Here is a 72,089-nt window from a genome sequence, read left to right as displayed (position 1 = left end):
ATGTTTCTACATACCTTGATCATTTGTGTTACAAAATAATATGTAAACTTATAAAATTTTGTTTATTTACACTTTTTTCTTTACATCCCTAATTATCTGTGGACCTCTTAGATTAAATCAAGAATTATTGGCTGACATATAATTAATATTTTCCACTTGGTGAAAGTTGTTTATGACAAATAAAAACCTTTTAATAACTGTGCGTTTCCTTTTTACTTCTAGCACTACACACATAAAATGCAATCTTCTGCATTCTCTATTCCCAGGTTAATTAAAAGAAAATTATCTAGTCCAGTGACCTTTTAAATTATCTATTTGAGACAAATGACACCCCAAAAACTGTTTATCCTCACAGTGTGTAAATGCGAACTATGATGGGCTGTACTCTTTAGAATTATCATGGGCATCAAATTTAAAGTTAAAACAGGTTGGGAGGTACCAAGAAAAAGAAGAATTTCAAAGGCAACTGAAAACAGCTTTATACTTCAAGTGGAAGTTTATTTTTTCTTGCAGAGACACTTTTTTTCCTTAATTCCGTCCTCTATCATCAGTTTTGCTAACAGATGTAGTTTTTTATACCAGCAGAGGCAGCTATGTCTGTGAACTGATTTTGGACAAGGCATTTGATTTTCCCCACATCAAGGAGGAAACATTCTTGTAAAGCACAGCTGTATGTCTGGATAATTGATAATAGACATGGAGAGCTAGTCTAGGAGCAATCTAAGGGAAAATGGTAGGTTAAAAGCCCTTTTCTCCCTCAGCTGTAATGCATCTCAGGGTGGGAATCCAGTGGCTGCTGTTCCCTTGGTGGCTACAGCTAAAGACATGGGAACATCCATATTGCACTAATGCAGTGGGAAAGAACTCACTGTGGAAAAATCCAGTTTTATGAGGCTTGAGTGTATAACACCCCCCTTCCCTCCAATGCCTTGCACATTCCTGTTTCCATGGCAAGCAAACCTGCGGGGTAGAGGAGACCTACAATGTGTCCCCCATATGGGCAGTGAGTGACCAGGGCTTTAGGATACTTAGCTGACTGCAATATTACTGACACATTGTCATGAAAATCACAGCAGAGACAATACTGTCATTTAAAATGTTCAAATTTACATCCCTTATTTTCCATATGCTTAATGGAATAATTTAAAATTTTTTGAAATCTAAAAATTTTTTATATTTATTTTTTCATCAGTATGAAAAAACTACTTTATTCTGACATAATTTCAGTAAAAATTCAAAATAATCACTGAAAACCATTTGTTTTTCTTATTCAAGTTAAAAGTCAGTCGCTGGAGGGAATAATCATAAAGGAAAAGACTTTTAAGAAATGTCTATAGGAGATGATAGAAGATAAGTAGGGTGGCCATATGCTGGCAAATAGAGACTGGAGAGTGAGAGACAACAAAAGAAGGAAATCAAAACAAGCTGAAGTGAAACAACAGTGTGCCAGAAACTTTTGGAGTGAACTGCTCTGACCTGAAGACTGAACAATGACCTGCTCTGCCAAGACGCCTGCAACTTTAGGCTTCTGAAGTCCAAAGAAAATAATTATTCTGTCGGCTGCTAATGGAAGGCATCAACCACAGTTTAGACAGGTGAATCTGCCAGACCCTGGGAAGAAAGTGTTATTTCAACAGTACTGAAAATTTCTGTTTGCCAAATATCACCAATACAGCTACTGCTCTCCATCTAATCTCTCACTCTAAGCCAAGCCACTGAGACAGGAGTAACAGCAGCTCCATTAAGTGTAGAAACCCATCCTGAACTTAAAGAGGCTGCCATGAACTTGTGTTTTGGTGTTGTAATCTCAACAGACATGGAGCAATTTATTTTAAGGACTCATTCCTGATCTCAAGGCCATCAGTGGTTTAAGTCATCAGTGACTTGAGCCAAACTGCATCAGATATTCTATATGAGTACACAGTGCATAAGAAATACATCTACTCTCTTGGACCAAACAGTGCACAAGCACATGGAAGAGTGATAAAGTAAAACCTGTCATAGATTCAGACTAGGTAGAAATTTCAGAGTAAGAGATAAGATGACAAAAGTAGTAATTTTTACCCTATAAGAAACTTTCTTCACACTTACGCACAAGTTTCGGGTTATAAACACGCCAAAAGGGAGACATTGGAAAGAGGAAATATACAAAGAATTCCCAGGCAAAACTCTAGCCAGTGCAGAGAGCAAAGAAAGTTTCTACTGTAAAAGATCTGATTTATCAGTGATTGAGATCACTATGGATCTAGAAATATCCAGTGAAATTTTGCTGGTTTATACCAGGCAAAAATGAAGATTTTGAAAACAAAAACCAAGACATTTTTAGGTACAATATAGACATTGTATGAAAAAGGATCTCTGAGATAACTAGATGTAGAGATATAAAAATATAACAGAAAGATGTTTGACTTTTAGTCAGATTCCTCAGTCATAATACCAACCAGGAAAAGGCAAAATTCAAAGAAAATAGCAAATATGGAAAACTTTACATCACTTTGTTTTCTTTTTTAAAGAATTTTTTTTCTGTTTAATTTGGTTCTGTGAATGAGTAGACCGAATTGTACAGTCAGATAAATGAAATAACATATTTCTTCATTTATGTGTGTTGTTTGCTCTTACTTTTATTCTTCCATGATTTGCCTGTTGCTTTCACTTCAGTATTTGACCTCATGGCATGAAAGCAGTATTATCAGAGTATATAGCAATATTCTGTCTCTCCTAGGTGCTTTTTAGTCTCATTACAATAGTCTCATGATGCAGCTTGATTAAACTACTGCTTCTCTTTGAGCCTTCAACTTCTTTATTCAGTTTTGGGCTACCAAAGAGTTATGCGTGGTTTCCAAAACGCCCTAGTCTCTTTCAGACTCTATTCTACTGCCGGTATTTTAACTAAACTATTCATCTTCTGAGAGTTACATTTCCTTTTTTACAAATGAGAAGGCAAAAAGGTGGTTATAACTTTTTTCTGCCAACTGAAATTCCTCAGAAAGAAAAAAGGAGCCATGCAGACAACACATTAAGCGGCACACAGCTTTATTTAAGTGACTCCTCTTTAGCCAAAGCAAAGGCTTCTACAGGCAAGTGCGGCAGAGAGCAAGAGCCAACACGATGTCCACTAAGGAACTTCTTTTTCAATACCTTAAAAAGCTCCTAGATACCATGGTAATGAGAGCCAAAAATAGGTCTAAGCTAGAAATATACATTCTAATGACTACCTTTTATGCTACTAGTTTTCTAAAGATCTGTGGGAGACCATCTTAATGATAAATTATAGCGTATAGATAGAAGAAGGGCTTAATTATCATGTTCTATTTTTATTGTTGCATGAATCTAAATAACACTAAATGATAACCTAATTTATGTACTGGATACAATTCCTACAAATCACATGTTCAGAAGAGGATGTTCTTGTCTTTTGCTCCTATGGCTAATCCAAGCTCTTTTCAGGGTTGCAACAATCATTTTGTAGCTATTTTTCAGTGTCTCACAGGGTTATTGTTCACAACATGACATTCCTTTATTTCCTTTAATGACTTTTCCACTTGCACTTAAAATTGGTGTATTTTTGCCTTGTCACTGTTTGGGTGGAAGTGACAAAGGGACTTATGCCTTTGAGCTCTCTTTTCCTTGGCAACTCTGCAAAAATAATTTCTTCAAGCACCAATAACAGCTACATTTAGAGCATCTCATTCCACTAAAAACTGAAGAGAGTTCAAAAGTGTGCTTAGTAATGAGATGCTGATGGAGTATCATTCTGCAATAAATCTTCCATGGACAACTGTATCCCTCTAGGTCTTCTCCTTACTTTAACACACAGTGGTCACAGTTTTACAAGGAAAATTCTCATTGATATCTCACACTTTGGTCTTCATCCTTTTAACATCCTCCTGAAAACTGTGTATTTTTTTTTCCTCAGGAAGAGCTAGCATGGGAGATACAGGGCCAAGGTCACTCAGTAGGGGATGTCTGCTGAGTATTTGTGTTAACACATTTGAAAATTAGCTAATCTTCTCCCTTTCAAAACAAACAGATAAACAAAAATAAAAAAGAAAACTGCTATGAAATGTTTTAATGTGAGCTTTCTCTGTCTATACTGCATAATTACTAACATTTCATTCAGGAGGTCACATTCATCAGTCTGTTTAAATCAACAGTGCCAACTGTGTCATGTAAAGCTGTGGGCAGCTGGCACTGATGCCTGTGCTCCAGCCAGCAGCTCAGGCAGCTCCTACCAGCCCCCATTGCAAAAAAACTCTGCTCTGGAGTCAGCCTTGTGCTGCACCCCTTTCTTCCTCCCAGCATCAGTCCCTTCTACCACTTCCAGTTGGAACCAGAAATCCCATTTTGTTTTCTGTTGCAGATGAAGGAGAGTTTGGAGGTAATTTGGAGAGTGTTCATGGATGTATTACAAGGGCAATCCTGAATAAACACAAACTTTATTTAGAAATAGCCAAATATTGACTAAAGTGAAATTATGCACTGAGTGAATTAAGTAGATGTGGACTTGCAAGGTGCTCCATTCAACAAACGGCTGTGAATCTGTTAAGCAACTGAACTGGGATTTTGACATAAATGATTTTGGTCATACTCCACAAATAAGAGGAAATATATATGTTGAAAAATCTACTGTCAGGGAATCTTGATTAGAGGTTGATTGCTCAGCCAAGACAATGATTTCACTAGAAACTTTTGTTTGAAAAGTTTAAAAGAAGCAATCAGAACACCAGAACAAGTGTGCATAATAACTATCTACATATTTTATATCTTTTTACCAAAGGTGTTGAGATGCACCCACAGCATTTATATTTTTACATATATTTATGTTTTCCTGCATAGACTAATTTGTCTCTACAAAATTAGTAACTCTGGAAAGGTAAGGGCTTTTTTCACTATGACAGACTTTGAATCCTTCATTCATGCTTCAAACAACCCTCTTTAGTCTCCTAGTGTTTCCTTTCAGAAAGTCACCAGAAGTGGTTGACTTCACCTCTTCATAGAGTGGAGCAGATGAATGAGAATACTTAGAAGAGGACCTAACTCCTCACATACACAGGACTTTCAGTGATGTTGAAAACGGCTTTTCCTCAGTAATGCTCAGGAGAGCTTTCAGGCTTTGGCTCAATATTTGCTTTCCTGTTTGTTTCAAAGGGATTTGCTCCTTTAGTTCTGGTTTTCAGTGAGGGAGAGACCACACTAAAAAGCTGTTTTCTGCAACAAGGGCAAGAAGACAAGAGACTTCTCTTGAAGTTTGTGAGATTTAATTCCCCTCCTGAATAATCACAATGAAAAGTCAAAATTGACTGTAGCTTTGTGATGGGATTTTCTGTGACGTTTCATACTGAGGCCACTGTTGTAATCTGAATTATCAGATCTGACTCACGGTTTACCATTAAGCACTTTACATCACTGCTGTTTTGTACCACAGAAAAATGTGACCCTCTGACATTTGAAAATGCTAAAGTAACAGTGGCTCTTTTCTGAAATTCCTTTAAGATAAACATTGCTTTTGTATTAATTGGATGGTTTTGTTGGTCATTGAGATTATCTCCTGATACTCTTTCTTACTGAAAACATATGTGCTTAGGTTTCCCTACAGAAGAATCACAAATCCAACTGGAAAAAGAAGAATTGCATGCAGACAAATTATGCTTTACATCACTAGAGCTTTGAGAGGATGAGAGTGTGGGTTGCAGGGTGCTCCTCTCATGCGCTATAACATAACAGATTTGAAAGGAGCGAAATTCTTTCAAACAGTATGTCACAGTATTTTCAAATGTGATATTTAAGCAAGAATTTTGATTAAATAATTGATTTAATTTGATTTGAAATACCAGGCAAAATTACATACTCATATTACATATTGTAGGTATATTGTATACGTATACTTGTAGATTACATAAACATATACAATATTGCATATTGTATGCATACATCTTATTATCTCTATATTACTCTATAAAATATATAACTAGTAGAAAAGGTACATTTAATAAATAAATATACATATCTAATATTTTAAAATCCTTATAATTGGCTTATGCTTAAAAAGAGAATCTGATAAAACATCACTACTCCAAACAGCCTCCTCATGACACTAGTCTGTCTCCTGACAGCCTCCCAGCTGCTGCCAATTTTCCTTTTCTAACTAGATCTAGCCATTTTGTTTACAAATCAGCTTTGTTTGTTAGTCAATTTAACATGCTTCAAAAGTCCTGTAGCATAATTGGCTAATTGCTTACCAGTTAGGAAATAGTGATTATGATTTTTCCTTCCACAAATCCCTGCAGCCACAGTCAGGTTTATTTTACATTCAGGGGAATTGATATGGATGTTTTATATACAATTTGAATATTTGAATATTTAGAGGGGGAATCTGTTTTTGCAACCTTCAATGTCAAAGTCTGCTCAAGAGCACTTCTGCACCAGGAGCATGTCTTTGTAATGCAAAGTGCAATGTGGCTCCAACATCAGTGACACAAATGTGCAGCAATAACACAAACCATAAAAGTTGCGACTTCCCAGCTCCTGACAGGTACTGATTCCTGTTTCCATGGCACTGGCTCAGATTCCTGCCAGTCCTGAGCTGCAGACTGTAGCTCTTCCCGCATCCAGCTGTCACTGTGTTGCAGAACATTTTCCTCTGACATCAGAGAACTCAGCACTTTAACACTCTGCATGTCTGGAAAAACAGGTGTATTTACCCAAAATAATTTTGCACCTGATCTGTAGTTTTAGTCTGCATGCAAGTGAGGAGAGAGAGATCGATCCACTGCTGTAGAAATTATTTGTGTGAGTAAGGCTGAAGGACATTTATTACTGTAACTCCAGGAAATCCTCACTGCTTCTTGTCCCACTCAGTGTAGGGGGTGTGAGGTCAGCAAAACAAAGCAGAATACATCATCATTCATCAAGTGCAGAGTCAGAGCTCAGGAACCAGACATTATACATTAAGCAGAAGACATTACTTGGAATTCAATGCCTGTTATCTATGAATTTCAGGATGTTGCTTGGGTATGAACTTCTTGAGATAATATAAATCACAGAATAAACTCACATGCTTATTCTTCAGTGCTGGTGATCTTCCTGAGCCCAAAGAAGGAAGATATGAACTTCTTGCAAGCCTTTGTGCCCACAAAAAAGACCAAAACCCTTGAAAGGTCTCAGAGGTATCTAGAGAAGAGGCAGAGGATAGCAGTTCTTGGAAACTTGATACAGCAGTCTTTGAAAGGGTACAGGGGGTTTCTACTAAAGCCAAACAGTCCTGCAGTTCCACATGCCCATCACCTAGGAGCTGAGCCAACCACAGTCTGAGCATGGAAAAGTTAGAATTCAGCAAGATGTCTGGATTTCAAAACCTGATTAATCCACCATGAAAATATTCCTGAAATAAAAGGTGTTTCTTGTAGCAACTTCAACCAGGTAAAATGCTGTGTGCTCTACCACTTTTTCAAATGCATGCCTTGTTAAAGTAAGTTAAAATGAAGAGGCATAAATGATGTTGCGATTTCATGGTATCCACAATACTTAACCATGAAAAAACTTGGCTCTGTCTCTTTTCCTCCAGGAATGGCTGGAAGGATGCTTCTTTGCAGGCTCAATGCTCCAACAGCAGGGACAGAAGGTGCTAAATGGAAATCTCCCTTCTCTCTTCCCCTTGCTCTGTTCCCATCTGTGGGGCTACTCTGAACACTGATGTTGTGCCACAATAGGATGCCTTTCAATGAAAGGAGTAGAGGTGGAGAAAAGGATCCTCACCTTGTGCTGATGCTTGAAGTCCCAGAGGAGCAGATCCCAGCTGCTCACACAAGGTCACACTGGCTCAGGAAAATAGGCTAATGAGAATAAAAAGAATTCTTCTCCTGCTACCCACAGAATATTTATACATATATATGCATACATTTAAATACATATCTTCTGAGGAAGTCATGTGTCTCTGTCTTTTGGGAATTTAACTCTGAGTTACAGTCTAGGGGCTAGGGGGGAGACCAGAGGAGATGAATATCATGTTCATGCTTTGGAAAGTCTGAGCTCTGAACAGTGACAGAAATTAGAAGAATGGTTTTTATAATATCTCTTAATGTCCGTCATAAACATCCATCTTTCTTACAGACCTTTGCTTTCCTATTTTGTTTGAGTATCCTTCCCTTTGTTTTCCCAGTTGTGCAGTACATTGTAGTTCACTTCTTTACTGCCTATATGCTACTGCAATAAGTTCCCTAACATTTTTTTAGATTCCCAAAGAGTACCAGAAGAACCAGCATGAGGTGAGATGAATTACAGTAATTACTTTCCAAAGTGTAAACTGAGGCTGAGAAACTTTCAGACAGGGCAATTTTTTAGGAGAGAAGCCTGACCTCTGGAATCCCACTTTCCTGCTTTAACCCCTAGGCTACAACCAGAAACAACAATGTAATCTGGAACTGAGCAATGAATTTTTGTGGTAAATTCAGTAAGTCTCATGCTTTCTGTATTCACTAAAGCCTAAGCTAATGGCTTCCTTGAGCTTTGTGTGCACACTCCTCAGGGGTGTGTGCACAAGCCAAAAAGGAGGGAAAGGAGATGGCTGTAAATACTTGGCTCCAGTTTGTGCATTACATCTGTCACCAGGGAATTAGTGAGAAACGTTTGAAAAATGCAAACCACTGCAATTTATGCTGGCCAGAGGTAAAGAAGCATTTTCAAAATCTCCTTTTAGCAGTGCATCTGCAGGAGATCTTTATGTACATGCAAAATATAAACATATAGGTAGTATCAAGACAAAATACTAAGAAAGGAGCTGTTAGCCATATATGCCGAGTCAGCCCCTATATAACATAGCTGGAGTCGCCCGAGATGTGACTATGACTCCAGAAATCAGCAGTGGCCTCACTGAAAAATTATACAAATTTATATTTTCAAAAGTAATTTTCATGATGCCAGTTTCATTATGTTCTAGAACAGAATGACCACACTCTGCAAAATAAAAGCTGGAATGGAAGTGAAGATCCAGGGCATCCATCTAAAGAGAAAGTAAAAAAAATTAGGGTCAGAACCACTACTAAAAACTTGCATATTCCACTGAATAAACTCGCGGACTATCAGAAAAACCACTTGATGAAGATTCAGAGGTGAAGTTTAAGGCAACTTTGCATTGGCCAAATCTAATTCCTTACCTGCCATAAAGGAACAGAGAAAGCAGACAATGCAGTCCTCAGAAGAATTCACACCACAGATTTTATGACTAATCCCTTACTTATTAGTTTTGTTCTCATTTGGGAACCAACCACCTGGTTTGAGAGACATGGAGACTAAAAACCTTAAAATCTCCTGCCATATTTTGAACAGCTGTGTTTGGAGAACCTGCAGACCAGGCCACCTCTGTGCTGTATGCATTATCATTGACCTCAGGTAAGAACTTGGAAGAAAATTTTACTGTCTCCAAAGCTGTGTTTCATTTTTAAGAGTAGAAGCTGGATGTAGCCACATTCCTTTATGTGATATTTAGCTGCTGAGCTGCATGGACAACTCATTACTGGAGCCTAAATAATGTACTTTCTGCTCCCAGCAAAGACCAGTCTCCAACATATTTGATTGACTGGAGCCATGGGAGCATGATAACCCTAAAACATGAGATTTTCAGGCTAGCAAGTCCCATATGGTTGGGTTTTTAACAGCAGAAAATACTTTTCTGAAACCTTTAAGGAAGTAGGGACAACTTCATGAGGTGTCAGAACAAGACTTGGCTCTCATTTGCAGGAGATGTAAAAGCTAGGTAAATACAAGAGGGTTGTGCGGAAGCATAAGTAGGGCACTTAAGCAGTATTACCCCACCTGTAAATAACAGACTGTTCATGGTCTCATTTGCAGGACACTGAAAGCTTTGCCACTCACCCAAACTGTCACTTTGCTTTCAGACCTGATGCACAAGATACTCCCACCCCTTCAACATTCCCTGATTAGAAATGATCAGAGGAGCCAAATAGGTGGCTGAAGATGGCTGAAATAGAATGGAATTGCACAAAAGTAGTAGAAAAATAGTGAGAGAATGTCGTGCTCAGAAAAATTAAGTAGAATGAGTTCTCTCCCTTCCTTTCACAAGAAGGAATGTCAGATCTTTGATACTCCCATTTCCTGCCTCTTTAGGTTGGGCAAAGAGCCAAAACCCCAGAGTCTTATGAAAACAAGAAGCAAAAAATACAATGAGTTTGAGGTCACATCAACAGTATTTCATATGAAAGCACGTCTTGCATATGCTCACCATTCAAGCTTCAGCCAAAACTCTCAGATGAAAAAGTATGAGTGGAAGAATGGGTTAGGGAAATAAATTACTCTCAAAAACATGAATGCTTTCACCTCTTTCTTTGAAGAGACACAACATATACACTTACTGTAGGTGTACCAACTAAGTGGGGACCTAATTAAATATCTAAAGGGAGGGTGTCAAGGGAATAGAGCAAGGATTTTCTCAGTGGTGATAAGAAATGGGACAAGAGGCAGTGGGTAGAAACTGATGCACAGCAAGTGCCACCTGGACATGAGGAAGAACTTTTTACTGTGCAGGTGACCACACACTGGAAGAAGTTGTCCAGAGAGGTTGTGGAATCTCCCTTCACTGGAGATATTTAAGAACCATCTGGATGCAATCCTGTGCAGTGCGCTCTGGGATGACCTTGCTTGAGCAGGGAGGTGGGAACAGATGACCCTCTGTGGTCCCTTCCAACCTGATCCATTCTGTGATGCTGTAAGTCAGAACATGTATCTAAATGGAGCATATCTGAAAGTTGTACTTAAAGGACTGATTCAGGTGCTGCAGTCACTCAGCACTCAGTATCTAACATGCACAGAATCATGAGATACCTGGAATAATTGTTTGTTTGTTTGTTTCCAGACAGGATTAAAAGCAGTTTTTTTGTTCAGATACCAAATGAGGCTTGTTAGTAACCATTCTGTGATAAGTGTTTGTCAGTGTTTGTGAACAATGTGGCACTCTGGGATTCTCCACACAGGACATTATTTCTTATTACAGAATATTGCTATTGTTTTTTCTTGGGGATGCTTCATTCTCTTTAGCTCAGATTGGAGAAATGGAGGGGGAAAGAGGATCAAGATTTTAATTTAAGATGAAATTGCTTCCAAAAAGTATAATGGATGGGAGTAACAGTCTGTAAAGAACTGCTGATGTTGGTGGCTCCCAGTGACTTTCTTTGAGCAGTACTATGATAATACAGCATTGCTTTCATACCCTACAAGGAAGGACAGAGATTTTTATATTTTTTCATTTCTGTTCATGACAAAATTATAGGTTTGAAAATTGTTGAGTGGTTTTAATAGTGCTGACATCTAGCGAACTGTATACTGAGGTGGGTGTATTAGAACCTTTGATCTTTGGAAAGACAGCTTCTTTCAGATGTGTTTCTTTTCATTATTTTTATAATTTTTCTTTTACATCACATTCACTTGCATTTAGGAAGTGCAATGAAAAGGACAGTCACCTATATTTACAGCAAGATGCTGGAAAATACAGTGACACCAACAATAGTTGTGGCTTTTGGGACAAAGTGTTATTAGGGAGTTAAGAAATATTTCTTTTCAGTTAGTCCCTCTGGAAAAAGTTATTTTCATAAGGCTTCTCTGAAAGTAAAAGACTGATGGTGTCAACATCTCCATCTCTCACGAGGAAAGTATTCTTGACCCTCTAATGCTACCACTGACCTTTGTTTCCAAAGGCTGGTCCCTTACAAATTACCATATTCCTCAAAAGTTTAACACTCCCCTTGTTTCCTCTCTTTGTGCTTATGCATAGCAGAGGCCTCTGAGTGCTTGCAATGAAGGATGACGCCAATTCTTTTCAACAGAGGAATGTTCCCAAGGAAATAGACGGCTCCTGGACCCGAGGGAGACAAGGAGCAGAGCAGGATGTGCTGCAACACACAAAGCAAAGTCTCTCTAGTAAAGGTTATGCCACCTGCAAGGGAGAGATGGACAGGATGTGACTGATACACAGGAAGTGATGCAGGCAGGAAACATGAAAGCCAAGTAAAGAGAGTTCTAAAGTAAAACAGGAAAATGGTTGAAAGGAATGAAGACTAAATGACGTGGAAAAAGATGTCGGGGTTTTGTTGTGTTTTGTTTTCATCCAGACTAATAGAAAAGCTTTGGCAAAACAACTGAGGTGTGCTTCCTAAACTGATGTAGGACTGAGAACTTTGCAGCTTAGGTGTGAGGTCTTGAAGTGGCCTTTAGAAAAGCCTAGTAAATTGTAAAAGTCTTGTGTGCATTTTTATGCAGTATGCACATCAGCTACATGTGTACAAAGCATAATAAAATCTGTATGTTCTCCAAAAGGATCATTTTAAACAGACAGGAATCTCAAATTTCCTTTTCTTACAATAAAATCCCTTCTGTGACAAACTCTGAACATAAAAAGAAAGGTTCTATCTCATCCCAATGAATTCAGCAAGTTCTACATCCAAATTGTACCAGTATCTCTGAGACTGGAATCAGGCTCACTCTGTTTTTCTGGGACATGCTTTAGCTTTGACAGGATGTAGACTGGATCTTGACATATGTTGGGCTGTATTTCTGCAGTTTAAAGCAGCTGAGGGATCTATTTATTCCTTTCAGTTTATTTCCAGTGTCACTAGTATATAACATTAATTATGCAGTTATTCTATCTCCATAAGGGAGACAAACACAACCAAAATATTTTTAGAATTACATGACACTGTAGTTTTCAGGACCTTTACTAGCACAGAAATATGACATCATTGTTTGCCTTTCTTCCTTCACACACAGTTTGCAAAAACATATTTTACCAAGAATATTACATTATTAATGTCTCGAAAGTATTATTTATCAATTTTAGTCAGTTACATTAAGCTGATATGAAGCTTCATGTAAGAATACTGTAAAGAACTGACATTTTTATTGTTATTGTAATTATTATTAAAAATATCTACTGTTATTAAAATTTTTGCTAGTAGTATTCATAAAAGTCCACGATCATTTCTCATGATGAAATAAATCCAAGGAGATTACACTGCTAGACCTTTCTCTGCTCCCACTGTTTTTGAAGGCTCTATGCTGCTTCAAATGAAACTTTCTGATTATTAAAAAACCAACAACAGTGCTGAGACAGCAAAAAGGGGATGGCAATTACAATGTATAGACTCTAATACGAGCATATCACAAGATGGAGCCAAAGAGACTCAATAGAAGAACTGAAATGAAAAGTTTAATTCTCCAAAGGGCTATTTTCCAGGAGTACTATAATTCATGTCCCTTTGACAACACAGTCACATTTAAGTAAATAAAACAGTGCTGAGAAACTGTGGTCTTAACATTTGGAAGAAAGAGTATTACATTTTGGACTCCATCTTGAAAATAAAGCAAAATACAATCGAGTGCCATTAGATAAACTGCTAAGAAAAAGAGTTTACTCAGAAGACAACAAGCTAGAGCCCAGCAAAATGAAGGAAAGAGCTTTTAACCTAAAATACCTTGGGGTCTCTTCATGTGCTTGCCGAGTTCATTTGTGACTTCAACAAGGTATGGGGTAGTATAAACTGCCATTCTCCAGTTGTGATTAATTGACGGTACAGCTTTGTGAGCTCAACCCCTAGTGCACTTCCACAATGAAACATGAAGTTACCTCCAGTGTTTACATAGCCTATTTCTGAAGTCACTTTCTTTCACTAACAAAACAATTGTATTTGACCTCATTTCTGGGCTGAACCCCATTCTGACTTAACTCTTCCTGGAGTTCATGTGACCTGCACCTTTTGAAAGGGACAAGGAGGTTTCCAGAAGAAGGGAAATGAGAAGTAGGCATGGCATTTCCAGTGGAAGAGGTCCTATTTGCAAAGCACAGATTTTAGGTATTTGTTTGCTTTGGTTTTGTTAGTTATATGATAAGCTTAAGGTGAAGACAGACTTTGCATATTACTATCTGATAACACTACTAGGATAAAGAAAAAAAGCACTGTGTGTTCCTGAGAAAAGGGATATTTTTACAATTCATGAATGATGCCTCAGCTCCAGCACTGGCAGAGGACACCAGTCTTGGAGATAGCAATGTTAATCCAGAGCCTTTATGCTGAAGTTTTAAATTTACTGAAATTTGGGTATTTGGCTTCATGTGTTCACATTTGTAAAGATGAAAAGTAACCCTTGTTTTAAGACTTATCAGGTTCTACAAAATGGATCTGATAGATTTAGTTTCTCCAGGAGAGAGAAAAAAATGAAGACCACTGACATGGTTCTTGCCTTGGAAAGAACTGTGGTGTTGAGGCTGCTTTTTCATGCTCTGAGCAGAGGATGCCCCTAGCCTGGGAGGGAACCTTGGCAGCTCAGACCACACAACCGCTGAATAAATATGAGCTCTTCTTACCAGAACTGTAGATTCAGATTCTGGAGCAATTCCTAATTCTTCCACATGTTTCTCACCCTCATTCCCTGCAGTGATGGATACCTGCTTGTTCCAGAGCTGTTGTACAAAAGCCAAATATAAAGCAAGACATAGCTCCTTTAAGGGAAAGGTTATTAAAACCAGAGCAGTCACCTGCAATCTGGTACTCACAGACCCAGGTTCTAATTTTCTCTGACACTAACTAGTATCCAGTTTGTTCACTGATGGCTCACACTGAGCTTAAGGTAAATTTTCTTTTATGAAGGAAAAAAAAAACCAGTGGAACTGTATTCAACCACAGATCCATGGAGCAGTATTGAAGGGGCTTGGGGGAGGCTGCTTTGGCCTGATGTGTGTCTGGCTCTGCTTTCACCTCTGTCACGGTTCCCTCATGATTCTTGTTTACAGAAAGCAAATCTGTGGCTCCAGCCTATGCCATGAAGCAGGTGCTCTAACCATGAAATTGGGTCAAAGCCCAAAACTTGTCCCTTTCCTGGCACAAGAGATTCACAACTCATCATCTATGGAGCTCAGGTTTAGATTTACTCCTCAGAGATGCTAGGGAGCATTTCCTTGCTGGGTTTAGTTATTACACATTTCTGCTGAACACATTCTTACCTCTGTTTAGATGTATGGGAAAAATGCTACCTCTGTCTTGGTCTCATAACAAAATAACTCCTGATGGGGTTATATAACTCACACTATTTCAAGGGTGTCCCATGTGGGCAATAGATTGGATGCAAAGTTATTTTTATTTTCACATATCCATCTGCCACGATTCATGTTTTATCAAAGCAGTTTACATGATTTAAGGCAAGGCTGTTAAAGAGCATTGGTTTCTGCAGTTGCCATGGATACCAAGCAACATGTTTTCATTTTATGACATGATAATTTTTTACAATTCTGTGTTAATTTGTTTTTTTCAAGACAGTAGCATCTTCCTCTAGCTTTCAACCACAGCTTGCGACAAAACCTTGACAGAAGGGACTTAGTGGTCTAAATGTGAGGATTGCACTGCTTGTAACCACAATAAAGAGTGAGGCAGAACTAGACCATTGGCATGTCCTTTTAGTAAGCTGAAATCAGGGAACACTAGGACATGATGTTTCCATGAGGTAATCAAGAAGAAGTTATCTTTTTCTTGAACGATTTTTTTATGTTCATGTCAGGAAATCTCTCTTCCTTTCACATTAAGCGTGATGCAGGACAACTGCTTTTCAAGATGCATCTTTCCTTTACAAATCCAGCAAGATCTTTTTTGTTATGAATTAGTATCTCACTTTATAAGAACTAAACTTTCATCCCTATCCAGTACCACAGAACCCTTTGCTTCACGGTACCAGCTACCCTTTTCTCTCAGAGGATAGGTTAGTGCATTTCAGTGATGTTGTGCATATAGTAGCTGGATGCTGTAAAAAGCTTTGGGGTGTATCCTGAAAAACCCTGCTCTGTAAGTGAAGGCTATTATTAACTGTTAGAAGTATGGTACTTCAAAAATTCCATATGCTTCTCCCTTAACCAGCCATAAAAATTTTTAGAGACCTTTTTCCTTTCTCTTTTTCCTGCCTTTTCAGACCAGATATGTGATTTATCAGCACTGAGATTTAGTTGTTGTACAGCAATATGTCTTAAAATATGTTCTTCCAAAATGTGCTGCAAGTAGAGTTGTGACAAATTCAGAGAAAGCTGAAGACAAACAGGTTCCTTCTGCAGAACCCAACTTTAATATTTGACTAAGCCCTTCTGTTCAGTGAAGTGAATTCTGGACAGCTAAAATAATTGAAAGCATGTATCTGCTTATGTAGGAAAGCTCAAACTCTTTACTAGTCCATATAACTTGGTGTACAGATTTAATGAAAGTGAAATGAGGAATAGTCAGTGAGTCTTTGCAGCTGGCATAAGAAGCTGTCACAATGAAGACCAGGTTACAAATATAGAATTCAGCAATCCAAAACTACAGCTACATATTCAGAAATAATTAAATATAAGCAGAAATAAATTTGTCTATACTTGGTGGGACTGTAACAGAACAAGGACAGAGAGAGCAAACAGTCAGAGTCTTCTTGGTGGTGCTAAGCAATGGGACAAGAGGCAATGGGCAGAAATTGATACACGGGAAGTTCCACCTGAACAGGAGGAAGAACTTTACTGTGCAGGTGACTGAGCACTAAGACAGGTTGCCCAGGGAAGTTGTGTAGTCTCCCTCACTGGAGATATTCAGGAACTGCCTGGACACAATCCCATGCTGTGTGCTCTGGGATGACCCAATGTGGGCTCTTCCAAACTGACCTATTCTGTGAACAGCCATGCAAGAAAACTTTGAATTTGCAATCCACGTGTAGCTCATGTCCACCTGCACTCCATAGCTCTGTATCTAAACCGGTGTTCTACTGGACTTGACAACACTGGGCCTGGGATCACTAATTAACTCATAAAAGCTTTGGCAGCCATCTTGCATCAAGCGATTTCTTCCTTAGCATTACCACAGGGAGCTACATACCTGCAAGTCCAAATCAATAAGTGCAAAACAATCTGTCTGGCATGGTCCCAAACCCTGAAACATGTTAGACTGCCATTCCAAAGATTAAGCAAAAACCCCTTCTTTGTTTCCAAGAGAGTAGCAGTACTGTATGATTAATTGCTGCTAATAGCATTAGGCATAAACAATTGAAGGGATGGTTGGAGTCCATATATCTTGTGACCCACTTGGCCTGGCTCACCTGAGCTACTCTGGCTTCTGTTTTCTGTGACTGACCTATTCAGGATCACCTGCTACCTGCCTCTGGGATGGATATTCTCCACAGACATGCATGAGATACCCTAGGTCTCTTTTAAATAGGAGAGGCCAGCTGGGATTCACATTGTCTGCATCATTGGATAAAAAGAACACCTGTGTTGGGCATAGCTGGGCTTTGGAGGCAATGGTGAGGACAAGTTGCAGGAAGAATTAGAAATGGTATCGAAAACAGAAGTAATGGAATAATGGCAGCCAGTTTGTAAGGGAAGAGAGTAGGCAAGAGGAACCTGGGGGAGCTAGGAGCGGAAGAGTGTTGAAAAATTCTCCATATTTTGCAGCATATGGGGCTCAGTTCCTGGCTGGAGAAGGTGTGATGTAAGAATGAGTGAGGGGACACTGACAGAGATTCAAGTCTAGAGTTAAACTATTTCCCTTGTGAAGCATTTTTCTTTTACACTCAATTTGTTAAATTGATTAGAATACAATTACCAGTCCACTAGATAGCCGGATGTTTCTTATGCTTGTTTCTCTCTGCTAGCTCCCAAATGAAGCACGGGCTGGCTGTTTGACAACATAAAATTAACAATAATTTTCTGCCTTTTAAAATAAATATTTGAACCTGTTAACTGTGGCAGAGTATGCTAAAAGCAGCTCAAAACAAGATCAGTTCGACATGAAAGCCTGAGAGAAACAATTCATCCATGCAGCTCTTCCTTTATGTGAGGGCATTCTTATTTTGTTTTAAGAATACATAGTGTAAATCAGTGAAAAATTGCTTTTTAAAGACCTTTAGTTCAACTGAAAACATTTTTCTCCTTCGAGAAAGCTTGTGTTTTAACAAAGCTATTTATGTGGTTCAGTGGGAGGTACTTTCATACCCTGTCTCTATTTACAGTCTTGACTAGTACAACACAGTTGTTTAGAACATGCCTTTGCCTCACCTCTTCTGCTCTGAGACAAGCAAACCAGTGCAATGAATGACAGGCAACAATGACAAGACAGCCTTGTGTTTGCTGCAGGCTGCTGCTGAAAAGGCAAAAGAAAAACAGTCTGGGACAACAAATTACCAGTATTTTAACAGTTCTTTTTAACCACAAGTTGATTCTTTCTACTCAGTAAAATTAGCTCCAGAGGAACTACCAGGAACCAGTAAATAATTAGCTGTAGACACAACTGGCAATCACTGACTCAGAGAGGTGCTGGTGCCCTTAATACCTTCTTGTGACAATGACTGTTTGGGGCATTTTGTAAATTGCTTTTCTAGAATGATTAGTGCCAGTGATTTTTCAGTGCAACTGAAGCTCTTTCATTCTATCTTTCTTTTTACAACCTTTCTATTTCTTTGGCTGAAATTGTAGCTGCACTCTATAACCCTAATTTGATACCCATCAGCTATTCCAATAGCCCAAGTACAGTAATCTCTGTATTAGTAGTAGACTAAATGATTTTCTTGCAATTTTCTTGAGGAGTTATAATTAATCTCTTGATTTTTAAAGGTGTCTGTTCTGGCAGCTAAAAGCCACTGATCACTGAAACAGTGCCAGCACTTTCACACTTTGCTGCTAGTGCACTTCAAGTCTGACCTGCAGAGATAATTTATTATGAGCTCCCAAAGGCCCTGAGGCACTAAAGCATTTTGTTTGATTAGGACCTGAATTTCTAGGAATCCCTATGGATGAAAAATATATCTATACATTTAGGAGATAATTGTATGTTATAAAGAATATATTATAAATAATATATTATATATTATATATTATATATTATAATATATAATTTTTTTAAATCACTGATGATGATAAAAAGATACTGCTCCCAGATTTTTGGCCAAGAGAGAGTTGTGCCAAATGTGAAGGTTTTGTAGTATATGACTGTCTTCCTTATTTCTTTTCCCTTAATTATCACTATTTTCAAATATCAGCTGTGTTCCTGATTATCATACAGTTTTTGCATTATATTTGGAAAAAGTGTTACCTGCTCCAGTTGTGGGTGTTTCTATTAACATATTATATACTACTGTGGAATTGAAATGACAACACTCAGCCTCATGAAGAAAACAGTAGACTCATCTTCCAGTATCATGACTCCTTCCAGATGAATTGTGTATCTCCTGCAAATGGCTACACAACAGCTGAGGATACATCATGCCTCAGACCTGAAAACATTTTTCTTGCCTTCCAGTATCTTGCTGATATAATGTGATATTTGTAACACAGCATTATAGAATCATAGAATATCCTTAGTTGGAAGTGACCCACAAAGAACATTGAGTCCAACTTCTGGACCTGCACAGGACACCCCAAAAGTCACACCCCAGGCCTGAGAGCATTGTCCAAACCCTTCCTGAACTCTGGCAGGTTTGGTGCTGTGACCACTTCCCTGGGCAGCCTGTGACAAATTTTAATACTGCAGCTGCCTGTCTCAACAAAACCTTTCCCTGGTTTACTCAGAGTTCATTTCTACTCTGCAGTTCTATTTATACAACCATCTTCTGCTGATGTGTAAACTGGTTCTCATTGACTTTCTTATCATATGCCCACCTGCTCAGCATGCTTAAGAGATGGCTCAGTTTTGCTGGCCATGCCAATATTTATTCTAAACCAAGTTATAAAGTGCTGTCTGCATTTTTAGAGTGTCTTACCTTTGTTTTATATACACTAGCAGTTGGAATATTCTAGCAAAATTTCAGAAGTTGCCATTCTCCATAACTAACAAAGAAAATTATTCTGGTCAGTCCATCTGGATATGTATCTGTATGCATTTATAGTCTAAAAAGGAACCCTTTTTTACTTTTTTTTTGATTGTGGTTTTTTATATTCCAGGTCTTTTTTGCTTTGTATGATGATGTGCTATGGACTTGGTTTAGCAGAACCAAGTTTTGTGCCATCTTTATATTTCCAAACTCTGCTCATGAATTCAGTGCACTGAAAGGATAGACTTGAAATTACATATCAGTAACTCACTTAATGGTTTTAGAAAACTGGATTCCCTGTGTTCCAAATGTCATATGGATTTAATATAGACAGAATTTTTTTTTTTTTGTTCTAATTAAAAATGTAAAAGAGTAAACCTTTGTGATTGATACATTGGGAATATTGACTGTTGCAACAATAGCTAGACAGCCTTATTCAGAGGAATGTCAACTTCGCAACAGATTCTTCTGGTTCTCCTTTTACAAGAATCACACCCACATTCCTCATGAATGCATTATTTATGATCTCACACTGCCTAATACATTTCCCCTAGTAATTATGCAATAAGCAAACACTCATACAATGAACAAATCTTCACTAATGTTGTTAAAGATTGTTTTTCTCCTCCCCACAGCCATTTTTTAACTCTTACCTTTTTAAAGACCCAAGTATCTCCCTCTTTGCAAGACAAATTATTTGTTTCACCAGGAGCTGTTCAGAATTTTATCAAGAGATGTGACAGAAAGGTTTAAGTCATCTCATGGACTCAGTATCTTACATTGTGTTCCACTGTATCATTGGCAGCTGGTTAATATACTCTATTTACCTGCTATTACAAGATCTTGTCTTTATGTAAATATGCACCGAAGAATGTGATTTTAAAAAGATTTTTATATGCTATACATCTATATAGTTGACAACTCATTTTTAATAGTTTTGTTCCTTCCTCCTACTTAATATCTCAGTAACTGATTCCAGACTGACCGCACACAAAAGTGATTTTCACCCTCAAACCCTTATTTTCCACTGTAAACTTCTCTCTGGCCTAGATTGAGCATGTTTCCAAATATTTCAGACATTGCATTACCTCTCAGCTTCCAAGCAAGGGCTCACCTAGCTACCTGGGTAAAATACACCCAAAGACTCTGTGATAGTTACTATTAATAAAAGTTTGGGTCACCAAGTAGAAGGTGCACTCTGACAATCAATCAAAGGTGGCTTTAGGATGGTCATCTGTCCTTTTCTGGCAGTCATTTGAAAGGAAGCCTTGTGTGTCCATAGGGCAGAACAGCCAAATTTTCCAAACTGTTGTTCTGAGAACCTCTCTTTTTTCTTTTATGTCATATATTTAGCCTTTGTTTTACCTTCCCTCTCTCTGCCCCCAGATAAAGAAATCCAGCCTTGCCATTTCCAGCCTCCCAGCCTCACTTACATTCACTTATGTCCTGATTGCTTTCTCTTGTAGCATCTATTTTCTACAGGGATTTCACATTATATTTTCCTCTGCCACCATTCCTTTGCCTTACATTTATATCTGGATGTCAGGGTTGAAACTGACTAGAACTACCCAATTTTTTCAATTCAAATTAAAAAAGACATATCTTCTATTCTGAAATGAAAAAATGATTATTTAAGTTGTACAGAGATACCAAAATGTAAATTTTATTTGATTTAGATGTGGGTCAGAACCAACTTTCTCCTCAGGATTTACAGGTTATATTATGAATGAATGAATGAGTGAATGAATTATTTAATGCAAAAAGTTCACAACTGAGGGTCTATTGCTCCTTGTCCTTTGAAAATACCCAAGGAAGACATCTTCAGAGGGTTTTTGTGGGCTTTTGGTTTGCTTTTTTATTTTTTTTCCCACAGCGATGTGTGCAATGGCGTGAACTTCAATAAATGCTTTGATTTGTCCTTTTTGCACTTAAAAGTACAAACACAAAGTTTTGCATCTACAAAATTTTTTTCTCCAGATTTTTCTGGCTGCTTCACACCAGAAAGTCACACCAGAAAGTAAAGTCAAATATATGGGTACATATGAAATATATTCCTTGTCTAGACCACTGACAACACAAACTGAGAAGGAAAGGACAGTAATCGGGCTCCAAATAATAAACTAGATCTGTCCCTCAATGTAACTTCTCCAGACAGGTGGGCACTGTCACCATGGCCCAGTGTGTACACTGCTTGCAGCCACAGAAAAGTTGCGAAACATTTTGCAAACAGCTGCTGCTGTGAAAGTTTTTATATTCATTAGGAAACCACCTTCCTGCATCTAGTTATATTTACACAAATATATTTACACAAATCCCTTCCTTTTCCTTTTTTTTTGTTTGTTTTATTTTGTTTTGTTTGTTTTTGAAAGCTTTATAATAACTGTTGAAGATAGTTCTTCAGCTGGTGTAAATCAACAAAGATAAAACCATTTGTGTCACCTGAGGAGGTCCTGATTCCCTCTTTTACTGAATGAGGGACAAAAGGTGGGGGAAAAAAAGGGAAGACCTGGAACCTAAAAATACTTTCCAGATCAGTCGGTGCCTAATGCCTCCTTTCTGATGTATAGGAGTTTCTGGAGGGAACTCATGGTACCCACAGGACTGCACAACATGAGCTTTTAATGGTATTTTGGTGTAAATCAGATACTGACCTCTGAAGTACAGCTGTCTAGCTAACCTGGAGTCAGCTGATGATGGTGTAAGTATCATTTAGATATGTACAGAACATTTAGATGTTCTTTGCAAGCTACTAAAGGTATGTAAGTACAAAAATCAGCAGCCACTCCACGCAATACAGTGTGCTTATTGAATATAATTTAAATACAGATTTAATTCCATGCAGTTACGCATATTTTTATAATACATTTCTCTATCCATGCCTTTGAGTTAGTAAATGTTCCTCAAGATGTGACTTGTGTGACTTGTGCTTTTCCATTGTTCAAGAGATAAGGTAGTGAGGAGGAAGTCCTGACCTTGCTGAAGCCAATGATAAAGGCTATTCTCTCCACAGGGGTCAGAATTTCACCTGGGTGTTTATTTTGATTTCTAAAGGTCGCCTTTGACAACAGTGAATTGACGCAGTATGTTTTGAGGCTATCAAAACAGCGACTTGGAGAAAGAGCTACTTAACTACTGCATAATAACCTTCCCAACTAACGCCCTATGTGCAACAGCTTTTTGCGGAAGATTTAGCTGTAGATATTTCCTGTCAAGCAGTGTTCTTAACAAGAAAATGTATTTAAAAAAAAATTACAAAAATATTTACAAAAGAACTGAAGGCTGCTGTTTTAGAAAAGTGCATTCTCTAATTTTTAAATCATGCTTATTTTCACAGGCTAGCAAATGATTTTCTCTTTTTCCCTTAAAAAAAAAAAAAAAGAAAAAAAAACTGATGTAAGACTAAGGGTAATCCCCAGTGGGCTTGACATTTTTCCAGAAGAAATTAAGAGCAGAATTCATCAAACATTAATGTTAAGAAGTCAGAAATTCTGGAATGTTTGTCCAAAGTCCCAAGACCCTGAGCAAACACTGTCATCCTGCTGGGCTCCAGCCGAAAATGAGAGCCAAAATAAACAGAGGCAGAAACTCCATCTGACTGATCCTGTGGAAACAGCTGTAACCACTTAGGTGGAAAACCACCTCAAATTCTTCTCCCAGAAAACACTGATGACATGGGAGATGGCAAGCAGGAAAGCCCTGTCAGGGTCTCTCTTCAACTGTGGTCAGAAAAATATTTTCTTTCTTCACAACTGTAAATAGAAGGGTTCAACGCTGGTCACAATAAAATGCAACCACATAAAAGTTAAATGCCTTCTTTTTCTTGTCCCTTTCTCCTGTGTATTTCTTGGTGTTTGATCTTAAGATCCCCTCTGCAAATGTCCTAGCTGCCAAAAAACCCCTCTTCTTCCATATGAAACCCATGCTTGTATCCAAAAGTGTAATATGATGAGGCTCTAGTGTTTATGTTCAGATTGTGATTTACAAAGTTATCTGAAACATACTCACTTCTTGATTTGCTGAAATGAAGCCAGCATTCAGACTAAACACCTTCTGTTCAGCCTTTCATATTATTCTCTTTAGAGGGCTTTTGTGAGTGCTATTTGGCAGAAAAAATAGGAAGAATGTTAGAAGAAATAGCAAACATAAACAAATCTTAAGGGGCAAGAACTCCAGTTTGGGTTGTCCAAACTGCACATGTCTTCCCAAAGGAATCTGACAGGTAGAGGAAACATAAAGAGAGGATAAAATTGAGGGGGGTCTAATAGGAGAAGAAATCTGGCCTCCATGCTTAATGTAAAATAATACTTGAGCGTACTGGATCTTTAAGGTGGAATAGAGAGAAATGCAGGAACTCAGACTGATTTCAAATTTTATTCACTGCCAAAGGCAGTAATTCTGGATTTCCTATTTTTATAGGAAGGCAATGCTCATTTTCCTGAGATGTTCACTCTGGTCCAGGTTTTAGCCCATCAGCAGGCTTAGCACAAACACATAGATGGTAACACTTTTAGATGTTGTTAATATGGAAAAATCATTACCATTTCTTGTCCTCTGTGTCTTCTCACATTTGTCAAGACTGTGACTTACCTGCTTAACTGCAATTCATTTCAGCTGGTTTCCTGGATGTCAGTTAAGAGCATTTTATTTTCATTCTTTCTGATTAAGTCAATGTACAACAGTGGCATTGGTTTTCCTGGCAAGATGTGGTTTCAAGGAAGAGTTTTATGTTAAAAATAAATAGCCTCTTACAAGCTTCTGCAAAATTAAATAAGAGCTATAACAGGCCTAAAAATGGTAACATTTCCTTACTTTTGACAAATCAGACTACACAGCTTTTCCCATCATTATGACATAGCATACTGTGAACAAGTTTCCTTTCCCCCAAGTGTTCCCCCTGCCTCCTCATCATTCTTTATGCTCACAGATTCTGCTCCCTCTTGAATTCCCATTAAAAATATGCTAGGGACTGTTTGCATAAAAACTTGCAGTAGTTTTGTGTATATCTTTCAAAAAGTGTGATTATATGCAATAGTTATCCTTCAGGGTACTTCCCAAGCAGTAGAGATTCTTCAAGGATGTAGCTGCTTGAGATATATGTAAAGGAATATATTTCTTAAAATCCTCCCTAAGTATTTGGTAGGAGCAACTTATATTTTGCTCCTTATAGAAGGCATAAACCAGAGAAATAAACTGTCAAAAAAAAGCTGACACAGGTATTTGCTACTTTACAAACAACACGCTGCAAGACTTTTACATGGGTACACCATTACTAAGTGGATTGAGGTTTCTGTTTCCAGATGTCACAGTTAGCACATGTAGGAGGTATGAGCTGAGGAAATGCACAGTGGTCAGCAGAAAAACAACTCTTTATTTCCTAGGTCTGAAATCCCTCCAGCTTGGAAGGAGTGAGAATAAAAGCAAAGACAGTGTGGCGATGGGGACAGAAGGGTGGTGGTTTGGAAGAGAAGTCCACAGAAACCCTATGACTGACTCACTAAAGCTACCTTGACTGCTGGTGCCAAGGTGATGTAAGCTGAAATGAAAAAAGAAGATTCCATTATTATTATACGTATCTTTTTTCCACAGCTGCAGCTGGATGAGAGCCCAGGAGCCCAGAGAGGCTCCCTTCCCCAGAATAACAACATAACAGGAACATCTGCTGTAGCTATGAAGGTCAGAAAAGTAAGGTCTGTGGCGGGATGTACCACAGGTGACACCTCTCTTTGGGCAGACAGATCCCTGGACTCAGATCCGATAAAGGCATGTGATCTCCCTGTGAGCCTCAGAGGAGCGGAGCAGATGTGATCTCTGAGTTTCGTAACAACCTGGTTGTGTTCAGGCCTCCTCTGCAGGGTAGGGGAGGGTGTGATGGGAATGACTGTCTGCCTTTTACCCACTCTATACTACTTTTTAATATTCCCAACAGATATGGTAGCAGATCACTGTAGCCAGTGGATGAACACAGGATTGATACAGAAGCGCCTAGGAATGTCTTGCAAGTCAGATTTGGTCAGAGTTGAGCAGCCAAGCTAGCTGCAGCAAATTCAGCAAGCAAGTAAGCAAAGAAAATAACGGAAGTCTGCTTTAGTCTTGGATTTTGTCTCTTCAAGCAAGACTGCATTCAGAAATGCTGGAGGAGAAAATCTAGCTAAAAGGCAACTCTGTCTGATCACATTATCATTTGTGTTGCACCTCACTATGTGATGCCTCAGTTCTTCTTGCAGTCTGAAACCAGTTCTCCAAGGATCATGGTCCAGTCTAAGTCAATCTGTTCCCTAATAGTTTCTTTGGCATTCATCACAGCCCATGAACATGAAGAGCATCTGTCTAGAGATTAGTATGACTGGAGGAGCAGCTGTGCAGTTCTGCCTATATGCTTAATGATCTCCTAGGAGGGTTTAGGGTTCAAAATGGTAAAGATTTTGGAGTGTGGGCTTTAGAAAAGTCTTAGAAAGAGCTACTAGCATTGAATAAATAGTGTGAATATCTATTGTCATTTTCAACAAAACACTTTTTCAATTCTTCTGTATTTTCAAATACATTAAACTGGCTATAAATAAAACCAGATTCCATTACACTGAATCTCACAAACATTTTGTTGTTACCTACTGTGTTCACACAGGATCATGAAAATTTCCAACAGAAAAATTATGAGCCATGATTAATTCCCATTGCCCCTGTTCATAAAAGGGCTAATCCCCTTTCATCCTTTGCACTTGTCTAATATTCTGAGACACACTTCTAATACGTACTGCTGTTGATCAGACCATCAAAGTCTACTAGGACCCAGCACTGTGTACTGGCTAATCTGTCTGCTTCAGGTGACAAGGTGATTGGTTATCCAATATGAAGGTTTTTCCTCTTGTGTTACATATCTGAAGTAATGGCTAAAAATGTTACCATTAATTAATCCTGAGCCAGATGGTTGGTCTATATGATATAATTGGAGCTCAAGCCAGCTTGTAGTAGACTATTGCCCACATCATGAAAAACAAACAAATAAATCTATAAACACATGGTGATATCATCCTTGTTGGAAACCACAGTGGAGATGCCAAAGGCAAAATAACTGGGAGTGATGAAATATTCTCTCATCACTGCATAGAAGGATGTAGACAGTCTGTGGAGTTAACATAAGGGTGGTTATGATTTTCTCTGAACAGAAGATGGATGAAGAAATATAAGCCTGTCAGCTCAATACTGTTCGTCAGCATGAAATTTCCTATTAGAAGAAAACAACAAATTAATCTTTAATTTTTGTAAAGGCAAGAGCCTTTTGGTTTTGCCAAGCCATCTGCTCCAGTCCCCTGCTACAAGGATTGAGCTGGTAACACATAGCCCTGAGGGTGAGGTCCTGATCATTAAAAACACAAGATGTGCCAGAAGCCTCTTCAAAAACCCGACTCTTGGTATTCTATGTATTAACCTCCCCAAGCCATCCAGAGATTTGTTGATTGGCTTCTGTGAGGTACTCACCTAGCATGAGTGGGCATGATGCCATGGTAGCAGGTGGACTAGGGCATAAATTTACCAGTGGACATGTGGGGTTGTGAAAACTGAGGAGGACTGTCTTTCCATGCAGGACTGTTGATTTATTCTTTGTGAAATATCCCCACATAGCTTAAAGCACAAGGTACATCAGCCCTACTCCTTCCTGAAGCTGGAATTATTCATATGATTCACATAAAAATGTACAAACCAAAGATTTTTTAAAAATTATTTTCCTTTGAATGAATGTAAATTATAACAGCCTTTACTCTTAAATGCACTTGTTTTTTGGGTTTTTTAAATCTAAGGAATTAATTATTTTTTTACCACATTATTGTTCATTTTCTCCTAGAATTAAAATAAAGTTTTAGGCTAAAAGGAGAAATGTCAGATAGAAGCAATTTGTTCAGAACATATTATCCTGAAAATGATAATATAAATAAAACTTTATTTTTCATGGGTTCTATTTGGGACTGAAGGCAAAGCTGGGTAGCAAAATGCCGAGATCTCTTGCAAGAGGGAAAAAGGAGGAGGAATTCTAGTGTCCTTGAACAAAGTTCTTGAATTTAAAGGAGAAGAGCAGATTTCAAAGGAAGAGCTAGCACATTACCTCCAGCTAGTACATTACCTTCTGAAGACCTAGCTTACCAGCTGGGAATGGTAGGTGCATTTTGAAATACAAGCAGCACATAATAGATCAGGCCTGGCTTTATTTTGGAGAAAGAAGTACCACTACCACCTGCTGTTCTCCTAGTAACCTTCCAGTTATGTTGATTATTCCAGGGCAGAAACCTGCCTTTAAGGTATACCTTGATCTGTGTGTATCTGCATATATATGGAGGAGGGAAGATGGTGTATCCTACACATGTAGTAGTTTGTGAACCTTTGGATGCTAGAAATTAAAGGAATGGCTATCCTCCAACCTTCCTGGTGAAGTTGGTACCGTGAGAATTCATGGACCCAAGCCATGGAGCAGCCCATGACCCATGGAGGATGTGGGCTCCCACCTATCCTCTCTACTGCAGTTGAGCACTACCCTACAAATGAAGAGGAAAAGGAGCCTGAAACAGCTTTCCCCTCTGCTAGCCAAGTCCTTTAACTTTTAAAATAGATTTGGTTTCCTTCTTTGCTCATTTTCCTTCCACATGTACAATTTCTGCTGTTGCTGGCTTCAGGAAAACTGGGGAGATCAAGTGGCCTGGCAGGATTGCTCAGGGCTCAGAGATCTGTCTGCTTTCCTGGTCCACTGGCTCACACTCATGTGAGTAACTAGGACTTCAGTGCAATTCCACACTTCCTAGCCCAGTTCTCCCACTAGCATTTGGTTTTGTAAAAGGTTTCCCTCTCTAGCAAGTAAAAACCAGTTTCTGTGTGCTCCTTGGCATGAATGAGCACTTTAAGCTAATGACTCTGGAGACTTTCTGGTGAGGAGATGCAGTGTTTAAGCAATTCAAGTACCTAGGTGGTTAGGAGGTTCATGGTACCTGGACTGAACCCTTGTCCTCAGAAGAGAAACCACCAAACAGACTTTTTTTTTTTTTTTTTTGGCAGGGCTGGGTGGGTAACTCTCATCCTTCCTCTCCTTGGGGGAGCTGCCTGTACCTCATCTGTCTGTACTTTTAGCTGACTTGGCCTCGAACGAAGGTGCTTGAGACTCACCTGGGATGTAAAGCTGTGATGTGGTTATATGTTTGCAGGTAGGGTGTTTGAAGTTCTAGTATTTCAGCAAAGAACTGATGCTAGAACACAGTCTGTCTGCTTCATGTGTCCCGCCCTTTATGGGATGGCATCACTTGCCCAAGCCAGGGGCATTTGTGGTACCACTCTTGGTTTCATAAATGAGCACACAGGGCAGCAGAGGCTCAGTCACATCACAGAAACTGCTTATACACAGCCTAATAATGTCCAATACAATACCATGAGACTCTGGACAGAAGCATGGTATCGAGACATGACTAGTTTGTCAGGTGATCGCATTCTTGTAGTAGCAGAAACTTTTTCCTGGAATTTGACACAACTAAGTTTTGCAGAAGATCAAGGTGAACAGAAGAACACTGTATTTGCTGACTCCGGCTTTTCCTTACAAACAAATTTTAGAGGATGCTGGGAGGGGATTTTTTCCCTCAGTTGATGATGTTCCTAAGGAGAACTACTTCAACTGAGCTATCAGCCATTTTTCTCAGTTATTAAGTAGCTGAAAAAGAATGACAAAGTTCCACAAGCTTTGATACCAGTACAAGAAAACTGCCATGCTGTGCTTGAATCCAAAGAACAGCTGATGGTATTTTCAAGTGGCAGAAAGACAATGCATGTCAAAACTGTTTCTTGAAGTTGTTAACGAGTATTTTTCAGGGGAAAACATTTCCATATACTTAAAGAACATAAACAAAAAAACCTTTAAAAATAGCAATTGTCTGCAGTATCCTTAACATGTGTCTAAGTGGCAGAGGAAACATACAAGATCTTGCAGCAGTCAACCATGGAGTTCTGGTTTTTTTCCTTTTTTTTTTTTCCCGTACAACATCAGTAGCAGTTTAACAGATCTTTTGAATTGTTACCATCTTTTGTCTAAAAACACCTGCATCATCGGAGCATTCATTCTTCATGCTTACAGGAATGTTTTATTTTTATATGAATTACAACAGATGTGCACATATTTGTATCCCAAAATTTGTGCAGCTATGGTAGAGTTGAAAGCAGCTGCAAAATAGAATTTTAAATAATACTGATGTGGGCAAAACCCCTTTTCTTGCAAAGTGTGTGTATTCATTGGCACTGAATGTCTAAATTCTACTGAACTTATATTTGCTCACATTATACCCAGAGATATGTTATTCCAGTCATGTATGTTAAACAGAGGTCCAAAAATAATTTTTGTTCCAGGACTATAAACCCTCTAAAAATATTGTTTTAGAATGGAAAGCATGACAGCCCTCATCTATAGCATTGCAAATGTGGTGCTGTAATGTCCTTATCATCTTTTCAAAAGGTATGTCACATAAATATGTCAGAATACTTGTCATGTTGTGAACACTTGCAAGTAGCAATTGGAGCAAATTTGCATAAATATATTAGAAGCAAAAAAGCATATGCCTAGAGATCAAAATAGCACAAAAAGGAAAGCAGCCAATTATAAGAATAAAATTGTTCATGCATTCAGGTTGTCTCTATTTCTTCCATTTCGTTTTCAAAAACTCTCTCTGAGTGAGCCTTGGCTAGTTGTGTGCAAATTGTTGGTTGCTCTCCATGATTATTTTTATAAGTGAAAGATAAAATAAGTTTTTTTTCCTCCTGCTGTTTGCAAACACATGCAAAGAACCTAATTGTGGATATTTTCCTTGTGTAAACAAGCAGGTTTTGTTAAGTATATTGAAGTCATGGTATAGAAGCATGTAGGGTTTCTGAGTTGCAAAGACCCTTGTAGACAGCACAGGGACCTTCAGCTAATCATCTGAAGTATTGTGTTAAGTTCTGGGATACCCAGGGTAAGAAGGATATGGAACTTCTTGAGGATGGGCTTGGGGATGAGGACTTTGACTCAGCAAGGCTCAAAACACTGACAATTGGCAAAAGGAGGCTCCAGAGTAGTTTTTGTAAATTATCTGAACAGTATCACTCTAGCCAGTTTATAAAGAAGAGCTTCATGCCACTGAGCACAGTTTGCCCAGAGGAAAGCTGTGCTGTGGTCATGCAATTATTTGGCAATGCAGGTGCCCCCATCACACATACTCAGAGTCCATTGGGAGTCTCAATTAAAAATCTGCTCCAATCACAGAGCTCTCTGATAGAAGTCTTAAAACTAAGGGGATATGATGATCATATTTGAAGAAATACAGAAGTAAAAGGACAAAAAGACAGTAGAAGTAGGATGGGATTACAGAGGAATGGAAGAAAATGAAGGAAAATTGCAGCCAAAATCCCAAATAGTTTTGCATAATCATAACTTGTGTAGATCCTCATAGCTTCTTTGGCACTAATTAGAGCCTTCTGGAAAAGGAAAATCTATTCACGTGTTTTTTCTGTGCTGTCCAAGCTAACACGTAGCAGTTGGAAACTATTTTAAAAGCTATTTCTTATTACTTCTCAGGATGTACAAAGAAAATATATGGAGAAACAGAGTTTGTGTTGTAAAATCCAATGAGTAGATTTAGAGATTTTCAGTTTGGACAGAGACCACTTGGGCTTTAAAATGCCTTGTTAGCATCTTCCAGGTTGACTGCCCCTGCTGCTGACCCTGAGGGGAAAAAGAGATTTTAAAGATTGACAAGTGACATAATTTGTGATACTCACTCCCTGATATTTAAACATATTTTAAGAGATCCAATTACATGGGATAAAAAGATGCTGTTACACAGAGATGTCTACTTTTAAGAGAGCCAAGTGCTCTCCCAGTTAACCTCATGTTTGGTATTATTCTGGCTTGTTGAAAGAGGGCTTTTCCTCTCCACTTGTCCTTTCCCCTTCAACCTCTGGTTTGGATGCACAATGTTACGTGCAGTGTGTATATGTGTGCTTATATCACTTGCATTTTCTTAGCATCCTCACAATCTGTAGGAAAGAGCTTTCACAAAAGGAAAATACTCTGGGATTGGTGCTGTGACACATGAAACAGCAATCTCTGTAGGAACACAGGAAGGCAATGAAAGTTTACAAAAAACTTTCAGATTTGAATTCGTGTTAAAGTCAGAGGTTTCCAGACCAGACTGCTTTACTGCAGATCAGATTATACCACTAGCCTGCTCCCTTTTATTAATTTAATCTGTCTTTGGCTGTGCTGTATGGAAAAGCCTCTCAGTCGCCAATGGTTAGGAGTTAACATGACGGCCGAGAAGAGCTCTCATACTTCAGCAGTTTCATTCAACATTTCCATTTAAAAATGGAGCAGTTTTACAGGGCAATATAATCTCAAGTCTCTCTTACTCAAGACCCACATTTACCTTCATTTACACAGGTACAGCCTACCTCACCTGAAGTTTTGTCACAAGAATTGTGTTAAGACTGTCCCATTAAAAAAAAAATTAAAAAATTGTAAGTCAGAAAGAAATTAATGCTTGATCCCATCTAGTTCATTTTTTACTGTATTTTTTCCTGACTCTGCATGTTCTAGGTGCGACACTAGGGACCTCACAAGGCCAAGAGGGAAAATATGAAGATTATTTCCTTGCTTCTTTTATGCCTTGATTTAGATAAACCTTTTTTATGAAATTCTATACATACATGTATGCATACACACCAGTACATACACACCCATACAAGAAGTCTACCTGGTGATGTTCTGAGATTGGTACTTCTTTTCCAAATCACTTCCCCTTGCAATTTAATATCAAAGAGATTTGAAATTGAGACTGCTGTAATAGAGCATAAATGATGGACAGAGGATTAGGATACAAACTGCTGCATGCCAATCAAGATATTTAAGCAAAAGTACAATTTTTGAACAGGGATGCTTTTACCTCGCAATCTCAGATTTCTCAGTCCAGTTATTATGGCCAGTTCAACATTTTTGAAAGAACAGCACTGCTTTAGTTACCTCAGGTTAGAACAAGAATAGTTCTAAAGAACTAAAGAAACTGATTAAAATAAAGTTATACTGATAAAGGGAAATTTTCATATTTTGATAGCCATTCTTTGTATAGCCTGTGACTTTTCCCATTTTTACTCTTCTGAGTCTCTCCCCCACTCCACCAGGAGTGAGTGAGAGAGCATCTTTGTGGAGCTCAGTTGCCAGCTGGGATTAAATCATGGCACATAATAGCATATTTGGGTTTTTTTTTGGTTCTCCCAACATACCAAGCACTGTAAAGTTATATGGTAAAAACAATGCTATAAAAAGAGCTTGCAGTCCGAAAGGCAGAGATAGGTATTTACTCTGACTTCTAATGGGTTTTCTGCCCAGAACCTCACAGCTGGATTTAAGTTTAGCATATTGGCTTCCAGTTTGAACTGGCTTTCACCAAATACAGCACAAGAGTACAGCATTCAGAATGACACAGAATCAGACCTGGTATCCAGCCTAGGTGCTGTCCTTTTCAACTGGTAAAGGGCATTTACCTTTTGTGTCATCTGAAGTTTCTCATATAACTTATGTGTCTCATAGTCTCAGTTCATTAGTACCTATGAGTGATGTCATTTAAGGCTTTAAATGTAACAACAAAGGTAAATAACCTTGATTTTACACTTTGTAATATTGGGTAAGCATCAGGAAGCCCTTCATCCTGCATTTTTGCAGAGTGTAATAGTTGAGGGTCCTTTTTATTTAGCATTTTTTTCTTTGGTGAGAGGGTCTGCTCACACTCCCTCTGTGAGAAGGCTTATGAGGGCAAGGGGAAGGTGGCTGTAGCTCATGTTTCTCCCAGAATTTCTGGGGACTCGTGTTAGAGAGCCAAATTGGCTGCCAAGGGGAGGGCCAAGCATGTTGACCACACCTGTGGGAGAGAAATAGCATCCATAGTAAAGGAGAACATAGGTAAGGCATGGAATAAAGAGAAACATCACAGGATCCAAGAAACTGCAAGGCAATCAGCAGCTCAGTCCCTAGGAAGATTATGAAGCAAATTCTCCCTGACGCCATTTCCAGGCACACAAAGGACTGACTTGGGTGGTGACTGGGAGCAGGCAGCATGGATTTACCAAGGGCAAGTCATGCCTAACCCAGCTGGGGACACGAGTGGCTGTGTAGATAAGGGGAAAGCAGTGACATAGGGGAAAAAGGAATCACTGTGAGGGTTTCTGAACCAGAACAGGTTTTCCAGAACTGGTGGACTCTTTCCTTTCTGGATGCAAAACTGAAATGGACACACCCATGGGGAAACTTTCTTTAACTGTCCCTGCCTTGAGAATGGGGTTGATGTAGAGATATTCAGAGGGTTAAAGGTTTCTGTGATCCTGTGACAAAGGGAAGTCCACGATCCCACAGAGCTTCTAGAGCATTGTGGAAACAATTGGGATTCCATGTTTTAAATGCCAGAAGGTACCAGGATAGTGTGCCAAGATGCATAGAAAACTGCTCTGCACACCTCCTGTTTGATGGCTCAAATGTACCCAGTGTTTTCCAATGGTCCCATCGATAAGGAGTGAAAAAAAATTATTTTCAAAAATTTTTCTTTTCTACATCTGGTTTTCCTGACAAGATGATTAGATAAATTTGTTAAAAAAAAAAAAAAAAAAACAAAAAAACCAAAACCAAACAACAACAAAAAAAAAAAAACCAAGAAAACCCCCCACCCAAACAAAAAAACCCAAAAAACCCACAAAAAACCAACCCCACAAAAACCAAAAAAACCCCAAATTAAACCAGTTACATTTCTCTTGACTGACAATAGTCTTGGAATATAGTCACTAACCTGCTGATATGTGTCCTGAATATATGGTCAGAAAATTAGAACAGTTAGAATAAGATATGTTGATCTTGGATCTAAGCCTGATTTTGTATATTTTTATTTAATTGAATCTAACTAAACTTTGGACAAATGAGGAAGCAATCTCCCCACACATTTTCAGGGAGAATTAACTGTGACATCCTACTCTATGATTATTTTTTATATTTCAAAATATGTAGACAATGAGATTTGTTAAATACCTGTTTTATCTTACAGATAAATTTCTGTATCTTTATTCTGACATCTAACCAGGCATATACAGTTATTTCAAGAATTGCAATATAAAAATATAAATATAAACCAAAAGTACCTGCTAGCACTTCAAAACTCTTTGTGTGAGAAATAAAAGTTTTGAGAAAAGACAACCTAATACAATTATTTTATTACTTTTAAATTATTTTCTTTTTACATTTTTTTGTATATTTAGACACTTACAAACTCTTACCAAAGAGCAAGGAAAATTTTCTCCAAGAAATAAAAATTTAACTAAACTCCTCATTTCACTGTTGCCATTTTTATAATCCTTGATGACTTCAACAAAATTTGCCAAATTCATTCAGCTGGGAAAAATGTGAGATTATTTTATTTTCCCTTTTTTCAATTCTGTTCCACATTCTCATTCCTATGTCCATAAAAGTCTGCTTCAAACCATCTTTCAGGACTCCCAAACAGTAACTTGAGTGTCACACTTAAGTAAATAGATGAGATGGAACTTTTAGGCTGTTTTTTTACTAGACTGTTCAAAAGGTGTCTTGGAATGCAGGTGTTTCACCTCCAGGTCTAACTCTTACTCTCTAAGCAGAAGACTAATTTTAAGTCTTGTGCTCAATAATAACTGAAGGATTTCATATGGAACAGCAGTTGTAGCAGATGATTTCACAGTTAAATGAACAAGCTGCTGCCTCGGAAAGTAGGAGCTGTGGCCTTAAATTCCTTCAGGTACATGTGGAATAGGGGACTTTAGACACTTCCTACAGCATGAGAGTTTGCAAATACAGCCTTTCAATTCCTCTTCTTCCTTTACAGTAATTTGAATGTTTAATTCCACTAGAAAGCATCTACTCAATCTGAATTTTCAGATTCTTAAAACTCTTAAGAAAACTCCAATGTCAGAGATGTTGTAATCCTGTGGGATCTGTTGCAACTAAAATAACTTTTTTGCTAAACATAGCAACCCTTAAGAAGAGCCTTGGAAAACAGATGTGTTAATAGTCTTGAATGGAAAACACTATATACTCACCACCATCCATTCTTTAGCTTAGGATGGAAAATAAATGACACTAGCCTTCAGAAGTTCCTATTTAAAGATTCATTGTGCTTCTGGCAAATGTCAGCAATCAGGATGAGAAGGAGGAAAGTGTAGGTGATCATACAGGGAGAATTTGGCTGTCAGTTTGTATTTAGAATTTCCCTGTGGGGAAGAGGGGGGGGAAGGGGAGGTAGAGAAGGTGAGAATTCACCTACTGTCTATGAAGTCATTCTTTTAATTTGAGAAGTCTTCAAGAAAGGGTTGTGCTTCTGAGATTTCTGAACTATAGCAAGTGCTTTTTGTTCCACAAAACCCTACAACTACAGATTAAATCAATGTGCACAGTTGGTAGCGACACTTTTTTTAACAGAAGTGAAATAAAATGACTGGTTCTATGACAAAAATATCCTTTTAATTGTCCAGTCTGGGCAATGACCCAAGGTAAAAACAAGCAGGCTAAATGGCCCGTTGCCAGATCTCTCAAGAAACAATTATAATATTGTTCTTCTATTCCTTGTGTTGGCTGAGTTCCCATTTCTTAATCTGTCTGGAAGGGCTGACATTATTATTTCTCTCTATTTGCTTTTCAAAAGTGTTTTTTAGAGTTTATCTTTTTCTCTGTCTCTTTCTCACACATTTCTGCTTTGCTACTGAATTTTCTCATCTATTAAATTTCTATGGTTGGTTTGTTTGTTTTTTTGTTTTGTTTTGATGGCTTTTTTTTTCCCTGGCAATGCTTGCTACAGTTAGTTGTGAGATTAGCTTAATTCTATCTAGTTTTCATTCACTTCTCAAACTTACCCAGGTTGGGATCATGCTATCAAATACTATAAAAGAAGTCAATGGTACCTTTAGAGAAGGAAGTGTACAAAAGAGTCCTGTCCTTCAAGAAAAAAGGAATGCATAAAAAGAAGGATTACCACAGATGGCATATATTGGTGAGGTGGCATGCAGGCAGTAAGCTCAAGACAAGGATCCAAAAATGGAATGCACACTTAGCACAGAAATCAGAGCTGAGGGGAGCACACAGCTATTCACATTACACTGAAGAAGCCATCTGGACCACACAGAATATCCATCATTGTGCTTCCCTATGGCCTGTATGAGGCACTTGAATGGAAAAGTAATGTTCTTGGCACTGATGAAAGCAAGAGTGGAGAAAGAAACAAGGTTTTCAGATGAGCTGATGTCAGAGGACCTTGCTACTGTCATTGCTGATGTGTTTTGTTGTTTCCATTCATAGGGGCAAATTAAAACTGAGAAATGTGAAAGTCATTTAAAAAGTATGTACATTGATTCTCCCTGTAATGTGAGCCAGCATGCTGTTATATCTGTCTGGATGTGTGGCACTTCTGAAACATCTTTGATAATAAACTCAATGCACCTCTGTTCCTCATGCAGAGTCCTGCTGACTGTCCTTGTAACTTGAAAGAAGAAGGAATTGGCATTAAGAAATTAAATTGATAAATGGGTAAGATAAGAGTAGATAGTTTCATTTTGATAAAGGAAAGCTGGTTAAGGCCCAGAGAAGTACATAGGCTGTAATCCTCTGCCTCACCCCTTCTCTCTCAGGGTGGAACTGGATGGGGAGGAATTCTAAAAGAAAGGTCACTGAGTAGTTAAGAATGAAAAATGCATTTAAGCATAAAGTAGACTAAATTTTATTTGGTTTGTTTCTCTGTGACCCTATCTCATTATTTTCGGTTGAGATCATCACTTCTTGTTTTTCCACAGGAAACCAGCACATTTTCTCCATTAAGTTGTCTGATATTAAAAATGGACCCAGAAGTAGCTGTCAATCCAGGGCACATACATCTCTAGTAGTAGTGAACCCAATCAAAGTGATGTATTAAAACAATCACAAGGGACACCTGTAACACAACACACATTTAGGAGGGGTGGGAGCTGGGTGAGCCTTCAAACACTTTGGATAGCTTGAGAGCTGAGATTAGATTTTAAGGCACCACCTTCTAAGGAAAACCCTCTCCTGGAGTGCATCAGCCAGCAATGAACAGGCAGCAGAGGCACAGCCCTCAGTCATGCCCAAGCTATCATGCACACACACTCAAAGCTTGGCATCACAGAATCACAGAATCATAGAATTGTTTTGGATGGAAGGAACCTCAAAGATCATCTGGTTCCAATCCCTCTGCTGGGCAGGGGCCCCTTCTATTAGACCTGGTTGCTCAAAGCCCCATCCAGTCTGGCTGCAAACACATCTAGGGATGAGACAACCACAGCTTCTGTGGGCAACCTCTTCCAGTTTCTCACCACCCTCACGGTAGAAAATGTCTTCCTTTTCACATTTTTAGTTATTGCCAAGCTGTACATCACAATGCCCAAATTATTCTGAGATCGGGAACTTTTGTCCTGAAAAATCAATGTATACGACCACATTTTTGGCAGAAGAGTTTAGAAAACAAACAGAAGGAATTAATCCCCAACGTTGATCCAACATGGACTGGAGGAACTCTGTCTGTTCCGTCCCGAAGGGTAACACTGAAGAAGCACACTTGTAGGAACAGTGGACCACTAAACACACCATCAAAGCTAAACTGAAGAAATTATATGGACCTCTTACTCCCTTCTGCAATCTCAGTGGCGTTTTTGAGGCTCAGGGAAAAAGCCAACACAGATCCATTTGGACACACGGTTCTTCCTCCCATGTGTACTGATCAAAGAGAGAACTGCACCATGCAGAGCCACAGTAAAACATTCATTTTTATCTGTAGCCCTTTGTTGGCAGAAAGTGATCAGAACGATTGTATTTCAACAGTAACAGAGTTAGAATTTATTATTATTATCATTTTTAATGTAAAGCAATTGTCCTTGCAGGGTGAAATTCAAAGATAACAAGCTGGAACCTTGCATGGCTTTATTAACACAGTGAGCTGAATTCCTCTCCCCCTTCCAAACACAAACCCATGCTGGGCCTGTGAAATGAAAGCTGTCTTTAATGAAACAAGGAAATGACATTACTGAATGAATGGAGCTGCCTAACAGACCCATGTCTGGTAACTGAAGAAACTCTTGCTGAGAGAAATGGACTGTGAATATTCATTACCAAAACACCGATTAAGAGATAAAGGACAACAATCTGACCCCAAAACAAATGTTGTTTAAGTTCTGTTCTCTATCAGCTTTTTATCCTCACCTATATATTTCTCTTGAAGCATTGGAGCCATGTCACCTAAAGAGATTTTTGACAATCTGCTGGCGATTTCAGCAAGGGTCACCTTTAATTGGGGTTACTGTCTGGAAATAAAAGTTAAGTACATATTTCTGTGTGGTTTAGGAGACTACTTTTAATTACTGGGAGAATATATACTTACCAACATCTCAGACACAAAAGTACTATATTTTGTTTGTTCACATGATGGATTTGCTCCTAATTTTTTTTCCCATGTCTTCTTCCTTCAGGGCTGTCTTGAAAAGTTAATATCAGTATGTGCAGCTGTACAAAACCACTGTATCCAGTACCCTTTTCTTACAGAAGAAGGGTGTATCCCTGGTGGTTATGCGAGCAAGGACACTGTTGGATCCCTGTGCTGTAGTCACCCATTCAACTCTGTAAATCATAGTCTTGTTTTTTCAAATTATCAGCTTAGTTTAAATTCTCATATGTAAAAGCTCATTTTCTGGTAGTCCCTATATTTTTAGGCCAGATTTTTTCTCAGCTTTCCTGATTTTATAGATTTCATTCATTTCTTTTTTCTCTCTGTGTACCATCTGCTCATCAGTTTTCACTTACTTTCCTTAAGAATGTAAGTAAAAATGAGTGCGTTAGCTCTGATCAAATGTTTACTTACCTTTACTACCCTCCTCATCAGTAATAAATATTAAAGAAAGCAAGTAAGCAGCCCTCTACATGGCTCCCTGGCTTGTAGCAGTCAACAATTTAAGAACTTCTTTTGCCGTAGGATGTGTCCAGGCTTTATTAGCCTGCTCACAGACTCTTCTCCATCAATTATTTTTCTAGTTTATATCTATTTTTAGTCCACAAAACATCCTGTGGCACTACAAGCACAATGTGTGCAAAGAAGTTCTTCCTTTTATTTTGATTGCAATTGTGCTAGTTGTTAATTTAATTGGATGACTTCATACTTAGTCACAGTGAGAAATACCACAACTTCATTCATGACTTTATGAATCATGATTTTCTTGACCTGCACTATAGTAAGTTTTAGATGTTCTCTGTCAGTTAAAACCCTTGCACTCTTTGTGATCCTATTTGGGTGAAGTTTGTGCAGTACCTCTGGTCATTCTTCTTTCCAGTGTTGCTCCTTTTGCATCTAACTATATAATTTATCAGATTAGGAAACTAGAATGTCATGAAGCATTCAAGAACAGGTACAAAACGTTTTCTGTGTTTGCTTGGTTGAATGATTTCCTTTCTTGCTTTTTAAATATATCTGAACTTTCTGTATGGCATTTTTTTAACACAAATGTTTCTCTCAAATTGTACACAGTGCTCCGTGGTGATCTTTTCTACCTTCTTCTAAAGGACATCATCATAGGTGTAGATAGGTAGGATAATTTTGTCTGCAATGTACATTCCTCTGCACTCATGAATACTGAATTCAAGCTAATATTTTCAGTGGTCATTTCTAAGTTTGACTACTTGAAAAATTTTGTATCAAATCTGTTATTATGAAAATTAAAATAATATGCTAAACCCATTGGTAGATCACTTCTTTTGTATTAGAATTTTGTTTAACTTTTTGAGTAAGTATTGTCTAGTACTCCACGATCTGATGGCATTCTTTCTGTTCATTTGTTTCCAAAATCCTTTCTATAATTGGAAGGTGGAGGTATGGGATGATGTTGGGATCAGAAAAACTTCAGAGGTCCTTTCTAGCATCAGCCACTCTGCGGTTATGTGATTCTAGTATTTATTTTTGACAGTTTTGTCCTGCACAGCCAGACAATGATATGGGAACCCCCTATACCTCTCCATCAGTAGTGAATATAAAGAGCCCACTTAATTTTTCTGTCTTATTTTCCTTTAGTTCTCCTTTTCAACTGACTTGGCCATGCTAGCTCTCAGCAAGCTACCTACTCGTGAGGATTTAATTTTTTTTTTATTAATAGTTTTTTATGCCTTTAGCAAGTTGCTCTGAAAAATATTTTCCAACCTGCCATATTATAGTTTACATTTAATCTCTTTTCCACTTTTTCAGTTAAATATTACTTCTGATTTTGTGGCATACCTGTTATTCTTTTGGTGGCTTCATGGTGTGTATATTTACTGTGAGATTCTAATTTGATGACTTTTAAATCTTTTTTCTTCTTATCTCCTTTCAAGTAAGAATGGCTGTCTTTATATAATAAAAAGCTTTTTGAAGTAAAGTTTCCTAAGGATAAATGTCGTTTTTTTTTCTTCTTCACTCATTAAGACTGTTTCATTCAAGTATATGAGAGTTACCATTAGAGAAAAAATCTTCAAGAATAGGATTTATGGATTTTCAGTTTTCCTCCTTTATCTTTAAGAATTGTCAAGAACATTATTTGTCCTTGTTAGTCCTCAGTGGTGTGACTGTAAGTTACTTCTTCAACTAACTCCAAAAAGTGAAACACCACCTCCTTCCATGTACTACAACTGACTCCACAGACAGTGATAGCCTTGCCTGATGAGCCATTTGATTCTTTATCATATAAATAGAGTATATAGTAGGTAACATGTACTTTTACTGAAAATTCTATCCAAATTGTATTAAGAAAGGAGTTTTTTAATTAAGACAATATGGAAATTCCTTTGAAAATCTGATTCCTGGTGCTTCCTAGCAGTAAGCAAATGAGATTACTTCTCCTCCCCTCATCTTATTATTTTTGGAGAGTGTTTTTGTTGTTTATAAGGAAAAAATACACTAATATAACTTGCTAAGCAAAATGTCCCTTTGGCAACCATCCCAGAACAGCAACTATAAACACGTTTAGGTTTTAAGCAGTGTTATACACTAGATAATTTATCATTTCCCTGCTACAGCCATTTCACTTCGTCATTAGTCACGCCTGTATAAATAAATCACAACTAACAAAACGTTAATAATCCATATAAAGGAAATGGCATTCTTGTCTTTTCTGTAATTGCAGAGAAAACTTGTAAGGAAAATTTAATAGAGGTGTAAAATGCTTACTTTGCTTTCTACCTTATTAAATTATATTCCTGGATATTTTGTTTCACTGGGGAATTTGGCCTTTTGCTAGCACCCGTCTTATTTCTCTGTTTTCAAATATATATTCCTTTGTATTTTGCTTGGCTGAGGAACCTTTCCCTCACTCTTCTAGCCTGTAGGTTAGTCATCGTATTTCCCCAATTACTTGGAAAACAGAATATGCTTTTCAAGGGGCATATCATATAAATCTAGCAGGTAGGCTGATGAGAAAGAGTTAGGCTACTGCTGACTGAGTTTTTTTTCACCAAGAATCAGTGAAAATTTAGAGCATAATTCACCTACATTTTGAAAGAGAAAAATGGGCATTTGAATGCCGCCTGCTGCTGGTTGCTGTCTGCAGGAATGTATTGACTGTGTGAGTGCTGCCAGCAACAAGTTTCGGGTTTGCCTTAATAAAACGGGCTATGACTAAGAAATTAAAAGAAAATTAAAAATAATATAAAAAACCCAGAACCCTTCCAAACCCGTTTTACCCAAGATCCTCAGCCATGGATAGTATTTTTTTATTATTATTTAAACAATGCAAATTGCAAAACCAAATTGTTTAACAAACATTTTCTAATCATGCAACTGTATTCCTTTATTGTTCAGGGATGTCCTTTCTTGTTTTAGAAAGTGGCTCTAAGAAAACGACTGCACAACTTATGAGATCTCAGTTTTAAAAACTCCAGAAAGTTTCTCAAATAGCTTAGGGAAGTGTTTTCATCCATGCATTTCAAATGAGACCAGGGTGGGCCAAGGAAAAGCCTATCAACCTAAACCCATTAAGACTGTCATGAATGAAGAGAGGGCGATGGAGAGGACAGGGGGATTGTATTTCATGAGCCTTCTGTTTGATTGTGATTATATTTAAATTTGAGAGCTTATTACATTTACAGCTGTGACTACGTTGCTATGACAGCAGCAGCAACACTTGCCACCCCTTTTACAGGAAGAGGACCACTATTTCCATATCCCTCCTTGCAACTTGAGTTTCATTCCTTTCTTACAGAGTTCTGAGTTATATGTGAATTGTGAGTTATGAGTGAATACACTTTGCCTGTCCCCTGACCTGTCTCTTATCCCAGAAACTGGGAAAGAGCAGCTGAGATGCAGGTAGTTGGGCAGATAGGGTTAGCTGTTTAAAGCCTTCTGAGGTTTTGGCTCTCAACAATTTGCTTAAATGTTCATCCTTTCTTCCCTGGCACCCAAACCGTGCTGTGTGCCCTGCTTTCAGCCACACATGCTCCTGTCTTCATCATCACAATACCACAGCTCAAGAGTAAGCAAGCCACTGTCTTGTTTTTTGGAAAGAGAGGCCCTTCTGTCTGTCTGTCTGTCTGTCAAATGTGTGAGCTCCTGCTGCTCCCCCAGAGTGTCAGCAGAAAGCAAATCTCATTGCTCCTGCCATTTCCTAGCCAACACCAGCACAATGGAGGGCATGTAAACAGTTGGCTGGGCTGATTGTTACAATGACTGAAGCAAATCAAGGGCAGCTTTGTCACGAACAATGAAATCTGCACTCTGTATGCAAATTCCTCCCCGCTTTCACTTCTGTTTCTCATCTGTGCCAGCATGGTCTTAGCAAACCTCCTATGAACTACATAACAAGTTGCAAAATCTTGCAGATCACTGGTCTTTTATTATAAGCTTTCAGTTTCACTTACTTTACACAAAACATGCCTGGAAGCAGAACCTGGGCTGCACAGCTGTGCCCTTTCAGGCAGCTGTATTTTCCCGGCAACATTTTTTAAATACTGGGCTTAGTATTCTTATTTGTAGTGTTATTAAATAAAGTGATTGAAGAGTGAGACAAAGAAAGGGTGACTGCCTTCTGTGAAAGCCATGATTCTCCATATTTTTCTGTTAATCACAGCACAGGATGGCTATTAGATTTACCAAAGTCATTATGGTTCATAAATGCCTTAGTTATTTAGGAAATAGCACCATTTTTACCTTTCTTGCAGAAATAAGCTGATGTGTCAGTGCTGAGGTCCCAGCACCTGCTTTACCCTTTTCTGTGTGTGAATGGCCACATGCCAGGTGCTGAATTTAAGCATGTGCTCTGCTCACTGATGTGAAGCTTGAGAGGTTCAAAGGCCAATTAGCAGGCTTTCAATGTTGCTCTAAACTGCTCCCTGCAAGCTGTTTTATTTTGTGCTGCTGGAAACACAATTGTCATCTCAGGGCCTTATGCTGAAATTGAGTTATACCCCCAATGCAGTTATAATTATTTCTGCTTTTTCAGAATATATATTTTCACTTAGCCCATTCTTATACGTAATTGTAATTGGGATGGTTTGTTTTGATTGTTAGCAGTCATTACTAAAAGGCATTTAATGGACACTCTTTGTTATTAGTGTGAGTTTTAAGAAAATATTGTAATTGTAATTTTGTTTCTAGGGATTTCACCTTCTGCTGGAAAATTATTTCAAAATTTTTGTACAAATGAACCACAATGGAGGGCTGTCCTCAAGAAGTACCACACCTGGTGACATACATGACTGCTGACAACCTGCGTTCGCTGTATTGCTTGACTTGTACTGATAACTGCGCCTTTCAAAATATGCTGTAAGGCAGGTAATTGCATATTACAAAACATGGTACAAATCCAACACAGCATCTATGAATGCTGAAGAAGGGTGAAGGAGAGGAGTACATCACAGAATAATCATTGCTTTCTTGTTTTGGTTCCTGACTGAAGAACTGTTCAGCTTCAGGTTACTTGGTGTCATTCGCACATTGAGATGTCATCCAGACAAATCAATTTTTTCCCTAATTTTCTGGAGATGGAATGATATGCCTGAAGAGCTGAATCAGATGTCTCTGAATTAAGGCTCTCTAAGGATTTAAAGTGAAGAGTTTTGAACTAGTCTGCCATGTACAGAAACATGGTCTCTCAAGTGCTTTCTATCTTCTGGGGTGAGGATGGTGTGAATGCAGAAGCAGGGCCAACACAGCCCTGTGAGCAGATCAGTGATTTGAAGGGAGAAAAGCAGACAGGAGGCAGAAACACCCATCTGCTATTGGAAGGTAACAGAAGATAGGAATCCAAACTGAAATTGATGAGAGAGAATTCAATCTTGCTAAAGAGGTTAGTCATAAGCCCATGTTGGGTTCATGTTGTTGCAAGATCTGTGGCTGAGAAGGTCAGTCAGCTTAAGCTGAAAGCTGCCCTAAACTAAGTCTTGATGTTTTGGGGACTATACAGAAGCTTGGATGAAAAATAGTTATGGAGGTGTTTGTATTAAGAAAGTGGGCAATTTTTATTTATGTATTAGGTGTTAGCACAAAAAGCAGATCAAAGCCATCTAATTTTTTCATTCTCTTTTCTTTTTTCTTTTTTCTTTTTTCTTTTTTTTTCTTTTTTCTTTTCTCTTTTCTCTTTTTTCTCTTTTTTCTCTTTTTTCTCTTTTTGCTTTTTTTTTTCTTTCCCTTTTATTTTTTTTTCTTTCCTTCCCTTTTCCTTTCTGCCTGCAAGAAGATTCCTCCTGACAAGGAGCTAAGCAGTGTCACATGTATCCAGCCATCAACAGCGCACCCGTACCACAAGTACAGAAACTTTAAAGGCTTTGTCTAAAAGCAGTTTGTCATTGTTAGCGTAAAACTTAGCACAGACTCAGTTGTGTAGTAACATGACCAGCTTTCACCATCAAATAACCATTTAGTTAAGGTGTGTACATCTGGCTTGGACACAAACATTATTTCAGTGACAAACAATATCCTTTCTAGTGTTTCTATATAGAATACTAAACAGAACAGCAAGGAGACTTATCTTGAAGAGCCTCTGAGCTAATCCCCCTTAAAGATATTTTGCTTCATATTAAATGTCCCATTTTTTCAAAATCTATGGGTAAAAGAAATCTTTCAGTCAGTCATGTTTATATCATTAATGTATTAAGAAATGAGTGACCAATTAGCCTGTTAAAACATGGTTTCACAAAAACCTCTACTTAGCACAGAGTTTCAGACTTTATTTAATATTAAAGAAAACAAATAGAAGAAGGAAGCAAATCAAATGCTTTAGTTAGACCCTTCCTGATGACATTCTGCTTTACTTTGCCTTAGTTCTTTTTTGCTTTCAGTCCAGACATTTGATCTTTATAAAATATACTTTCCAACAAAAGAAAATATTGTACATTCTTAGCCGCAAAACATCCAGACTGTTCATTACTTAATCAGTTGTGAAAGCAAAGTCTCACAAGTTGGATTATTTAAAGAAGCTGTATTTAACTCATCATCAGATATTGTTCTCCCAAGACATTTTTTAAATGACCAGGGAAAGGTCTTTTGCCGTGTATTTCTTCTATCCAAATAAAAACTGAATTGTAAATAAAATTTGTTTCAGAGGAATTATGGTTAGCACGTTGCAATATGGATTGGAAAAAGTAAAATTATGAAGGCTGTATATCAATTCTTTACGAGACAAGTCTTTCGACATAAATCAATCCCTTCACCAGCGTCCCTTGGCTGTAGTTTATGGGAATATTGACAAAAGTGCAGAGCTTTACAGAAGAGAGGGTATGTAGAGGATGCAAATAGGTAAATGGCTATCACCTGGAGGAAACTGTATGGCAACAAACGAACTTTAGATTTTTCTATCAAGTCAGCACTTTAGCAGGGCAATTCAAGTTTGTGACCTCCTGTCACATACCTGAGCTGGAGCCAACACCAATTGGCTGCAAAAGTGTACAGATCATTTCTCTTATAATCCATCCCTCTATATTTCTTGGGATGGAATTTTGACATATGTCAGGCATAATTTCCCCTTTTGAAAGAGGCAGAATTTCATTCAATTTCCCCCTTGTCTCCTGGGCTTTTTAGAAATAGGAGTTTATGGAATTTAGACAAATGTTGGAGAGTTTTGACTACAATGGCCTATCTTTTTTTTTTTTTTTTTTTTTTTTTTTTTTGGTCTGGTTCTTCAGGAGCAAATGTATTTTGCTGCAAATTGTTCCTTACTTTTAACTAAGGGGGTTTTATGTTCAGCAATATCCTTTGAACTGAAATAGATTGGTGCTTGACCTTTTTCAACTTCTTATTTTTAAAGGTGCATTTCAGGACTGAAGAAAAAACATGTTTTCAATAGAACTTTCTGTTACATTTGACACTATTTCAAATGTTACAGGTTTTTTTACTAACATACAGAGCAGTAAATAATGAAATCTGGAATGGTCATTTAAAGTTAAATAGATTAAACATTGGGTAAGTATAATTATAACAATTTCATTTATTTAAAATATTATTGACATCTGAATATTTAGACACTAAAAAGGAAATTTCCACTAAATTCCAGCTGACCCAAACCATGTCAACTATTTTCAAAACCAAAGAGATAGAAATATTTCCTTCTTTACTTCTTAATCACATTATTTTTTGCTTTTACCCCATTTCCAATCTTTTGAAGCCTATTAACTAAACACAAGTTTCCTCAACACATTGTAGTCCTATTTCCATTCAGAAGCAGCGTTTTTGTTTTATATGGTATTACTTTTGAGTACAAAATGGTGAAAACTGTGGTGCTAAAAAACTTTAAATAGATGTAGATTACTACAACATTTATAGGTATATTACTAATGGACCTAATTGAATATTTCAGATTGAAAAATTTGTCTTTAGCTTCTCGATTGCTGGTAAAATGTCTTTGAGATTTCCTGTATTAAGCAAAGATTCTTGACTAGTGTACGCCAGTATGTTTTCACTGCATGCAGTAAAGGATAAGGATCTAGACAGTGAAAAGTTCATAAATATTCATCTTGCTAGGTGTGCAACTCAGTTTTGACTGGGTGATAAATCACAGGATTTCTTTTCCTTCATGGAATGATTGTGTAAGAACTTGAAGAACATGCGTTTCTGAGTACAAAACTGCACCATAGAATGAGTTTTAACAAAAATTGCTGAATACAGCCTTGTTGCTCTTTTCCACAACTCTTTGTGTCAGTAAAATGAAGAACTTTAAAATGTATAGGATAAAGAGAATGGCATGAGAGTCATGGAGAGTCAAAATTTTGCACAAATTTTAATTTTTACCTTAAAAAACCCACCATCTTTCAATTGTAATGAACAGTCTATGTTTGTAAAATTTTACAGGTATAATCTTTGCATTGTTGAACGTCCAATATTTTTTAGACTGATTGACCAGCTTCCCATAGTACATTTTAGACTTTGGCATTTTAACCATTCAAATAAGTTAACAAAAAATGGAAAGAAATCACTGCAATCTTCTGATTGGAACTCCATAGAACTGATCAGAGCCCTACTGGGTTTGAGCAAAATGTGTGTTTAAAAGGAAAGAACTCCACCTTGGTTTCCAAGCTGCCATTAGGAAAAAGACTTTATCTCAACTCTTGCCAGGTTTGACAAGTTTTGTCAATTGTCCCTTTAACTGGCTCTTGGAAATAAACTTTCTATTTCTTATCATCTAGAGTATGGCTGGGAGATACAGTGCTGTGCAGCTGCTTCATTTTTCCCTTGACAGGGGTAAAATTTGACAAGTGAATAGATAATCTGAGATTTCTGATTAAAAGAGAATAAAAAGCACAAATTTCACACCCATATGAATTATCCATTAGAGTTAGCATTCCATGATTTAGAGAGGTCAAAGAACTTAATAAAACTGGGTACTATTTTGATAATAGAGGTTTTTTAACTACCTGTAGGAAAGGGGAAATGTTAAATTATCTATCTGCCATTCAGTTTGAATCAAGGAATTTTTTTCTATGGGAAATTAAGAGAATAAGAAAGGTAAATCTATCTTGCCTTCAGTAGAAATGTGATCAGAAACAGCTGTGAGTATAGACTAGCTAGACAGAGGCACAGCCTAAGTATCAAGTTAAAGCAGTAACACAAATGCAACAAACTATTCAGGGACTGCAGGACTTTGGAATCACTGGAAAAATTAACTAGGATTATTTGATTTGCTTTTCATACACCAGAGGCATTTTTCTGCCCCGAAACACAGACACAGAGTCTAACCATGGAGCAACAAGGACTTCTGCTTTGCTTACTAGTGTCCAGATCTTCTTTTAAACCTCTAAACTTCCACTGTGCGTTAAAGATGTCAAAATCTCAGTACTCCACAGTGCTGTGGTTGCATCCAAATAGACTCAGGGTGGAATACTGTTCCACAATGATTTATTTTTATCCTTACCCTTTCCCATCCTTACCTTTTTTTTCATCCCCAGCCTGCATGTAGATAATTTTAGGTTGATTTTACTTTCAGATTGATAGCTTTTAGTCCGTTTTTTCTCTGTGTGCTTTAGCCATCCAGTATGTAGGAGAAGTGAACCTTGACAATCAACTTTGTCCTGCTTTCACTTTTGAATTAAACCTGCTTTTGCCAGGGATTCTTTGGGGGATGTAAACAGCTCATTTGAGGCATGCTGTATCCTGCCCTTTCTCAGGAACACTCATGATGGCAAAGACGCAGAACTCCCCAAAGTGTAGCCGACTGCAGATCTCATATGTGAAGGCACAGGATGACCAGGCCTTCCCTGACATCTCCTATAGATGGCTGAAATGTGCAGTGTCCTTCTTCAGGTAGGTATGTCTTGGGGAAGAATGGGTGAATAGTTAGTCCATATCCAGCCAAAGAATGAATAACCTTTATATGAATTCAGTTTAGTGAAGATTGCTTATATTGTTCAAAGGGGAAGAGTGTGTTGATTTCTATTCCAGATATATTTTGCCTTTTCTCATTGAGAAGTTGCCTTCTCTGGAGACTTTTTCCAGAATGCTATGAACCCCTGTGTATTAGGATTAATATTTAAAGTACTAATATATTTTTAACTGTAAAATTGCAAATGCAGCCATAATGCAGTTGCACAGAACCTACTTAGCATGCCTGCTGCAAAAAGTGATCTATGAAATTTTCATGACTGTCTTATATTGCAAATAGGCAGAATCATTCAGTTCTTAATGTCGCTTAATAATAGCATTGCAGACAGTTTTCTAAGGAGGCAAGGCTCTGCTGCCAAATTTATATGGTGTCACCCATCCCACCAAAAATAAGCCTTCTGATGCTTCCAAGATTGTTCTGCATACAACACACACACACACAGATGCATCCTCTCCTCTCCTTGTACTTAGAGACCCTCACATGGAGTAAGCAGCAATGCATGATGCTCATCTTTTGGATGGGTAACAACTTCAGTCTCACTGAGTTACCATTTTCTCTCTACAGCTGTCTCTACCTATCTGAGTAGATGATAAAAATAAGATAAAAAGTGAAAGACAGAGCAATCTGATGTTTTAATCACTGTAACTGCTCTAGTCACATTTCAGCATTTTGCTGAAGAGGAGAAACTGGGAAGAATAAGAGGTAATGAGGTAAAGAGAAATGCTTGTCATGACATGTGCCACTCCTTATCAGTATGTTCTCATCTAAGCAGACACACTATAACTCTTTCAACACTTTCTGTGTTGTTCTTCATACAAATATGCTAGAAGTGAGGGAATAATTTACAGGAAAAAATGTACAGTAACCTCAGAGCGTGCTTTTGTTGTTGCTCATTTTTCAAAGCATTAATGATTGTGTATGTCACATGAGATTGCTCCTGCTTCCTCTCTAAAAGAATATAACTTTCCAATCAGGAAGGGGGTAAAAGGAAATCACTGAGACTTCAACTTTATGGAGGATTAGAGGGGAGGCAATTAGTCAGCAGGTGACCAAAACCTGAGTAACCTAAGAACACTTTTGATTTTTTTTTCCCTAAAAAGGATTTATTAAATCCAAGAAGTCTTTTTAGGTATTCAGACTGTTATGACACTTAGTGGCTTGAATGGGAAATTTCACCGAGTTCTCTCATCAGATAAGTACTTGACTACTAGCAGTAAAATGACACAATTAGATTCCTATCTAGCTTACTGTGCCAAGGCTCTGGCCAGAAATTATTTTGCCAAGCCTTATCTTAAAGCAGACAGTCACATTCCTGACCTATGACAGGAGAAGCAGTCTCCTCCTAATCACTGCCTTGTTTTTTGAGTAGTTTGATTTTGAATGTAGAAGGCAACACCAGCTGGTTTGTTTATTTTTCCAGAATGTCTTACATAATTGTTCGCACCCATCTTTTTTCCACTGACCAAATGAGAGAACAGCTGAGGCATCCAAATAAGAGATCTCACAGAGTCTCCGTTCCTCTCTAATCCACAACAAAGCTACAGTCTGTGGGGGGATGCTCTCAAACCCACTTGGAAGCAGCAGAACCAAATAATTCCTCTGCTTTTCAAACTGGTAAAATTTACTGCTCTGTATAAGAGCAGAGACCAATCTCTTTTTTCATAATGAACTTCCCAGAAAGAGTTTGTTCTTCAGGGCTCTTGCTTGTCAAAATTTACTTTTGTGATTATTGTTTTTCCTGCCAAAAACTCTTCTGATTTGGGGTCAGACAGTTCTGTTTTATAAGAATCTTTCTCTCTTTTTTTTTTTTTTCTCCAAACAGGAAGACAATACTACTTTGACATAGACAGTGAAGTGTGTGGATTTCCTGAAAGAATCTGTATTTAATGACTCTCTCCATTACAAAATCATGTTAATCAATTCAATGAGTTTCATTGGGTTTGTTGCTCATTTATTTCTCTTTAAATTTAATCTGAATTCTTCCCAGTGCACTATATTTATAAGGTTCAAGAATTGCTTAATAGTTACATCTTTAAATCTAAAGACTGTTTTTGCTGAGACTTCTACCAGTGGATATTTACATCCCACTGCTGTGAAGATGCTTTACATTCCCATGGCCAACAATAATCCATGTACTGTTATGATGTGATACTAATATACTGTACAAGAAAATAACTCCATGTGCCATCAATGCATCCAGAAAATACAAACTAATATTATTAAACTGTTTGACTCCCAACATTTTTAAACTTTTTTAATGTTGTCCTGCCTCTCTTGTAGAAAAAAATAGTCAGTGTGGAATGGTAGAATATCTATGTCTGGACAAACTTTGAGAATAATATTTCATTGATCAGAACCAAGTGCAATTACAAGTCGACCATCTTTGAACATTCATGCTAGCAATGTTCAGAGTTCACTGTTCATAGTTCACCTCAGTCAAAATATTCGTTGAAAGTGTTCTTTTCCAAATACATATTTTGTGTCATAACAAAATGAGATAAATCCCAGCAGGACTCCCTTTCCAGCTAGCATATACATTCTACATCAAGAATTAGGATCCCTGATGGGTCCCGAAATACTTGGATTTGGAGTCATTATTGAACATGAAAAACTCTAAAGAATTTAATAGGCATTATACTAATAGCAGTCTTGGGTTTATTAGATTTACCCCCCATTATCTTCCCTCTAGCAATTCACACAAAATTGGCTCTTTCACAGCACTTTAGCTACTCTCTGCCTCCTTCCCAGCTAATGAGACTTTACACTGCTTTGCAGCAGCTGCAAATGTGTGTCTCTGTCCCATGCATACAGATTTGCATCATCCTGTGTTGCAGCTATGTGTGACTTACCATGCAGAATGGTTCTTCTGCTGTGGGATATTGTCTGAACCCAGGAGAAGGAAGAGAGAAGAGTTCAGCTCAGCCTGCTTCTGCTTTGGTTGCACGTATTCCTGTCCAGTAGGACTTAAGTCAGTGTTAAATGTGTATAAAATTTCCCAAGTTCAAAAGAAACTGTAGAAGATGGAGGACATCAGGCGTATGAGAAAAACATACCTAAGTGGGAACAGTGTTTGCACTTTTATTGGTTTTAAACAATACTATGCCTAAATAAAACTCCTTAAATATTTTCAATCTTGTTTTCAAAACTCCAGAAATAAAATTTTATCTGATTCTGTGTCGCTGTTGAGCCGCTAGCAGAGAAAAAGACCCGGATTCTCAGTGTGGCAAGAAAAGAGAGCTTTATTATTTTGATTCCAACTTATATAGACTTTTCAGAGGTCACCCAGATTGGTCAGTCAGAAACCTCCCCCTAGGCCTGATTGGCCAGGCCTGAAATGTCCGAATCTCGAGACACTGTTTTTAATAACATCCAAACTTTATCTTTGTTTATAAAACGCAGGAGAAAAATTCTCATGGGAAAGACCTGTGCTAGCCACAATTCTGCATGATGAACTGTTTAAAACATCTCATGAATTCAGTACAGTGTAAGTACTGTACTAGGCGCAGACAAATGGAATTGTTCCCACTGAACTATGCATTGATTATAAAATGATAAATCCGTGGCTGTTTATCTACAGGAAGAAAACATTGGACCTCTATTCATTATCTGCAGAATTTTTCAGCAGTCTTCAGTAAATACAAAAGACCATTGTAGTCCCACAAAGGCCTTATATATTGCCATCAAAAAAAATTAGAAAAAAAATACCCTTGTTAAAAATTATCTAACATTATCCCATATTTCATTATCATCTTCACATATCTGAAAAACTTTTGCTAATGGGAATCTGAAATGGAGAGCGAAAGTGCTGCTTTCATTTGACTTTTGTTCTGCCTGTCACCACGTGGTCTGGCCTAGCCAATAACATAGTAATTGATTTTACATTATTTTCCAGTGGCTTAAGGAGCTGTAATTAATCTCCTTACAGTTCTGTTAAATGCAAATCCCATAAAGCTGACTAATATGCTTATGAGACCAAAACACCAGGCCAGTGGCTTAGGATCTGTACCATGCTGCTGAGCACACCCTTTGTGCAGCTTTTACTGATGAGCTTACAGGCAGGAGCAGGGAGATGGTGAAAGCTGAATTCTATGATTGTACAGTCGTGTCTTACACAAATCCTACCAAGTGTAAACACAACAGGGGAACAATTTTGGCTGTTCAAGGCTTTGTGTTTGTTACAGGATGGCCAGTTAATGAGTGTTTCTTCTGGTCTAATGTCATCTTGGCAGAAGATTCAAAGGCTTTACACCAAAACCCAGAGGCTTCCAGTTACTATCAATGGTGAAAGCTCTGCAGATGTCTCTGAATATATAGAGGCCAATTGTCATGAATTTGGAGGTGAAAAATAGAAAGTGTTTGTACAAATGGAGCCTCTCTCTTACTTGTTAATTTTCAGGACAGTACCAAATAATGAAGATTCTCTTGCTAACCTAATCTGAAGATCCAATGTAACATTTTGCCAAAGACAAAGGAAATCCTTAACTGGAGAAACAAGACATTCTACATGGTTAAAGGTTACTGAATCATTTGCTATTTTATCATCGAGATTGCACAGAGAATGCAAAATTGACATGCATATATTTTTATATTCTAAGCTTTCTAGCAGAGAAACTTTAAATAGGCTTTGTAAAAAAAATAAAAGGAAAGATCTGACAGGAACACAGAGCAGTTTCAATGTTGTATATAGATTTGGCTCCTTCAACTGTGGATTAGAGCTTGAAATGAAATAAACAGAACAGCTTCAGAAGTGTAGAGCTGAAGGGAATTCATCCATCACAATGGAGGAACGTTTGATCTGATGAACAGTAGTTTAGCTCACAAACTTCGTTGCTAAAAACATTTATCTCTGTGCTCAGTGAAAATTCTCATAATATAACACATGTCCTGCAGAAATTCAATATACCAAATAATTGTGAGCATCAGTCTTATGGAATGTGTAAAAAATAGACACAGTGGACATGCAGATAAATGCTTTTCCTGTCTGTGTTTGATGAGAATGAAAAATAAGTCCCATAACACTTACATAAAATATCTCAGTTGTTTAACAAGTTTTATACAATATTCCATTCTAAAAGAAGATATTTAAATGTTTGTTTCTCTACTGTACTTTGTTTGGTAACTGAATGTTTCATGGGAATTTTCTGGCTTTCTTTCACCTTGTTCTAGACACTCCAATCCTATTAGTCAATTAAAGATTCTTATCATGCTTGTTGCATATTGTGATTTCCACAGAATTCACATGTATTGAGAAATACAGTCTGCCCCAAGGGGCTTGTCTTCCAAAAATATTAAGCAAGTGGCAGTTCAGAAATAACCTGAGATAACTGGTTATGTTCAGCCTTGTGATAGATTATTTTTGAATACATAGTTAAAAGTGTCATCCACAAATAGTCCTCAATAACAGAGCTGATAATTTTATCAACTTGTCTTTTTCCTCTTCCTTTTCAATCATTTTAATGTATAATGTGTGAACAGAGTATCTTCCTTCCAGGCAACAAAAAAGAAGTTATTTTGACACTTTCAGGATAGAAAGAAAAATGCCATTTTCTCTTTGGAGAACATAGTTATAATTTCTGTGGTACTTCAAGGTTTATTCCTGCTGTTTGAAGGAGATTATACTTTGGCAATGCTGTATCTTGACCTCTTAGGCACCTGTGAAATGTGATGGTCTACAAAGAATAGAGAGCTTTAATAAATACAGAGCTTAATTGCAGTGTCAACATGCACTCAAATCTGGGGTACAAGTCCTTTTTCTCCAGAATACATACATGAGATACAAAAGCATGGGAATGAGTAGTTTTGGGGTTTTTTTTAATACAGCACAAACCTGTAGATTGGTAAAGATGTAGAGAGGACTAGACAGATAGATAATCCTTTTCTACTGGGTGGTAACTTTGACTTAAGGGTACACTGACAAACAAGTAAGGTATCTCACAAAATTAAGTTGGAAGAATCTGTTGTAACTCCACATGTTCAAGTTAGATTAGATTCAGGTAAGATTAAAAAATTCTTCATATTAAATTAGAACAAAACACAAATATGATATTGAATAACATAATTTAAACTGTTGCATAACAGTTGTTCAGAAAAAAATTTCATCTTTCCCTAAGTTTAATACAAGTGTCTTGCGGTGTGCTTTGGTTTTTGCTAGGTTTTATTTCTGTGTGGTTTTTGGTTTTTTAATTACAGCTACAGACTTGGTATTTTAAGACTTGAAAACATTGATTGTATGATCATCTTTATTGTAGAGTAAAATTTGCCTTGGCAAAACACAAATCCTTTCATTTTATTGATTTGTTCTTGTTTTGACATCTTCAGACTTTATGGAAGTGGAAAAGGTAAGCTTTTACCCCTTTCATTTTCATGAGTCACTGATTAGCTCTCCTTTTTCAACAGCTGGCCCTCAAAATCCCTGGGGCAGCCACCATAAATGTAGAGATGGCTGGGTTTTTTATGTGTATGCATTGTATATGACAGACATATTATTTAGTTAGCTACTAAAAGGCTCTGACTAAAATAAAAAACCTAAATAGAGATGAGAGACCATGTTTATTAAAAATATACCTAGTGAATCCCTATCAATTGTCTTTTCAGAAAATACTTGGAATTCTGAAGTCCTTGCAGATGTGGCTTCTTGCAGATACTTTTCCCTTTTTTAGTTGTATTTATCTATCTTTGTATAGACAGTAACTGGTTCATTTATTGCTTGTCTCTACCTCTGTTAGGAGGCTTTTCAAATTCTTTACCCATGAAGTAGATTTTCAGAATGCTTAGACTGAAATTTCCTACTCTACGTTTTTAGCAACACAGGCACATGTCTTCCTATTGAAAATAACAATATTTTTTATTCTCTTGGGAAATGTGATTAGTTTCAAAGGTAAATGCCAAATCCAGGTTCTTTTTCTCTTTTATCAAATACTTTTTAGCTGGAGAACCACTTCTTTTCAGCACAAATCTTCCAACCAGCTGTCACCAGTGCACACAAGAACATTACCACCTTAAAGCTTGTCAGTTCAATTTTGCACTTATCTTCTTCACATGCTATCTTATGAAAGTCTCATTACTCTTCCCACTCTTATAAGTCAGGTCCTAGATCAACACAACAAAAGAGGAAGTAATACAGCTTCCAGAAGGTAAAACACTCAAACAGTTTTAATTTAAAATTCCATCTAGTGATGCCATAATATCATCAGACCATAGAAAGATATAGGCAGTTTTAAAACAGTAGTTTGTTCCTTGGTGTTGCTCAGGAGGCAAAAGTGGGTCTTATAAGTACTAATGGAAGTGTCATTGTTGGACACAGTTTGTACTGAAGTTTATGAAAAATTTAATAAATCTGCAAATTTTAATACATGACTGCTGCTGTAAAAAAAAATATAATAAATTAATCAAGTTGGTAAAACTATAAAAGGCCTTTCACAAAGGCTTACATTGAGAATACTTTAAAGGATCAATCTGCTTTCAGGAACCAAAAGCATCCTCAAGCTGTCCTAACTACAAAACCACGTACTATGTCAATAAGAAGCACACAAATGGAAAATTGATCTCACAAATTAGGCTGGCTAATTTGAGTACTCAGAAGCAGTATAGAAGTACAACCTTTGTCAAATCAGATCTTGTTATTCGTGCACCCTTCATAATTCACACAGGTAATAGGGAAATCCTGTCAAAAGATGGTAGCAGTATCCTGCTGTTCTCATTACTATCTGGAAGCCCTGCATAAAAATTTTTATTGTAAAAAGCTTTATCGTAAAAAGTTTTGTGTTTTAATAATAGAGGGAGATTGAACTTTACTAGTTTCAAAGGCTGCTGTGTTAACAGTTGCTAAATGCAAAGAATGAAGTATGGTAAATGACTGAAATGCAGGCAGGTGTCTGGCATCTAAGCTTGTTTTGCAACCCAAATCTTTCAATAGCAGAAAATGGAAATGCGAATACTGACGTATTTTGTGTGAAGCTTAGCAGCAACAACACTGCTGGACTACATTTAAGAAAAAAAAAAAATCCTGCTCTGTTCATCATCTGTTTTTTAGTTTGAATCAGTCTGTCATTACAAAGAAGCTTTAACACCACACATAGTATTCTTTCCTAGCCACTTAAATTTTTGACAAGTAAGTTAGATCTTGATGCAAAGATCATATTAAGTAATTTGGCATTGTGATAGGAAATACAAAAATGACTACAAATGTACAGTCTGTTTTGTTGCACTGCTTTCAATGTGCATCTCAATAAGCTAGGGTAGGAATTGTGTGGCTGGAGCCAGAGAAAGCTCATAAAGATACAAGATATAAACAGGTGGCTCAGGTGTATCCTCTTACTGAAGATCCCAGCAGTAATGGTCTTACCAGTTGCTGGAGAATTGGCTTCTCTATTAATTAAGGAAAAATGGAAAAATATGGCAGAGAGAAATATAGCTATGACTGATGGAAAAGACAGTGTAAACATAAAGAATCTGCTTAATGATCTGAAAGATAAGTAATCCTTCACTGTCACTGCAGATGAGTTTATTTATCAGCTCTAATAAAGATATAGAATAGCATAGAAGCAATAATTGACAGATAAAACAGCAGATTCATCATTGCAAAGAGCCATGTACAATGGATAAACTAGCTCTGACAACCAATTCCCTTAAGAAAAGCAAAGTAAAAATTGCTCTTGACCACACCTGAGCTGAAATTAAAAATTGTTTGACTGATCTTTTAATGGCTGTTCAGCTACTTAGAAAATCCCTGAACACTCCTGCAACCAAATAAATGTCCATTGCTTTACAAGTACCTTGTCTGACACCATAAATATATATTATTAAGCTGAGAGCAACTTTATTCATCCTGTATTTAGCTTTTATGTATGCTGACTTTATTAACCGAAAGTTTCTGCTTGCTTGAAAGTGTATCTATTTTTTTCCAGTTACCATGTAGACATATCATCTCATTTGGAGCTAGCTCAGAGTAAGCTCTTAATAGAACTCTGCCTTAGCACAGGGAGGTCAGCCTGCATGAGTGCTGACAGCTGGATTCAAATATTTGAATATTGAATATGCTCAAATATTTGAGCATTCTCATTGCTTTCCAGATTAGCCTAAAAGACAGAAGGTTTTCATATACGTCTTGATATACAACAGAGAATAACAACAGAGAATATTTCAGAAGAGTTCCCCTCGCAGACAGAATGGCTATCAGGCCATGACTGCTAGAATAGGCACTTGAGTACTCCTTACTGTAATTTCTAAAGAGAAATACAACCATGTCAGTAATGAAGACCTACTAAATAGAATTGATAGGATCAGGAAGGGGTCTGAAATTGTTCCTTCATGCAGAAACTGTAGATACCAGCTCCTTAAAATTAATATCTGCAGAAAGCACTGTTTAGATTTTTACTAAGGCTATCAGAGAATTTTGTTTATGAGAGCCTTTGTAACAAAAGCCTCAGCAAGAAAGCTAGCAGGGGTATTCTGTCCTTTGACTGGGGAATAAAAAAAAATTAAAAAAAAAAGAGAAAACCAAAACTTTTGGTAATAATGAAAGGTTTACAGATTTTTGTGACAGCTAAAAAACTTAGGATGGGGTCTGGCTTCCTATAGTGCCTTTCCTACACCCATGCTGATAAAAATAATACTATATTTTAGCATATGTAATCTGTAACATTCCTATTGATACACACCTAACGTGTGGGCACTTATCTGAAGAGATCATTTAATCCTGACTGTCTCAAGCTCATTGTTTGCAGTAGTGTCAGCTACAGATAGGGTAATCTACACCTTGTGTCAACTTCATAGAGCCGTGGGCCATTTGAAGAGCTATACTGCTGTTGTAAGCTCCTGAAAAATCCATCCAGCAAGAGTTTCTGAAAGAAATACCCTATTATTGATAATGCTACCAGTTTTGTATGAACAAGTTTTTGTGTTCTAGATTTAGAGACTTGTTTTTCTGTTATGCCTCAGAAACCAATTATTCAGTGTGAAAAGATTTCTAAAAACATTTAAAATTATTTCTCTGAAAAGAGGAACAAAGATGTCAGCATAGGAATATCTGATTTACTTTCTTTGTATTTGGCTTTCTCAGTTTCTGAGCATTTGCTGAATAGAAAGTGAGATCACAACAGGATCGACAGACATAATTTTTTTTTTCATTTACATAATGCACAGAAACAGAAGAGCACTGAGCATCCTTGAACAGAGACTGTTACTAGGATTACTGTATGTAAGCATCTTAAAAGATCTTCCCACCTGCTGAACTTAAAATCTACTGTAAAAGCAGAAGTAGAAAGTATAAGAACAGTTAGAACTAGCAGTACCTTAGCTTGCTCTCTGGATCAGGTAGACAGGTGTATTTAGAGCACCACTCAAAAGCAACTTCCACCCATGCAATTTGTCAAATTTGGCTGTCAAAATTTTTGAGAAAGCAAACACCAATATCCCAACAATTAGTGTGTATTAAACCCTCAAGTTTTATATGAGGTTCTAAGTCAGATTTTTTAAAAGATTGCATTAGCTGTAACTTTCCTTTTCACATCTATGATGGTCCCGCTGGGGAAAGAAGTTGTGATAATCCCCATTAGAAAGGAAGTGTCTTTCCTTATATAAGAGTCCTGTAAAAGTACATAGTAAATTGTTATCTTACCCCTAATATTGAAATCCTAATGCCATTTGCAATCGCAAGAAGAAAATAACCCTTTCTTATGAAGAAATCAAGTGAGATGCCCCATTGCCTGTCATAAAACATATTTTTTCAACCTCAAACTCATTGGTTTAATGACCAAAAGATCCACACGATTACATTAAAACTGCAGGCAAGGTCTGGAATGAGAGGTACATACACTTATACCACTTCCAGTGAAGGTTATAAATAGCCCAAACTTTTCCCACATTCCAATGCTTAAGCAGAGCATACTTCATACAAAAAAAATATATTAAAAGGGGTTGAAGAGTTTTATAGAAATGTTCTACTATTTATTGGAATACCTTAAATGCATGTTAATAGCATGAAGGAAAGAAACAGGATGAGGGTGTATGGTCTATATTACAGTAGATGTCATACAGGATAATTCAAATGATTTTTCTGGCCTTAAAAACCTACGCTCCTGTAGGTCACTCTCACATCTGTGCAGTACTTTCATTGGCTACATTATGGGAGACTGTCTTTAATTTATAGTCAATTTTTGGGAAAAAGTATATATGGATAGCCATCTTAATCTTGGTCATACAAGCTAAAATGGTGTTCTTTTGTTTTTATTTTAGTCTGCTTTATGACAAATTTACTGATAAAACGAGATTGTATTGAACCTTTTTTTTTTAACAAGTGCTTTAGAAATTCAATATTGTATTAATCCATATTAATTACTATAATCATTGATTCTATGCATTACTAACCAATACTCAAATATGAACGAGACAAGTTATCTTTTGATCCTATGATACTTAGAAACAAATATTTCAGTAATTTGAACATGAAATCCAGTGTTTGAAAAACTTGTCTTGTGTGGTTTTGCTTCTTTTTAATTTTGAAATTAAGATTCCAAACCTTAAAAATTTAGCATATTGAAAGAAAGGCATCAGAATCAACACTTAGACTGAAACAAAACATTAGCTTTCAATGTTATCCGAAACAACCGCAGATTTGAATTTTGCATTTAAGGTTCTTCTGCAATCAGACAATGTTTATTGTTTAAGGAAGCCCTTACCAATGCTAAAAAGTGTTTTTATAATAAAAGTGTCATGTACATCTTTCCTTGAAGTCATCTCAACAGTTTCTTATACATGTTTCCTACTATTTATAGCCATCTGATAACCACTTAGGGTTTAAAAGTATGACTTAATTTTTATGATACTGTAAGTTGCTATGATATAACACTTAAAGTCCTCAATGATATTTTCACTTAATTCAATGTGAATGTAACTTGTATAGGAAGCCGAAGAAGAAAGAAAAAGAGAGAGAAAGAGAGAAAGAGAGAAAGAGAGAAAGAGAGAGAGAGAGAGAGAGAGAAAGAAAGAAAGAAAGAAAGAAAGAGAAAGAAAGAAAGAAGAAAGAAAGAAAGAAAGAAAGAAAGAAAGAAAGAAAGAAAGAAAGAAAGAAAGAAAGAAAGAAAGAAAGAAAGAAAGAAAGAAAGAAAGAAAGAAAGAAAAAAAGAAAGAAAGAATCTGGTCATTGCTAATTACTGGTGTAAGGTATGACGCAGCTCTGATGTTTTCTTCATTTGAATTCTGACATGAAAGAGCATAATGTAGGTTTGAACATGGACACAGAGATGTGCATAAGACCCAAATGTTCATTTTTTGCTTACTCAGGACTCAGATGATTCCACCTTCCAGAAATTGCATCTAACTTTTTTTAAAGAACATTTGCAGAGGGATAAAGCTGCAGCTATCATTCAAGGTACACCCTGATTTTACCTTCAGCTCTTTCTTGTTCATATAGGCAATAAGCTTTGGACAAATATTTGTTTATTTGCCTTAATATAGCTCTCATACAATCTCTTGTGGTACAGCAGTTCTTAATTCACTCTCCATTGAGTTTGTTGTTGTAGGCCTTTTTTTCCATCCTCTTTCTGACTTCAGCATGTTGTGTGATAACTTCCTGGTCCTTGCTAGACTTGTAAGGGACAAAATTAGCTACTCAACCCAACCTCTGCTTTTCTTCATACCTCTTCATCCAACTCCCTTACAACAGAACATATAAAGTCATCCCTGTACAAACCTTGGCCCTGTCTGTTCAAATGGACGTCTTACCCCTAATACTCTATAAATGTCTCTGATTTCAGTGCCAAAGATTGCTGACAGTCTAATGCCAACTCTTTTAGATCTTTTATCTTGGATGTATAAATTTGATTGTTGGACCACAAGTACTTGAGTTGTGTTCTTGCCTTATTGGTTCCTTTGATGCTGACATTTCAGGTCGGTGCTATCTGGCTGCTTCCTGATTGTTGTTATTCTGTTGGAGTGGGCTGTTTGGAGCACACGAAAGAGTGACAAGGTATCTGGAGATGTGCTTTGCAAGGCAACACAAAGCTGAGATCCTCTGCTGAGACAATTAGCTGCTGTACACTGCAAGCAAATGATTAAACATCAAGGTGTCTTACCTTGGGTACTTACCTTGGGGTTGGTGTCTTACCTCACCAACCAACAGGGTGACTGACTGGATGAAAGCACCAATTAAAATATAGACAACAGAAACAAATGGGAAAGCAAAGAATTATTTTGCTCTAGGAACTAAGTAGTACTTTCTTAAGATGACCTTTCCATGCAGCAAAGATTCCTTGCTGCCCTTCAGAAAAATAGGTATAGTTCATGGGAAAGTGCAACAGATCTTAATGAGACCAGTGCAGGTGTTGGTCTGTGGAGCAACGAGATCAAGAACAGAATTGCATGGGCTTGAGGTGAGCAAATTTTTTCCCCCATCCCCACAGGCTGGAGCAGAGAAACTCGGAAAAGATGTTTGCAGCTTTGGCCAGCTGCCATCAGAAATAGTAAGCATGGGTTTATAGTAAGCAATGATAAGTGGAGAAAGATGCCAAGAGGCCAAGAACTCCCTCACTCAGGGGAGCTGAGTGAGGCTATGGCTCCTCTTTATTTCTTGGAACTCCTTCATCTATTCCTTCGGGAGTATAGTGTCCACATTCCCATCTCAGTTCCTGTTTCCCACTCCTGTTTCTTCCCTTTGGTGTGATAGCCCCCCCTAAACACCAATATCTCACATCCAAGTGTCCCTACTCTCTTCTCAGGTTCCCAAGAAATGGCAGATAACTGGAAGTGGTCCAGCTCTTAGAGTGGGGGAATCTCAAGCCCATGCCAGAGAAAACAGCCAGAAAAGAGTTTTAGAGGAAGATCTATTGTTGTCGGGAAATACCTCCTTCACATTTTTCCAGTCCTCCTTCTTGTCTTTGGCAGCAGCAACCCAATTGCAAAGACGAGATGGGGATTTGCTGATCATCCTGGAAAGGCACATTTTTCTTTCCTCAGGCATACTCAGAGCAGGCAGCTTGCCATCCCTTTTTGGCTGCAACTTCTTTTGCATCCTGCCTTACTCTGGGATTTCACAAAGTTGTATATCTACCTTATATTATTTTATAGAATCATAGAATGGTTTGGGTTGCAATGGAACCTTGAATATCATATTGCAAGACTATTTGCCATAGCCTGTCCACATATCACAGTGTTTCATGTTGATATGAACATAACAACATACCATGGAATGGTACAAACTTGTGTCAGGGGAGGTTTAGGCTGGATATTAAGAAGGGGTTTTCACCCAGAGGCAGTTTGGACACTGGAACAAGATTCTTGGGGAAGTGGTCATAGCACCAAATCTGCCAGAGCTCTAGAAACATTTGAACAATGCTCTCAGGCACATGATGTGATTCTTGGGGCTGTCCTGTGCAAAGACATGAGTTGGGTCCTTCCAACACAAGATATTCTATGATTCTATGATTTTACATTTATTCACTTTTGACATCCTGTCTTGTCAGTTCCCTTGATCCTCCAGAGATTTCTGTGTGCCCTGTTATCCATGTTGTTAGAATCCCGGTATAGTTTCTGTAAAGTAAAAAGAAAGCAGGATGCCAGGAAACTTTTGAATTTCCTATAAGCCAGCAGGAAAACACATATACATATTAGCAGTGACAAGCCTGAAAGAATTGTCTGTGCATACATTCTGTGGTCTTGATGATAGATTGACATTTGCTCTTAAAGGTGAAGGATAGAATGAGAGTGGAAAGGCAAGATTTTGTTTACTGTAACTAATAAATTTTCAATGCTTCACAACCCTATGATTACTTTTGGTAACCTCTGGGAAGTCATGATCCCCTCACTGAAGAGATCCTGGCTTCAAACATGACTTTAAAGACTCAAGGAAATATTGTTGCTGGTTTTTCTTTGCATAGGGATTTCACTATGAACTAGTTGTGAATTTTCTGTTTTTGATTGACAACCTCTGACTGATCCTGACTTTGTTAATGATAGCATGATGCTGGAATTTTGGTGAAAGCCAGGCAAAGAATCTATCCCTTCCTTACCCTTTCAGTCCCTTTCCTTTACTTCTTCCTCCTGTCTGCTCAGAATTAGTGTGATTTAATTAAATTTGCTTACATGACAACAATAAAGTGAAAAAAATATTGCTATAAAGAGGATTGTTTAAAATCTGACTAAAGTATGAGGGAGGATGGCTCCTGCACCACATGCAGATTGGCAGATAAGGCATTGGGAGCTCTTGCCAAGGAACCAAGTGGTAGGACCTGGAGGAACCCATAAGTGAAAGCAGAATCCTTGCTGCAGGGGAGAGGCTCCAGTTTCTCACCTGACCTGCTGTTTGGGGACATTGGCTTCTTGCTAGAGGGGTAGCTTTGGGATATTGTGGGAAAACTGCCAAGGTTTGCCTAGCCCTCAGGCAACAACAGACCTCATCTGCTTCCTCATGTGTACACCAATCGTAGCACCAGATAATTCCAAGAATATATCAAGATCACTGCTTTGATCTGGAGGAGACACTCAAAAGCACAGCAGTGCAGATGGTGTCTCCTTGATGGAGAAGGGGAAAGAAGGTCTTGAGAAGGAGTGGTCACAACCTGTAAGTCAACAGTTGCTTGATCACCTGATGTGAACAGCGGGGCTTTGCTTTCTATGACTATCACATATTTGTTGAGAAATAAGGACTGCTAGGAGGAGAAAAGACCCATGCTATTAAGTGGTGGAAAGATGTCTTTGCCAGCAGGCTAGCCAAAGTGATAAGGAAAGCTTTAAACTAAGAACAGTGGTGGAGAGACATAAAGAACACCTATAAAGAAAGAAAGTCCAGCTCAGCGTATTCTATGATTCTATTACTTAGTGACTCTGTGATTCTGTAACAAAACTGACAAGCATAGTGTGCAGGGTGATGTGGACAGAGGAGACATCATAATTAAGCCCAGAAAAAAGCCATGGGTTTGATCAAGGAACTGGAGCATCTGTCACATGAGGAGAAGGTGAGACAGTTGGGCTTGTTCAGCTTGGAGAAGAAAAAGCGCAGAAGTATCTTCAATGTCCTGATGCAGGAGCAGTAAAAAGTATGAAGGCAGACTTTCCCATAGTCCCTTGTGGCAGGACAAGAGTGAATGTCATACCTCTGTGGATATAGAGATGGAACTGTCAAGTTTGACAGAGGTGCAGAAATCAACACAAACTAACTTTACTAGAGTAAAGGTGAGAAAACAACTTAAAAAAATACTTTACTATTGAATTATTTGCAGCATCTCACAAACTTTACAGTTCAGGCTGGACTAGAAGACTAATATCAGTCAAACCCATCGTCTGAAGTAATCATAGCTTGTCTTAAACAAAATTTAGTTCGTAAAACACATTTTAATTTGACCAAAATCATAAGGTCCATCACTGTCTCCACGACTAAACACAGAGGCTAATTCAGAGGAGATCAGAAATTATCACAAGGATATCCCTGGAACAAAAACTGCAGAATACTCAGGGGGAGAACAGTGACATTTTTAAGATTTGGTGGAGGATATGATATGAAAATTCCTCTTGATGTTCTAGTTGCTGACTTCTACATCCGAACATGAACATGACATTCTCCTTATGTCTACTAATTTATCCCAATTTACCGTTTTAAGATTCTGCTTTCAGCTTTCTGCATTCAATGCCTGTCTCTTTCCCTTTTTTCTTTAAAAATGTGTGTTTCTGAATAACTTTCTTCATCTTCTCTGACCCAATGGTCAGACTGTCTTTGACTTCTGCATTTGTCACTCTCCCCTTGCAAAGATTGCATAATTGTTACTTCAAAACCCTCTTTTCTTGACAAGAATTTTAAGCTGACTTGTTTTCAGCTGCTGTGCTTTTTGCTAAATTCCTCTAAAAAACCCACTATAATAATGTACTAAGTATGAACTGATGATTGTATTTATTATATCAGATGGCCTCCATTATTTACGTCTTACAAATGGGATGACTTCAGTAGATACGGTTTATTCACAGTTTTCTAGTTTAACATTTAATTTATAAACCATTTATCATTACAATCCCTCTTCGCTTCCTAACCAGTTGTCCAAAACTTTCACCTTTTTTACTGAAAGTTTCAACCTCTCTATCTTTCTGAAGGATGACTTATTTTTAAAGAAAATTTAAGCACAATCTCTTTATTGATTTTTTTTTTTATCATATGACTTGCCATTCTTTCAGTTTAACATGGATTTTCAGAAACTATGGGTTTTTTTTTCCACAGCAGACGTGGCACAGAGAAATAAAGTATATAAACACTTAGGACCTGCATCTTTTACTGAGACCGTGGGGGATTCTGTTTGTGAGCATTCTTGTAAGTAACCTTAACACAGTCATAGTAGAACTTGGGGGAATCCTGTCTGCAGGATTGGAGTATCTGCAGTCATAAAATTTTAAATTTTGTCTTGGCATCTATTGTGTGATGACACATAATCCTATAGCTAGGATTCATAGGAACTGGCCAGAATACTAGATATGTTTTGACGGTATTTTATCATCCATCGTTTTTTGGACACATTTGAAAATCTTAGTTAGTCCTAATGATTTTGAACTGAAGTCCTGCATGAGTGAAGTTTCTGGCAGTGATTTTTAAAAAAGAGAATTCTCCTTTCTTAAAATAATTTAGTGTAGCAGCTAATAACTAACTAACTAAATATATAACAAACTAAAAAGAAAGAAGAAGGTGTAATTTTTTTGTTGTTAGAAAACAAATAAAAATTGATTTTGGAATTATTCTACATTGTAACAATGAAAAATATTTAAAAGGGATTTTTCAGATGGTGTAGTCATTTGGTTTTTTTTCCTTAACAAATATATTTGTTATATTAACAAATATATATTGTCAATAGGAAACTTTCAAGCAAATCTTTGAAATGCATTTTATTTATTCTCTTTAATAGCTGAATTCTAAAAGGTCTCCATTTGCCTTTTCCTTTTCCCACTTTCTTCTCCAGCTGGGTCAACTGTTGCTGTGGCATGATCTGCAGAGAACAGATGACACAACTCTTGTGCCTGAAGCCTGTCAAAGCAGCAGTGAGAAATACAGCCACAGCCTCACACCAGGCAGCCACACTAGCAGCAGGGGCACTGAAACTGCCAAGGAAATGAAATGCTCAGAAGCTGTGATTGGCATTTTGAGGGAGAGCATTTTCAAAAATACTGAAAAGTACTTTCAAAAATGTCCTAATCAATTCTAAGCTTAAGTCTCATCGAAGCAATTTTTGCCATTTTATGAAAAGAAAAATTGCTTATATTTCTGTCTCAGCAAGATTCCCTGTAAGGTCCAGCACAGACACATATGTATATTTAACTTCCTCAATACTTAGTTCAACTGAATTCAGATTGACACTGACTCTGGCATGTGTTAATATTTGCAGGGTCCAGAGATCCTTTTTGAATTTGTAGAATAAGTATGAATGAAAGAGCAAGGAGAAGGATGAAAGTTAAAGGAATTTCTTGGTCAAAGGTGTTTAGTCCAACACAAACATTTATATCTCACCACAAATTCCAAGATTTCATCTTTGTTTATATATTCAATCAAAGCTTAAATCAAAATACCAGACTGCAGTATTCTTATCTGTACTGATTTGTTTTGAAATGTTTAGCTAAGATATTTCCTAGTTAAAAATGAAAATTACAAAATGGAAAAAAAATGTATTTTTCATACAAAAATATATTTCTTTGAGGTAGACTTCATTAAGCATCACAGCAGCAAGTGGCCATCTTATAAGTCACATGTCATTTACTCATCTAACCAGAGGTATGAAATTTATGTATACCAGACAAAGAAATGAGATAGAGAACAGCTATGGGCGTGGCAGAGGAGAAGGGAAATACCTTCAAATATATTGTTATTATTTTTCAGACAATTGGACGGCTGGAACCAATGAAGCAGAGTGAAGACTCACACTGCCTCTGGTAATCTACTTTTCTATTCATTCCTTACTAGCCCCACAATCCAAACTTTTACTAAGGACACATTGGAGCCCCTGACTTATGCTCAAATAAAGAGAAAAAGGCCTATATTGTCAAAACAATTGAAAGATTTTTCTTCTGTCTGAGAAGCATTGCAGTTGTATATCTGTAGAACATGTATTTAATTGAAAACACAGAACATGGCTGTTACAGTGAGTCTTAAAGGACAAGAATATAGGCAAGCTTATCTTGGTGTTGGAGTTGGTGTGAAACTATTACCCATGCATCAGGCTGACTTCAAAGGGAAATCACCTCATTAAGATTGCTGGAAACACATCTCTCTAGGTGCTAGTAGTGTTTCTTTCTTTCCAGTTGCTAAGAACCAGTTTGTTTACTCAGACAGTTCATGTTTCTGCAAGGGAAAGAATAGATCTTTAAAAGAAATCTCAAAATGATAAAGGCAATATCACATAAAAAAACCTGAAAATGTGAGTGCTTGTACATAATATTGACTTGCACCAGAGTAAGAGATGGAGAGTAAGAGAAATGTCTGATTGTATATTTATTTTTTTTAAATAATTTGCACAAACAAAATTATTAGTAAAAATGAGATTTGTTAATTTTTCTCAGTTACTCAATCATATCATAATTCCATTAAAATAGTTATTTTCCAACTTGCTGAGAATTTTCTTTTTACAACATTTCTGTGTTATATTTTATGCTGTGACTTTTCTTGATCCGAGCATTACACAGATCCACAAACAAGGATTCAAAGCACTTTTAATCAGCCACTTAAGCTGAGGTGATTAATACCATCTAACCTGTAAGTCTGCCATGGACAGACCATGCTTCACTATCACATATCGCAGCAAAGAAACTCCAACAAGATATCTGGTTCTCATTGCTGTGGTTTATGGTATGTCAGAAAAGCTCTATTTCTTAACAGGATATTCCTCGGATCCTTTCCTAGGAGTCAGTGGGTTAGATGCAAACCAGCTCCCAACCTTAAGCCTTTCCAAAGCTGTAGTTAGGGCTGTCAGAGGAAGCGATCCATCACCCAGCCTGAAACTGAGAGGATACATCTTCACAGCTGTGGAATCTTCCTATCTCTTCACAGAGGAATAGTTGCAGGCTAAGTATCCAAATTATTCTTGCTTCAACATTTGCCTGTTCAAGGACAATTCCAGCTCTATGTATCCTCTGTAAAGATGATAAGTACTTGGCTGGTGTTCTGTGCTTGACCATATCTCAAAGCAAATACTAATCTTTTCACAATATTGTATTAAGGCTCTTATGAAGTTAGTATTCTCTTTTTTTTTTAAATCATGGTATTAAAGCTTTTTGCACACTTTTGTCTTCTTTGGGATAAATAACTTCAGCTATCTGATGAAATCCCACTACAAACACATGCATGAAAAGCATTAAAAGCAAATGTCATAAGCACTTCCTTGAACTTAGACGGCTCAGTGAGAAGTTTCTTGATTACTTCAAACAGTTAACTTGGGAAAATAGCAAAATCAGACAGCTAATATCACAGAATTTTCTTGTCCTGTAGAATTTTAGAACTGCTTTTTCTGGTTTTTTGTGGGGTTTTTTTTGGTTTTTTGTTGGGGTTTTTTTTGTATTTTTTGTTTTGTTTTGGTTTTGTTTTTAATTTTTTTATTTCTTATCCTAGGGAACAGCAAAGATAAGATATATTTGTAGATCTCCACATTTTGAAGACTTAGTTGTGCTTAAGTTGGATGCTGTATTAAAGATATCTTCATTCTATTTCATGGAAACAAAATATTTTTTTAATCTTAAATCTCTTTGTTATATAAAAGATTACCTAAATGGGGAAAAAAAAGCAACATGAAGGACCTTGTTATTAATTGCAGTTATATATTTACAACTGCAATTTGTGTGCAAAAGCGTCAACATAAACTAAATATAACTTTTGCCAGAATTTTGAAAGGGGGCATTGTCTGGTCTGCATGGATGTCAATGTCAAATCTGACTTTACTATGACCATACCAAATAGTTCAATCCAGAACTTAGATATCTGGCTGTTTTAAGAAAATCCTACACATCCATCAGCATTACTTGGTTAAATAAACTCCTATCACTTTTTCTGGAAGAGAACTCTGGCATTATTTCCCATGTTTGCTAGAAAGACTCACTGCAGAAGACAATACTGATTTTAAAATGGCTTATTAATATGAGTTGTTTCAAGTTTAGGATGTCAGTATTCAAGGCCTCTTTTCCAGAAATGCAAATCCTGAGAAAAAGCCTTCAAAGAGCATCTGATGTGGGAGCAGAGTGAAATGTGAGACTGAAGAGGTGACATAAATAAGGGTAGAGTTGCATTTTCCTTAGTTCACAAAAGTATGACTTCCTTCCTCTCTTCTTGGCCGTGTTATTCCCTGTCATATAAGGTGGTTTCTGCCAAACAGGGAGTTCCCCAACAAGTACTCACTCCATTAAAACTACTGTCAGATGAAGACAACTGGGAATGCTATCAAAGGTAATTTCACTGCAGCATTTCCCTGTTCAGACAATAATGGGGTTTCTATATTTTAGCAAGGCTAGTGGAAAAGAACAAGCCTTCAAAGACACCAAGTGAATTAGGACTCCTCCCACATGGCAGCACAGGCAATTGATGTTGCGAAATCAGTCCTCTTACTGTGTGTACAAATTGCTTTCAATTTATTGCATATATGTAGATGTGATTATTTTCTTATGTTTTTGGTACATCATGCACTTTGCTGAAATTGATGAAATTGCATTCAATAGTATTAGAGTTGTATAACATGAGATAAGAAAATTAGGGTATTTAATAATGTACCGTGGGAGTGATGGTAAAAAGAAATTATTTAATGTAAATGAACAAATGTTTATTTCTACAAATGCAAGAAAAAATAAGATAAAGCTAGGAAAATTAATAAGGAAGTATATTTAGATGATATTGGAAGAGCAGTTTTTAGAACTGACTTCACGAAGATGAGAGTCTCATGATCTCTTTGTCATAGCCATTCACACTAAAGAAACAGTATGAAAGAAAAGAAATTAGGGGTTTTTTTTATTATTCTTTGTAGGAGTTTGGCTACCATTGTACAGGTGCACAGAAACTGCAGTAGTAAGCTAAATGTAATTGTTTAGAAAGCTGAGTTTTGTGAAGGCATGGATATCTAATCTATCTGCTTATCTAATCTACCTGTACCTGCAGGTATTCACCAGAGCAGAAATTTGGCTATTTTGCAACCAGGTAGAATAACAATATGTGGCACTGCTCTTGTAAGAGTGGTATAAATCTCATCCACCTTGTACAACTATGTAAACATAGGGTCTTGGTTCGGACTATTAGTGCTCATTTGGAACAAATCTCCAGTTATCCAAAATTTATTGAGCATCAGTTCATCACAGAGCAGCCTCAGAGGAACGCAAACGGACTTTGTAAGCTAAAGCAAAAGATTATGCCAAGAATGCACCTGATGTATTACACCTGCCAATGACAG

The sequence above is a fragment of the Lichenostomus cassidix genome, chromosome 3 (genome assembly GCF_008360975.1).
Source record: "Lichenostomus cassidix isolate B80296 chromosome 3, HeHo_3.0, whole genome shotgun sequence".
NCBI lineage: Eukaryota > Metazoa > Chordata > Aves > Passeriformes > Meliphagidae > Lichenostomus > Lichenostomus cassidix.
This window is presented reverse-complemented; position numbering follows the sequence as displayed.